This window comes from Oncorhynchus kisutch, linkage group LG22 (assembly GCF_002021735.2).
Source record: "Oncorhynchus kisutch isolate 150728-3 linkage group LG22, Okis_V2, whole genome shotgun sequence".
Taxonomy (NCBI): Eukaryota; Metazoa; Chordata; class Actinopteri; order Salmoniformes; family Salmonidae; genus Oncorhynchus; species Oncorhynchus kisutch.
The window spans coordinates 29,448,583-29,509,530 of NC_034195.2; the positions used below are offsets into that span (position 1 = coordinate 29,448,583).

Sequence of the window (60,948 nt, forward strand, 5' to 3'; positions counted from 1 at the left end):
CTGTGTGACTGTAATCCGCTTAGCCTCTCCCTCTCTCTCCTCCCCCCCCCCCCCCCCCCCACTCTCTCTCTCATCTCCCTCTCTTCTCTCTCCCCTCTCCCCCCTCTCTCTCTCTCTCTCTCTCTCTCTCTCTCTCCCTCTCTCTCTCTCTCTCTCCCCCCCTCTCTCTCTCCCCCCCCTCTCTCCTCTCTCTCTCTCCCCCCCCCCCTCTCTCTCTCTCTCTCTCCCCTCTCTCTCTCTCCCCCCCCCTCTCTCTCTCCCCCTCTCTCTCTCCTCCGTCTCCTCTCTCTCCCCCCTCTCCTCCTCCCCCTCTCTCCCCCCCCCCTCTCTCTCTCTCTCTCTCTCTCTCTCTCTCTCCCCCTCTCTCTTCTCTCCCCCCCCCTCTCTCTCTCTCTCTCTCTCTCTCTCCCCCCTCTCTCTCTCCCCCTTCTCTCTCTCTCTCTTCTCCTCTCTCTCCCCCCCTCTCTCCCTCCCTCCTCTCTCTCTCTCTCCCCCCCCCCCCCCCCCCCCCCCCCTCTCTCTCTCTCTCTCTCTCTCTCTCTCTCTCTCTCTCTCTCTCTCTCTCTCTCTCTCTCTCTCTCTCTCTCTCTCTCTCTCTCTTCTCTCTCTCTCTCCCCCCCCCCCCCCTCTCTCTCTCTCTCTCTCTGTGTGTCCGTATATATGCGCCACTACAGACTCTCTCTACCCCTAGTCAAGCTCTCTGCTGTATCCCAGTCAGCCCTCTCTGCAGAGAACCATTCTCAAACACATAGTCAGAAATGACGCAGCTAGATACTGTATAAGAGTCTTTTGTCTCCAGTGACCTCAAGACCGATACCACACTCAGACTCCATCTAGGAATGCTAGAACCCATGGCTTGCGCTAGCTGAGGTGTTTGATAAAGATCACACCAGTAATGCTAGCAGACATAGCTAGCACTACCTGAGGTTTCTGTTATGAATCAAACCAGTATGGTAGCCGACATAGCTAGCGCTATAGCTGAGGTTTCTGATGGGGATCACACCAGTAATGCTAGCATGTCCTGTGGAGGTCAGACCATAGGCTATTTCCTGTTAGCCATTGTGATCCTATCTATCGCCTCTCACATCAGATGAAACTGTGTCTCTCTTTAGTCCGGGGGTGTCCTCGGATGGGGCCACTGTGTCTCCTGACCCCTCTTGTCTCAGCCTCCAGTATTTATGCTGCAGTAGTTTATGTGTCGGAGGGCTAGGGTCAGTTTGTTATATCTGGAGTACTTCTCCTGTCCTAGTCGGTGTCCTGTGTGAATTTAAGTGTGCTCTCTCTAATTCTCTCTTTCTCTCTTTCTTTCTCTCTCTCGTAGGGCCTGAGCCCTAGGACCATGCCTCAGGACTACATGACATGATGACTCCTTGCTGTCCTCAGTCCACCTGGCTGTGCTGCTGCTCCAGTTTCAACTGTTCTGCCTTATTATTATTTGACCATGCTGGTTATTTATGAACATTTGAACATCTTGGCCATGTTCTGTTATAATCTCCACCCGACACAGCCTGGGTGGGTTTCTGTACAGCACTTTGAGATATCAGCTGATGTACGAAGGGCTATATAAATACATTTGATTTGATTTGATTTAGTCTGCGACTGCCTCAGCATCGTTCATGCATGGACTAAAATAGATCACATATGATCCATGCAGACAAAGAAGCACACAGAACCATGACTGATATCATCTTCATTTGGAGACACAAATTGCAAGTCAAAAAGGCATCATCAGCTGAAAAATTATGGCTATCTTTTGCTTTGCTGTAGATGAAGTAATAACCAATTCTCCCTCCCTCCCTCCCTCCCTCCCTCCCTCCCTCCCCTCCCTCCCTCCCTCCCTCCCTCCCTCCCTCCCTCCCTCCCTCCCTCCCTCCCTCCCTCCCTCCCTCCCTCCCTCATAAACCATCAGTCAATCAGCTCTGAGATCCAATCATATTTGCTGTATCTGGCCTCCCCTAGGCCTGCTCTCCATGACAGGCCTGAGACCACTCAGTATTAATGCTACTGTACTGTAACTCAGCTCCAATCACATTAGCTCCAGACAGATGGAGCCCAGAGGAGAACTAAAACACAATTTACTGGATGTCTTTATTTATATCAGCCACAACAACAAGGCTCCCCAGCACAAACACACTGTCATTTCTCCTGTTCCCTCTAATTGAACGAGGTCACTTCCTGTCAACTAATTTAATGAGGTCCATAGTCAGTGGTGCTGGAATGGGGTTGGGGGTCTGTAACCATGGTGATGAGGAGGTTGGGGGTCTGGGGTTGGGGGTCTGAGTGTGTGTGTGTATTTCGGGGGAGGGGGTAATACTGTGGCTAAGAATCTGTATAGTGTGAAACTTAACAACGTTCTTCAGAAAACCGTGCATGTTTTCAGACAGACACTGAACTGATAGGTGTCTTAATCACAACTGACTATTGACAAAAGTTCCATGGCAACATGTGCTTCCCCCAGAGCTCCATACATAATTTAGATTTAGAATGACCTTAACATGCTACATTTCCAAGAGGCGACACCCCAAAGAGGAGACAGAGTGAGTGAGTGAGAGAGAGAGAGACATCCAGAGAGAGAGAGAGAAAGAGGAAGAGCTAGCCTTCTGTTGCTCGTTGTGTAAGCAGCCTCCACACCCACCAAGGAGATGGCTTCCCTCAGTGAACTTGGCACAAACATAATAGCAGATGCCCTTCTTTACACACAGGGAGATAGGGAGAGAAAAAGAGAAATAGAAAGAGAGAGATAGAGGGATAGAGAGGGAGATATATCTACAGGTATCTAGTTTGTGTGTGGTTATGATTATTTGTATTATTTGTGGCAGTCAGTATTTTCTGTGGGTGTTTACAGAGTCTGTGTGTTATTAAAATCACTTCCTGTAATTACACCAGGAGATAATCACTGCCTCAACTGAAATATTAATACACACAGCAGAAATGTCATTAATATTCATGCAGCCACAGACAGCCACGCAAACATGCACACACACACCAGCGACTGACATACAAGGGTTGCCCTATTGCCTGGGGCAACTGAACTGAACAGTCACACAAATTGAGCATGCTTTGAGGTTGCCCCATTGGGTAGGTGATAACAAGTAGTTAAAACAACCAAACTGCAAGGAATTCCAGTAGCCTAAAACTGATCTTCTGTTCCTCCCCACTGTTCCTCCCCACTGTTCCTCCCCACTGTTCCTCCCCACTGTTCCTCCCCACTGTTTATTGATAACAACCAAAATACAAAGAATTGCAGTACTGGTCTTTCTGATTCCTCCTCAATGTGTAGATGAAAAGTCAGAAGTTTACATACTCTTAGGTTGGAGTCATTAAAACTAGTTTTTTAACCATTCCACAAATGTCTTGTTAACAAACTATAGTTTCAGCTAAGAAAACAGCCAAGCCTGGTTCATCCTTGGGAGCAATTTCAGAAACGCCTGTAGGTACCACGTTCATCTGTACAAACAATAGTACGCAAGTATAAACACCATATGAACACACAACCGTCATACCGCTCAGGAAGGATTCTGTCTCCTAGAGATGAACGTACTTTGGTGTGAAAAGCGCAAATCAATCCAAGAACAACAGCAAAGAACCTTGTGAAGATGCTGAAGAAAACAGGTAGAAAAGTATCTATATCCACAGTAAAACGAGTCCTATATCGACATAACCTGAAAGGCCACTCGGCAAGGCAGAAGCCACTGCTCCAAAACCGCCATCAAAAAGCCAGACTACGGTTTGCAACTGCACATGGGGACAAAGATCATACTTTTGGAGAAATGTCCTCTGGTCTGATGAAACAAAAATAGAACTGTTGGGCCATAACGACCATCGTTATGTTTGGAGGAAAAAGGGGGAGGCTTGCAACCCGAAGAACACCATCCCAACCGTGAAGCACGGGGGTGGCAGCATCATGTTGTGGGAGTGCTTTGCTGCAGGAGGGACTGGTGCACTTCACAAAATAGATGGCATCATGAGGAAAGAAAATGATGTGGATATATTGAAGCAACATCTCATGACATCATTCAGGAAGTTAAAGGTTGGTCGCAAATGGACAATAACCCCAAGCATACTTTCAAAGTTATGGCAAAATGGCTTAAGGACAACACAGTCAAGGTGTTGGAGTGGCCATCACAAAGCCCTGACCTCAATCCTGTAGAAAATGTGTAGGCAGAACTGAAAAAGTGTGTGCGAGCAAGGAGGCCTACAAACCTGACTCAGTTACATCAACTCTGTCAGGAGAAATGGGCCAATATTCACCCAACTTATTGTGGGAAGCTTGTGGAAGGCTACCCAAAACATTTGACCCAAGTTAAACAATTTAAAGGCAATGCTACCAAATACTAATTGAGTGTATGTAAACTTCTGACCCATGGTAATGTGATGAAAGAAATAAAAGCTGAAATTAATCATTCTCTCTACTATTATTCTGACATTTCATATTCTTAAAATAAAGTGGTGGTACTTACTTACCTAAACAGGGAATTTTTACTAGGATTAAATGTCAGTATTTGTGAAAAACTGAGTTTAAATGTATTTGGGTAAGGTGTATGTAAACTTCCGACTTCAACTGTACATGGCAGTTCTGCATGTAAATAGTTAATTTACATTTTCGGACAAGTGCTCAAAATCTTCATGAAACCAACATATCCTCCCGAGTCCTGATGGGCAAGTGGCTTTCAGACTTTAATGTCAATCCCTGCACACACACACACACACACACACGCACGCACGCACGCACTCACGCACGCACTCACTCACGCACACACAAACCTCTAAACTGCATAAACATACATTACGATTTCAGATGGGATTGAGCTCTGAATATGACTGTGTGAATATGAATACATGTTCGGATGTAATGAAAACATGTATTACTGAGTTTTGATCAGTTACCAGATAACCACTCTTTATAAATAATACAGAAATAATTACAGTAACATCTTCAATTGATGTGATGTGTTTCTCCACAGAGTCCATGACTGAAGTCACCTTTGAGGTTTATTCATTCATACATATATTTGAAATACTGTTTGTATGTTTGGACCAGGATGCTAACACTATTTCAAGTCAGTAATTTCGACAGAGGTAAAGATATGCTGCTAGCTATATTTTGACTTATGTTCCACCTTTCTTTCCCTTTCCATCTTCCACCCCCCCCCCCCCCCCCCACCCCCTTGACATCCACCCTCACCCCGCCCCCCTCCCCCTGTCCGATCCCTGGGCGTGTAACATGGACTATTGCTATGGCTACAGACAGCTATAACAGGAGGAGATAACAAGTAGTTCAGTGAAGCCCCTCTGGGATGGAGGAAACTGACAAGCACATAGAATTACAATGACTAGAATGGACTATTGCATGTCTAGTGTTTTGTCTCCATTGATTTTATTTCTACTTCTGGCCGGGAAGGCATCTTGAGATGTCACTGTATTTTAAAATGATAAAAATGGCCTGTACAAGCTGCTTTTGTGGTGTTATGAGTTTGTGGGTCGTGTGTGTTCTCCCTCTCATGAGAAAAGGTATATTTTCTAAGTCTGGAGAAAGAGAAGACGACTGCCAAAATCAAGCTCTAGCCAATAATGAATGAGAAAAAAAGAATGCACACACACATGCACATCAGCAGCACATTCAGCACATCGCCCATCTGGTAACAGTGATATCTGTTCTCTGTGTGATGTCTCATAACCAGCCCACTGCAGAGAGATCCCTGTGAGCACGTGGAGCATTTAGACAAAGCAAGGAAACGTACCCATATTGGGTTGAAGCACAGAAATGTTTGATGAAATGGTACATTGTTTGATGATAATATGATATTACATAAATACTGATTTCTTTATGATAGAGGTGGGAGATTTGTGGAGGGTGTATAGTAGTGTACATAGGAGCTCATGCAACATCTCCCATTGTGGGGTGACATCTTGCTTCCTGCTTCAGTGACTGTGTGTGTATATGTGTGGTTGTGCCTGTGTGTGTGTGTGTGTGTGTGTGTGTGTGTGTGTGTGTGTGTGTGTGTGTGTGTGTGTGTGTGTGTGTGTGTGTGTGTGTGTGTGTGTGTGTGTGTGTGTGTGTGTGTGTGTGTGTGTGTAAAAATACCTGGACCTTTCCTACTCACCATAAGCAAACAGACAGCTGATTCGGGCATGAGTTGGACGGCCATGATGGGGTCCTGTAGACTGACTGAAGTTCAACAGGGAAAACAACCAGACGCCTCAACAAGAGAGACCTCTCCTCCTCCTCTTCTTCTTCCTCAGAAACCAAGTCTTCACTCAATGAGCACACATCCCTTTGTCCTTACCTTCTGCTTGTTGTTTCTACTTTCTTTTTTCTCAGCAGACTCTCTCCCTCTTCATTCTCACCATGACCCCCTCGAGACCCTCTTCAACTCCTGACGCTGAGGCGAAACCGTTACCTCTCCTTCACTCTTCACTTATTTTTCTTCCTTTCCTTCTGTCTTTCTTGTCTTTGATAAGCAGAGAAGACCTACTCCACTTCAGCTTTGACACGCCCCTCCTGTACAGCCCTCTCCCCCCTGCTGAAACCTCCTGGGATCCCTGTATCTCAGGAGTGTGCCCCCCTCCCTCCTATCCTCCCCTCTTTTCTCCCTTAGTTTCTCACAACACAAAAGCCTGAGAGGCAGCAATACGCTCCTCTCCTCTTGATCTCTTATTTCGTTCCTCTCCAGTCACCACGCGTCTCTGTCTGTCCGTTCTGTCCTGGGACTGTACTGTTTCTGGTCAAGAGAACCCCCTCTCTGACCATGATGTTCCCCCACCTAGAGTGCTCTTTGCTGGGAGAGTAGCAGGAACTCTCCTCCTCTCCTCCACACAGAGACCCAGGATGCTGCAGCAAAGACAGAGCTCACACACACTCACTCATGCTCAAGCTGATCCCTGCCTTATAAAGCATGACACGAGAAGAAAGACAGCGAGGGAGAGTGAGGGAGAGCAAGAGTGTGTGAGAGATAGATAGGGAGCTGTAGAGCGAGTCAGCGAGTCACCGGTAAGAGATTTCCATGCCGAGCAGAAAGAGTACAAGGGTGGGAGGAGGGAGAGAGAGAGAGAGAGAGAGAGAGAGAGAGCGTGCACGCGAGAGAGAGAGAGAGAGCAGACCGCGCCTATCGACAACGGCAGATAGTAGATCAGACGATGCAAAGGAGCATGGGAGTTGGGCAAACACACCTCAGCTCGCTTAATGAATGGGGTGTATACAGCATGTGGTTGTGTGAGTCTGTGGGTGCAAGTGTGTGTGTGTTAACACCACTTTAGCCATAGAGTATCAACAAGTAAAATCACCTGTTTTCAGTTGTCTTTTAAGAGATGACTGACAGCAGCATGGCAGATAAATAATTCAGATAAAAACACTGTCTCAGCGTGGCTTTTGTTCTCTCTCTGGGGGGGATAAAGAGTGTGGTTACAGTGTTAACAGTGAGAACTGAACACTGTACAGTATTACTGTCGTCTGTTGCAGCCATGAATCTCAGACACATCCGTGCTGAACATTTAACAAATGCAACTAGTCCTCTGTGTGTTAACCCTCTCATACATCGATAACCAGTTGTTACAATGACCTTCCATGATACAGATGTCAAATCTTAATTTCAGACAAGATGTATCAACCCCTACAAAAATGTAAATTCAAATTTCCTGTCACTGCAGTATTATTTAACTGGTGTATAAAACTGAATCAATTTAAGATCCTGCATTTGTAGGGGAGAATGGGGTAAGTTGAGCCAAAGAGTAACTTGAGCCACCCTTGTTTCTAGAGAACCATACACAAAATGTATCATTTGACCAATTATTTAGGGAGAAGTCATCATTTCATGGAGTTTGTCATTTATTGGAGTTTGGTCCAAAAAACAGATTTTCACCAAATCAAATGAATGTATAGTGTTAGAGACTTCATGATGCTTGCATCTAAACCAAAGTAATGTCAAGATTGTTCTATACATCAATTGGGGTCTCTATAAGCTTCAATATGAGGTTCTAAACCTAGCTTGAAAGTGCATCATTGTAGCTGTGTGGGCTAATAGTCTAAATGTTTGTCTTGGGGTATAGAGTGTCAATAGCTATGGGGTAACTTGAACCAATGGTTGAGCCAATGGCAAGCGTTTTCTTCACAGGCGTAATGCCAGGCATTATTGCTGGGATATGAGGCAACAAAAAGGCCAATGTTGAAAACAATTTTCAAAAACAAAGTGTTGGTTAAGTGATTTTGATTGTATTGAATTGTGTTTGGGAAATAAATATAGACATGGTTTTAAAAAGGTAGTGGTCATATTTAATTCAGTATAGGAATTTGTAGTCGGCTTAACTTACCCTGTCATACAGCTCAATTTACCCCATATCTGGGGTAAGTTGTGCCAAGAGACCACTTTTTTGGACAAGCTTTATTTTCAAAACTATAATGTTTAAATGAATTCTGATTCACAACATCCTGAAATATATGTAGACATCTTTGTTAGAAAGAACACTACATCTCCCTTAACAGAGTGATGCTGAACGTAAAACACGTCTCCACTTCCCCCTACTATACTTGATTTATTTAATTTGTTGTTATGAGGGAAGAATTCTGAAATGTAGTTTACCAAGCTAGCAATTACTACACATTTGAAGTAGCTACACTAAAGCTACCCTTAACTAAAATTACTTTGAAAAAGCAGTTGACTACATTCAAACTACTTTGTGATACAGTGCAGTTGGAAAGTATTGAGACTTTTTCCATATTTTGTTAAGTTACAGCCTTATTATAAAATTGATTAAATGTGTTTTTCCCCCCTCATCAATCTACACACAGTACCCCATAATGACACAGTAAAAACAGGTTTTTAGAAATGTTAGAAAAAAACTGAAATAACACATTTACAGAAGTTTTCAGACCATTTACTCAGCACCTTTGGCAGTGATTACAACCTCGAGTCTTCTTGGGTATGACGCTACAAGCTTGGCACACCTGTATTTGGGGAGTTTCTCCAACTCCCTGCTGCCAGAATACATCCCCACAACACGATGCTGCTGCCACCATCATGCTTCAGCATAGGGATGGTTCCAGGTTTCCTCCAGATGTGACGCTTGGCATTCAGACCAATGAGTTCAATCTTGGTTTCATCAGACCAGAGAATCTTGTTGCTCATGATCTGAGAGTCCTTTAGGTGTCTCTTGGCACTGTGTTCTTGGTGACCTTTAATGCTGCAGAAATGTTTTGTCACCCTTCCCCAGATCTGTGTCTTGACACAATCCTGTCTCGGAGCTCTACGGACAATTCCTTCGATCTCATGGCTTGCTTTTTGCTCTGACATGCACTGTCAAAAGTGGGACCTTTCAAAATAATCTCCAATCAATTGAATTTACCACAGGTGGACTCCAATCAAGTTATAGAAACATCTCAAGAATTATCAATGGAAACAGGATGCACCTGAGCTCAATTTCAAGTCTCATAGTAAAGGGTCTGAAAAGGGTCTAATAAATTTGCAGAAATTTCTAGAACTTATTTTCACTTCGTTATAATGGGGTATTGTGTGTAGATTGATGAAGAAAAAATGTTTCTATTCAAATTTTATAATAAGGCTGTAACGTAACAAAATGTGGAAAAAGTAATTGGTTCTGAATACATTCTGAATACACTGTAAATCACCATACAGTATCTAAATCTGAAATGTCATGGACTACAAATTGCAAAATAGTTCACTCTTGAGTCAGATGTTAACAGAATGTGTAATTAGGCCTATTTGACACAAAAACTATGTTTCATGTGAGAATTAGGCAGATCTGATGCCCATATAATGTATTTTTTAAAGTAGTGTATAGTTCCAGTTCTATACCGCCACATGGCAAAAAAGTAATTAACTACTGAAAACACTACCAAGATTGTAATTTAGTTCAGTGGTAACCAAGCTACTGCAAAACTTTTGTTAAATTACTAGTTGAATGACATGTAGTTTACTACTCCCCAACACTGATGGCACTGGTTGTTATATGAGCAATTAGTTTCAGTATAGTTTAGGTCAAATTATGAAGCATTTATCGGGGTGATTATCAACAGGTTAGAACACCTTTAACTGTCCGGAGTGGGAGGGGCAGCAGAGGGGAAGCCATTCAAAAAAACACATGTACTCCTAAAACTGGTTTTAAAACAGTTCTGTTTGTGACAATAAGATTCTATCAGTGACTGTGTGTTACATAGACTTATTTAGGAAAAGTCATGAGGACATGAGGACATGAGAAAAATATTAAATGTAAATCTCTGCGCTCCTAGTGTTAAAACCTGTTAAGGCTAGGGCAGAATACTGCCCCCGTTGGTGAAATGCGTGCCCATAGTAAACTGACAAAAAATCTGTAAAAAATTGCTAATATATGCATATAATAAATATTATTGAATAGAAAACACTCTAAAGCTTCTAAAACCGTTTAAATTATGTCTGTAAGTAAAGCAGAACTCTCAGGGCACTCATTCTCACAAACTCTCTCTTGTCATCCAAAAACTTGAGTTTTGTTGATTAGTGGCAATCGTTATTTCACAATCAATATACTTTTGTAAAAGCTATTTTATTTAAGTATCAAAAGCAACAGTAAATGCTACAATATACTTAAGTATCAAAAGAAAAAGTAAATGCAATGAATCATTTTAAATCATGCTTTTGTGACTGTGAAATACCGCTCTGTGTGTTTTTGAATTTGGTGGTAATCTAACATAAATATATGTTGTGTTTTCGCTGTAAAACATTTAAAAAATCAGACACGATGGGTAGATTAACAAGATGTTTATCTTTCATTTGCTGTATTGGACTTGTTAATGTGTGAAAGTTAAATATTTCTAAAGAATATTTTTATCAGCTGAATGGGAGGGCGGGTCTAGGGGATGAGGAACATGAAGCATTAACATGCCTGGCATAGGCTTATGAAGTACACATTTGCCAGCTGCACAAATGCAAATTAACAAAACGATCAGTGGGAGCAGTAATGGAACCAAAATGGAAAACAATTTAAATATTTCCCAGTTTATCTTTCAGCCACCCAAAGGGGAACCAGGAGTCTTCTCCTGTGGGGGTGTAGGTATCAGCCAACTGTGTTAATCCTATCAAAATCTCTGTCATATTATCAGAGGAGTCAGGGAGAAACATAACACATTCAGTGGGGGAAATAGAATTTAGGGCCCTGCATTTTCCACCCTCCTTATCCAGGATGTAGTCTAATGCCAGACTATACCTTTAAGATCAGCTTTAAGATTCTGAACATCAGTAGAAAGAAGGGCAAAATCAGCAATAGTCAGATTCATATGGGCCTACATTGAGGAAGTGATGTTAAGACGTGCCCAGACTGAACTGCCTCCTACTCTGTCCCAGATGCTAATATATGCATATTATTATTCGTATTGGATAGAAAACACTCTGAAGTTTCTAAAACTGTTTGAATGATGTCTGTGAGTATAACAGAACTCATATGTCAGGCAGAAACATGAGAAGAAATCCAAACAGGAAGTGAGAAATCGATTTTCAAAACAGTGCCTATTGAAATCCCAGTGAGATATGAATGAGGATGCACTTCCTAGGGCTTCCACTAGATGTCACCGTCTTTAGAAATTGGTTTGAGGATTCTACTATAAAGGAGGGGTTCATAATAGCTCTTTGAGTGAGTGGTCTGGCAGAGAGCCTCGGTCTCATGACACGCGCTCCTGACAGAGTTTGCTCTCGTTCCAATGCTTTTCTTCAGACAATGAAATTCTCCGGTTGGAACCTTTAGGATTTATGTTAAAAACATCCTAAAGATTGATAATTTTTTTTAACCTTTATTTAACTAGGCAAGTCAGTTAAGAACAAATTCTTATTTTCAATGACGGCCTAGGAACAGTGGATTAACTGCCTGTTCAGGTGCAGAATGACAGATTTGTACCTTGTCAGCTCAGGGATTTGCAACCTTTCGGCTGCTAGTCCAACGCTCTAACCACTAGGCTACCCTGCCACCCCAATGGCATACATCATTTAACTTCTTTCTACAGACTGTTACGGAACATTAGAGTTTTTGTCTAGAGGAAGTGCTCGCGGCTCATGAAGATGGATTACTGGGCTGAACACGCTAACAACAAGTGGCTAAATGATGGGCTTTATGGAACTTTATGGAACAAATCAGTCATTTATTGTCAAACTGGCATTCCTGGGAGTGCCTTCTGATGAAGATCATCAAAGGTAAGTGAATATTTATAGTGTTTTTCTAACTTCTGTTGACACCAAAATGGCGGATATTCCTCTTGCTGTTTTGGGTTCTGAGCGCCGTTCTCAGATTATGCTTTTTCCGTAAAGTTTTTTAAAATCTGACACAGCAGTTGAATAGAGGACAAGTCTATCTTTACTTCTGTGAATAACACTTGCATCTTTTATCAATGTTTAGTATTTCTGCAAAATCACCGGATGTTTTGGAATCAAAACATTGCTGCACATAACGCGGCAATGTAAACTGAGATTTTTGGATATAAATATGCACATTATCAAACAAAACATACATGTATTGTGTAACATGATATCCTATGAGTGTCATCTGATGAAGATCATCAATGGTTAGTGATTCATTTGATCTATATTTCTGCTTTTTGTGACTCCTATCTTAGGATGGAAAATGGCTGTGTGTGTGTATGTGACTTGACTCTGACCTAACATAATCATATGTTGTGCTTTAGCTGTAAAGCATTTTTGAAATCGGACACGATGGGTAGATTAACAAGATGTTTATCTTTCATTTGCTGTATTGGACTTGTTAATGTGTGAAAGTTACATACATCTAAAACATATTTTTGAATTTCACGCACTGCCTTTTCAGCTGAATGTTGTCGGAATGTTGCCGCTAGCGGAACCCCTGCCCTAGAAAGGTTAAAGAGCCTTTTTTATGTCTCTATTTGGTTTGGTCAGGGTGTGATTTGGGGTGGGCATTCTATGTTTTGTTTTTCTATGATTTTGTATTTCTATGTTTTGGCCGGGTATGGTTCTCAATCAGGGACAGCTGTCTATCATTGTCTCTGATTGGGAACCATACTTAGGTAGCCCTTTCCCTCCTTTCTTTGTGGGAAGTTAACTTTGTTTGTGGCACATAGCCCTTAAGCTTCACGGTTGTTTTCGTATTGTTTATTGTTTTTGTCGGCGTCATCCTAATAAAAAGGAATATGTACGCTCACCGCGCTGCGCTTTGGTCCTATTCATTCGACGGCCGTGACAGAACTTCCCACCACAAATGGACCAAGCAGCGTGGTAAGGAGGAATGGACGTGGGAGGACATTTTGAATGGCAAGGGATCCTGGACGTGGGAGGAGATTCTGGCCGGAAAGGATCGCCTGCCGTGGGAGCAGGTAGAAGCAGAGAGGAAGGCGAAAGCAGCTGGTAAAGGGGCCTGCGTCCTGCGTCCTGTGCCAGCTCCCCGCATTTGCAGGGCGAAGATAACCACCCAGCCAGGATGGGTTGTGCAGGCTCTAAGCTCGAGACCTCCAGTGCGCCTCCACGGCCCAGTGTATCTGGTGCCTCGGCCAAGGACAAAGCCACCTGTATGTCTCCCCAGCCTGGTAAGTCCTGTGCCTGCTCCCAGAGCCAGGCCTCCTGTGTGTCTCTCCACTCCAGCGATGATCCATGGCAAGAAGCCTCCAGTGATGATCCATGGCAAGAAGCCTCCAGTAATGATCCATGGCAAGAAGCCTCCAGTAATGATCCATGGCACAAAGCCTCCAGTGATGATCCATGGCAAGAAGCCTCCAGTAATGATCTATGGCACGAAGCCTCCAGTGATGATCCAAGGCAAGAAGCCTCCAGTGATAATCCATGGCACGAAGCCTCCAGTGATGATCCATGGCAAGAAGCCTCCAGTGATGATCCATGGCACAAAGCCTCCAGTGATGATCCATGGCACGAAGCCTCCAGTGATGATCCATGGCAAGAAGCCTCCAGTGGTGATCCATGGCACGAAGCCTCCAGTGAGGAGTTATGGCACGAAGCCTCCAGCGACGGTCTCCAGTCCGGAGCCTCCAGCGACGGTCTCCAGTCTGGAGCCCCCTGCGACTGCCTCCAGTCCGGGTTCCGCAACGAGGGTCCCCAGTCCGGGGCCCGCGACGAGGGTCCCCAGTCCAGGGTCGGCGACAAGGGTCCCCGCACCAGATGTGCCACCAAAGTGGGGTGAGCCAGTGGTGGGGCGGGGTCTGCGTCCCACACCTGAGCCGCCACCGCGGATAGATGCCCACCCAGACCCTCCCCTATAGGTTCAGGTTTTGTGGCCGGAGTCCGCACCTTTGGGATGTATCTATTTTATGTATCTATTTGGTTTGGTCAGTGTGTGATTTGGGGTGGGCATTCTATGTTTTGTTTTTCTATGATTTTGTATTTCTATGTTTTGGCTGGGTATGGTTCTCAATCAGGGACATCTGTATATCGTTGTCTCTGATTGGGAACCGTACTTACGTAACACTTTTCCCTCCTTTCTTTGTGGGAAGTGAACTTTTGTGGCACATAGCCCTTAAGCTTCACGGTTGTTTTTGTATTGTTTATTGTTTTTGTCGGCGTCATCCTAATAAAAAGGAATATGTATGCTCACCACCCTGCGCTTTGGCCGCTGAATGAAAAGGTTCATTCAGCGGCAGTGACAAGCCAAGCCATTATCTGCCATTGCTAGTTCCACACGGTTAATGCGGTGCGCTGTGGAGTTATGCTTAGCCTCCAATATTAGCCTCCAATTTGAGTTTGGCCTAAATAACAGCAACCATCCCACCCATTAGGCAATTGCAGGTATCCGTTTTCACCGCAATCCCGAGTAAGCACATTAGGAGCCCCCAATCCAGACCCTACAACGGATATGGGTATTCCAATTATAGAGTCAGAAAAGGTTAATGCATGATTTATATCAAGGGAGGGTTTGGTTGTTGGTGGCACACCCGCATAACTCCTACAGTTGTCTGAAAGGCCCATGGTAATACTACCTCTACCACAAAGACAAAGTTGGGGTTCAGTTACAAGTCTCAAATTATTCAAGACAGCTTCTATCTTGTTATTTCCAATTGCCAAAGGCAGTGGATGAACGGGATATTTAGGACATTCAATAGCAGAGGAGACCTTATATAACTTAGAGGCATACTTACTACCTCTAAACATAAGGGCGGGTCCTAGACTAAGGCTCTGGATGGACCCATTACTGGAGGCGTATATTTCTCATTCTGGCACATGGATTGGTAAACTGACCAGAATCCTTATGAGAGCCAATAGTATGGTTAATCGTGGTGGAATACTCTTTGGAGACATATAATTGGACGCACCTAGGTTGATTCCGTCCGTCTTATTCCCAGATAGCCTATCCAGGTATGATTAACTTGTTGAAGGATGTATGAGAGGACTCTGCATGCGGTAGGCGTATTAGCAATGGGACTACATTGACTAGGCGTGGCGTGTCGGCTCAGGTTTCTGGACCATTTCTACCCATTGGTTACTGGTTTTCAATTGATTCCCTTGGATATTTATTCCCCCCAACAGAGGCTGCTGGTGGATAATAAGAAGTATCAAAACATGTACCTCAAAGGTTTACCCCAAGTTTTGATTTGAACAATGTGACCATAGTGGTCACGTGTAACAACATCTGGGTCTCGGTGTGCACTCTTATCTGTTATGATGGTTGGGACCTCTTCTGGCAGTGCGATAGGTGGTGCCACCTCTGACACTCCTGGACCTTCACTGCTGTGGGTTTCCCTGCGATGACCTGGTACGGACCCATTCATCTGGGGTGGTTCCACTTCCTTTTGTGGACCTTCAGCTTGATCCATTCTCCAACGTCAATATGTAGGCTGTCTGGGTCGCCCTGTTCTGGAACTTCCTGGGACTTCCTGTGTTGGGTATACAAAGACCTAACAGCATGGGTTAGTTCCTTCATATATTTACCCAAATCATCATCCAGTGCAGTCAGGTCAGTCAGTTTTGGAGTCATTGGTCTGTGTAAAGGAACGTTCATTGTATGGCCATGTTAAGCCCTGTTCCGCAGTTTATGCTACCAGAGAGAGTACCAGCTGGTGGAGGATACTAGTCAAGTCTTGACTATACAACCAAAGACAGTTCAGTATTAGCCCTCATTTTTGTTGACACAAAACTACCTCCAAACTCCCATTGATTTCTGTGGGTTACCTTCAAATGAGATAAAAACGGAGGACGCCATCGTGTTTGTGAGTCTTCCCTTTCCATAGAGTGGTCATAATAGTTTGTAGGCTAAACCGGTCAGATGTTTTTGTGAGAAGACCATTTTCGGGATGCCATATGGTCTGACAAATACAACTGTAGCTCAGCCAGGTGAATGCTTTGGATTGAGACACAGCCCATTAAAACAAACTGATATCTCTAGCTTAAACTGACATATTTTTATGAGGATTCTTTTGTTATGTTTCTTAGATTGACGCTCAAATCTAGGTTGTGCCTTTAGATGAAAAAATAAATAAAAATGTTCACGTCTCTCAAGGACTTCTCGAACCCCAAACAGCCCACCCCGGCCCGGTCTGCTTGGTCTGTTTGACAAGCGTTCTTGGAAGTCTCACGATGTTGTGCCTCTCTGGGTTTAGAAACTCTATGGTACAACTGTAACTCCAACCCCTTTGACTTCACCCACTAACAAACAGTAGGTGTTGGAAACAAGAATTTATAGACTGAAGTGATTTTAGAAACAAGTGAGCTACGGGGAACATCATCTCTCAGACACAGTCACAGGTATATGGTACGTACCTCAGATTATAATGGTTTTGACCCTTGCCTGTCCTGACTCCGAGCCTGCCTGCCTGACCACACTGCCTGACCCTGAGCCTGCCTGCCACCCGTTACTGTTGCCCCACCTCTGGTTTACTGACCCCTGCCTGACCTGTCTATTGTCTGACCCTGTTGGAATAGTAAACGTTTGTGTATTCGACGTGGTCTGCATCTGGGTCTTACCTTCATAGCTGATAATTATATTAGTATTATTTTTAGATAAGATTTCTGAAACCCTTTCTACAGCATTCTGCCCATGTATCACATGTATGTATTCATTTTAAACATTTTATTATGACTCAATAGTAAAGTGTCAGCCATGTGGTAAGTGTTCAGGGCCAAGTGTTGGATAGGGTGTTTCTACTCTGTCTAACTGTCTAAAGGCGCTCTGCATTCTCTCGAAAAGCACTTTTTAAACACAAATCATCACTATTTTGTATACATTGTTACTGTCTTCTCTCAGTTTAGAGACCAGCAGCCATTACAGTTAAATAAAGGTCAAATAAAAAATACAGACATGTACATAAAAAACAAACGCACAGTCCTGTAGTAACTCCTGCCACCACCAGAGGGCCCTAATTTATCAGATTATTTACAGTGGAAAATAATTTCCAGTTATCCAAAGACATGCCTTCGTAAGTGTGATTGTTTTCACCTGAGAATAGAACCGTTGTATTTGTTGAAGCCTGCAAACCTGACACTAAGCTGTGTAATGAATGCTGTTGTAAGAGTTTGTATATCTCTATCTGTCTACAACAACAGTTCGCTTAAAGCCACAGCTCCCTATTTCATTGGTTACAGGCTTGTCTTATACTAACAGCTGATTATGGAAACCTGGGCCCGTATCCGAAAAGCATCTAAAAAAATGTCCAAGAAATCCTGTTTGAAGACAGTTTTAGTTTTAAGACCGCAAAAAGTCCCAGCTCAGAGTAGGTTTCAGGATGACGTTAAGATACTGCCCACAGTCAACTCATAAAAGTTTATCTTTGTTGGTAATCACAACCGTTTGAGGTACCACTAAGGAAAGATAGTGATGAAGCTCATAGACATTGTTGCAAATGATGGGGAATAACCAATTGCAAATCGCCAGCTGTGAACTCTATAGCACGCCTCAGACAACCACAGTGAATGCCACTGTACATCAAATGTTGCAACATTGAAACAATCAATATAATTTTTGCTTGAAAAGATCACTTTGCCTAGCCTACTCTTAATTATTGCCTAATATGTTGGCATGCCATGCATAACCTTTTTTTTAATCCAATTTGGATGGTTGTTAAAAAAGCTGAATTTGTACAATATTACCGCTATATCAACACACTTGTCATCCCTCCTGTTTAACAACTCTAAGGTTGCACACAATGTTTGAAAGGTTCATTGTCATGGGAAGAGAAATCTGAATATAAAAAAATATATTCATAAAAAGAAATGTTTTTTTTCTTTCAAAAGGCCTTTACAATTCAGGGCTGGTCCTGGCCATTCTGCTGCCCTGGTCAATACAAATATATTGCAACCTCCCCAAAACTAGAATGATATTTATTAGTAACTAAAAATCGAAAATATGTATTTTCCAGACGTTGAAGTTAGGTTCAATTTAGGTTCTGAATGAAAGGTGAAAATACATATTTTCCAGATGTTGAAAATACGTATTTTCCAGACGTTGAATTCATTTTCCAGACGTTGAAATCATACTATTTTGGTTCGGACTGGACCAAAAATCTTTGTCTGTGGACGTTGAAATGAAGACTGGTCTGGACTGCACAAAAAAAGACTACTAGTCCAGACAAGACCAAAAAAACACATCCAAAAGACGTCGGCCTGCAATAGAATTTTATGAATGCCCGTCCATGTGTCAGGTCCACCGTTTGTAGAACTGGCTGTTGAAATTGGCTTTCTTTGTCCGGATTCCTGTAACTAATCAATTTAGGTTATTTAAGCCCTGAATATCAGCTACCAAACTTTATCAGGAGTTAGAAATACGTAAGTATTTCATTTTTCACTATGATCAGCTCGTCAAAAATGTACGGCTACAAACTTGAAACCACTGATCATGACAATTTAACCCGAAGGGTGAAACTCTTGGACAGCAGTTGTGAGTAGCCATTCAATATTGTCCATTTTACTTTGACACGTCCTGTTTTTAGGATATGTTGTTTGATTACATGTCAGCAAATGTCTTTGTTTGATTGGGTACCATTTAGGTGAGGCTATTTGATTGGAAAAATCTGCATGATGTAAAAAGTGTCTGTCTGATGCATTGTCATCCATTTGAGGATGATTACAGAAAAGGCCACATACTCTTTCTACCATATCCTACATAGTCTATGATTTATGCTGTTTTATTTTTTTTACGGAACATTGGTGGAGCGCTGCAGTGATGCATCTCTCCAACAGCACCATGGAGAGGGGCACTGGGAATGGACAAGCAAAATATTGTGCACTCCTGCCTTTGACAAAGCACTGCTTATCACACAGCGGCATCAGCGCACACCTAAAAAGCCCATATGCCACTGGTTGAGAGAACGTATTGTTTTGGGACAGAATTGATTGAGGTTTTATGTGTTGTTGTAGGTCAGTTTAGCTCAGAAAATGCTGCCCTCTTCAATCTGCCGCCATAGACGACCATGTAATACTGCCTAATGAGTGGGCTGTATTAGCGGACCGTTACAGCATTCTGTAGCGCAGGGAGAAATTTTTTTCTCCCAAATTAGCAGCACCCCCAACACCAGACATCTTCCCACAGCTATGGAAAGGTCTATCATTTTCATCTAGGTGCTGAATGAGAGGATGTTAAAAATACCTATTTTCCAGATGTTGATGTCGGGTGCACTGTAGGTGCTGAATGAGAGGATGTTAAAAGTACGGATGTTAAAAACACCTATTTTCACCTTTCATTCAGCACCTAAAATGCAAATAATGTCAACATTTTGGGACAAAGTAGCCCCCCTATTTACACAAATTATTTCAGTTATATTAAAACCAGTCAAATCTGGAGAGTCCCCTGCTAATTATAGTCCCATAAATGTAATAAATTGTGACAATAAAATAACAAAGCTTACCAGACTTGATACATATCAATCAAACAGCGTTTATTAAAAGTAGACACTTACAAATACAATAACATTTTTCAGTTTAATGCAATATAAATTAAATATAGATTTATCAATAATGGCTGTTGATGCCGAAAAGTCTTGAATGGCCTTTTCTATTCAACATTTTGGAAGCTTTCAACTTTCCAGCTGAAATAATACATTTAATACAACTATTGTATAAATGTCCTAAAGCAAAAATATACACAAATAGTACATTATCTGATGAAATTGCTTTAGAAAGTATCATGACACAAGGCAAGACCCAGATGCAGACACAGGAGGCAGATGGGTGGAGTCTTACAATGTTTATTAATCCAAAAGGAGTAGGTAAAAGAATATTCGTGGACAGGCAAAAGGTCAAAACCAAATCAGAGTCCATGAGATACATAGATACATAGTGGCAGGCTCGTGGTCAAGGCAGACAGAGTCCAGAAACAGGCAAGGGTCAAAAACCGGGAGGACTAGAAAAAGGAGAATAGCTAAAAGACGAACTGACACGGAGAGACAGGAAACACAGGGATAAAATCACTGGGGAAAATCAGCGACACCTAGAGGGGGTGGAGACAATCACAAGGACAGGTGAAACAGATCAGGGCGTGACAGAAAGGGGCACAAGACAGGGATGTTTCCTCTCCCCCCTCCTGTTTGCACTGACAATTTAACTGCTTGCAGCAATAATTAGACAGGACCCAAAAGTAACAGCTATCATAAACTAAACTTATTTGCAGATCTCCTGATATATCTGACCAATATTGAAAACGCAATGCCCTTTTGCTAAAAATATTTTCAGAATACTCTAAGACCTCAGGATATAAAATGTATGTGAAAAAAATGAAATAATGGCAATAGAAAAAGTAAAAACAATAACTCACAATCTACAGCGATGCTTTAAGTGGACCATAAAAAATATGAAATACTTAGGATGCTTAATAAGTGACAACAATCAACAAATATATAAAGATACCATTATTCCATTACTCAACAATATGAAAGCAGATCTAATTAAATTGAATAATCTTCCCATTATTATTACTGATAGACTGTACCTCTTTAGAATAGCATGGCTGCCGAAGTTTTGGTATTTAGTTTTGGTAATACCAATTACCCACTGAAGACAATCTTTAAAAAAGTATACTCGGTCAAAACAGACTTTATATGGGCCAATAAAATTCATAGAATAAAAAGGAAAGTTTGACATCTTCCTGCAGGTGGTATTAACCTTCCAGACTTGGAATTATATAGTTAAATGCACTAAAGATGAACAATGGGTACATATTGAAGATGCGCATGCTCATGCCTATTTCCATTAGATTTTCAAAGGATAAAGCTAAGAAATTAACAACTTCATAGTTAAGAACACTTTTCAGAATTTACTGATACATGGAAAACTAAAGGCATATAAACCATAAATGTATTTGCATGACAGAATAAAAAAGTAATTTTGGACTGACTTAAAAGTCAGTTCAAATCACAAAATGTACATTTGAAATCTGTTGGACATCAGAGCCACCTTGAGGGAATCTTATTTTAGTCAGAAAAGGATGTTCATATGATAGGGAATATATACAAAACCTTGCAGACAGCATATCCAACTGACAATCTCTGTAAACTATTGGAACCAAGACATAAAAAGAAATGTTGGCACAAGATGGAGGGAAAGTTGGACCATAACTAAAGAATTTACAGTTAACAAAAATGTACGCCTAATTCTGTATAAACTAATTGTATAGAATTTATTATACAAGAGACAAATTTCACAAATTCTACAGCACAAAGCCAGAGTCATGTCTTAAGTATAAAACTAATAATGACTCAATAATCCATGTTTTCTGGGAATGCTATAATGTCCAAAAGTTATGGACAGAGCTAGACAGTATTACAATGTAAACTTACTTTTAATCCGTCTGTCTGCATATTTCTGTCACACCTGTTCCCGCTCGCCCTTCATTATGCACACCTGTCACCATCATTATGTACAGCTGCGCAATATTGGACTCACCTGGACTCCATTACTTTGTTGATTACCCCCTCTATATCTGTCTGCTCCTCACTTTGTTCCCTGTGTCAGCATTGATGTTGTTATTTTTACCCTGTCCAGACGCTGTTCCTGTTCTGTTTCATTCACTCCCTGTACCTGCTTCTCATCTCCAGCGTAGATCCTTACAGAATGCTGACACCACTAAAGGAAGCATCAGGGAGTTTTGTTTTGGTTGGTGAGGTCGGGTCCGGGTGCCCTCGCCGATGGAACCGGGGGTGCCTCAGCTAGCTCGTCGGGCTTCCATGCCTTAGCTGGCTCAAGAGGTCTTCTTGCCCTGGGTGTCTTGGCAGACCCCCACCCCACGTCATGCTTCAGCCGGCCATCAGGCTCCCACGCCTCAGCTGGTTTGTCAGGCTCCCACGCCTCAGTGGGATTGTCGGGCTTTCATGCCCCAGCCGATTCGTCAGGTTCCCACACCTCAGCGGGAGCGTTGGGCTTCTACGCCTCAGCCAGCTTATCCAGCGCCCATGCCTCGGGGGGGGGGGGGGGGGGGGGGGGTTCTGTCACGCCTGCTCCCACTCCCCCCTCTGGCCATGCTGCCCTTCATTACGCATACCTGTCACCAACATTACACACAGCTGTGCAATATTGGCCTCACCTGGACTACATTACTTTGTTGATTATTGATTACCCCCTCTATATTTTAAATGTAACCTTTATTTTATTAACTAGGCAAATCAGTTAAGAACATATTCTTATTTGCAATGATGGGGCCTACCAGGGCCAAATCTTGATGATGCTGGGCCAATTGTGCGCCACCCTATGGGACTCCCAATCACGGCTGGATGTGATAAAGCCTATATCTGTCTGCTCCTGTCAGCATTGATGTTATTTTTCCCCTGTCCAGACGCTGTTCCTGTTCTGTTTCATGTCCGTGTTTCATTAAATGTTCACTCCCTGTACCTGCTTCTCGTCTCCATTGAAATACATGGGCGACCAAGAAAAACATGATGGATGGGAGTGGATGGGAGTGGATGGGAGTGTGGGAGTGTGATGTAAAATTGCACAACTAGGGTAGCACAGCGGTCTAAGGCACTGCAGTGTTTGAGGCATCACTACAGATCCGGATTCGATCCTGGACTGTGTCACAGCTGGCCGTGACTGGGAGACCCATGAGGTGACGCACAATCCTTGTCCCATCGCGATCTAGTGACTCCTGTGGAGGTTGTCAGTTGGACGGTGTTGCCTCTGACACATTGGTGCCACTGGCTTCCGGGTTAAGCAAGCAGTGTGTCAAGAAGCAGCGCAGCTTGGCAGGGTCTTGTTTTGGAGGACGCATGGCTCTCGACCTTCGTCTCTCCCGAGTCCATACGTGAGTTGAGCGATGGGAAAAGACTGTAACTACCAATTGGATAGCCTGCCGAATCATGTAGTAATCAAATAAGTGTTAAGCAAATCAACATATATTTATATTTGATATTCTTCAAAGTAGCCGCCCTTTGCCTTGATGACAGCTTTGCACACTCTTGGAATTCTCTCAACCAGCTTCATTAGGTAGTCACCTGGAATGCATTTCAATTAACAGGTGTGCCTTGTTAAAAGTGAATTTGTGGAATTTCTTTCCTTCTTAAGGTGTTTGAGCCAATCAGTTGTGTTGTAACAAGGTAGCGGTGGTATACAGAAGATGGCCCTATTTGGTAAAAGACCAAGTCCATATTATGGCAAGAACAGCAAAAAAAAGCAAAGAGAAACAACAGTCCATCATTACTTTAAGACATGAAAGTCAGTCTGTCTGGAAAATGTCAAGAACTTTGAAGTTTCTTCAAGTGCAGCATCAAAAACAATCAAGCTCTATGATGAAACTGGCTCATATGAGGACCGCCACAGGATAGAAGGACCCAGAGTTACCTCTGCTGCAGAGGATAAGTTCATTAGAGTTAACTGCACCTCAGATTGCAGCCAAAATAAATTCTATACAGAGATCAAGTAACAGACACATCTCAATGTAAATTGTTCAGAGGAGACTGCGTGAGTCAGGCCTTCATAGTCGAATTTCTGCAAAGAAACCACTACTAAAGGACACCAATAATAAGAAGAGACTTGCTTGGGTCAAGAAACACGAGCAATGGACATTAGACTGGTAGAAATCTGTCCTTTGGTCTGATGAGTCCAAATTTGAGATTTTGGTTCCAACCGCTGTGCCTTTGTGAGATGCAGAGTTGGGGAACGGATGATATCCTCATGTGTGGTTCCCACCGTGAAGCATGGAGGAAGAGGTGTGATGGTGCTTGGCTGGTGACACTGTCAGTGATTTATTTAGAATTCAAGGCACACTTTACCAGCATGGCTGCCACAGCATTCTGCAGCAATATGCCATTTGGTTTTGCGCTTAGTGGGACTATCATTTGTTTTTCAACAGGACAATGACCCAACAAACCTCCAGGCTGTGTAAGGGCTATTTGACCAAGATTGAGTGATGTAATGCTGTATCAGATGACCTGGCCTCCACAATTACCCAACCTCAACTCAATTGAGATGGTTTGGGATGAGTTGGACCGCAGAGTGAAGGAAAAGCAGTCAACAAGTGCTCAGCATATGTGGAAACTACTTCAAGACTGTTGGAAAAGCATTCCAGGTGAAGCTGGTTGAGAGAATGCCAAGAGTGTGCATAGCTGTCATCAAGGAAGTGGTGGCTACTTTCAAGAATCTCAAATCTCAAATATATTTTTGATTTGTTTGACACTTTTTTGGTAACTACGTGATTCCATATGTGTTATTTCATAGTTTTGATGTCTTATTCTCCAATGTAGAAAATACAAAAAAATAAAGAAAAATCCTTCAATGAGTAGGTGTGTCCAACCTTTTGACTGGTACAGTATATAGAAGCACATTTTGAAGAACGACACACAGAGGAGTGTGAGCAGTTAAATGATATTTATTTAAAATAAGATGTTGAATCTGCAGAGGGACAGAGGAGAGGATTGTCTTACAATCTTACCCAGAGATTCAGAGAAGCACATAAACGAAGCATAGAACCAAATGCAATTATTGGAATAGTTGGTTCCCATGTGCACTTACTTCCTGGTATATGACATCATCTTTGCCGACCTCACATCCAAAATAAGACTAATTTATTATCCCCTTCATTCATTAAAAAAATCTATTTATTATAATTATAGAAATAAAAGACTACTTGCACACTTTGGGGAGTTCTAGTATTGCTTCAAATAGCATTAGCTGAAGAAGTGGCATGTTGAAAAAAAAAAAATATTTGGGTGTTTTTTTCACACAAAAACACACTTGTCCTCTCCTGAGGGATATACTACAAAGTAGGATCAATGACTTGGCCAGCTAACTTGCCCAAATATTCTGAAATAACTTACCTTTTTTATACTTTTGAAATGGCATGCTCTAATTGACTTAACAACCAAAAACACATATCTAAAATTTGAATTTCTTAATTAACCAGAAAATCGAAGTTATTTCTGGTTGTTTATCAAAGTTAGCTGGCTGACTCATTGATCCTGCTTTGTAGTATATCCCTCTGTTCACGCTCCACACACTGAGCTGTAAAACTAATCTGAGATGTCTATATCTCCCTACATGGGGCTAAAATACTAAAAACATAAACATAAATAACAACAGTACATTAATTTGGCATTTTTACAAAACACAGCTTCAAGAGTCCATCCAGTGTCCGCTTTTCCATTCTGGGTTCTGATAATGAAAACAACAACAACATAAAGGAGAGCTTTCTGTGGCTGGAGAGAAGGGTGGACAGGAGACAGAGGGGAAGACAGGAGACAGAGGGAATGGAAACTCTGTGTTGGTTCTGTTGGTCCCTGCATCAGACCTCCCCAGAAGATTGACTGGCTGTTCTTCACGTGTAGCACGTTCATGTTAAGTCTCCTCTCCGTCCGTGTGTTGAGTGGAGAGGCTGAGGTGAGTACAGGTGGCTAAGTCTCCTCTCTGGCTGAGGTGAGGCGAGTACTGTGGTGAGGGGAGTACTGTAGTGGACAGACAAAGAGGTATGTAGTACTGCTGGTCTGTAGTGGGCAGACAAATTGGTCTGTAGTCTTTAAGTCTTTCTCAACAGGGTCAGATAAATCAGGAAGTCCATATCAGATAACATGTGCCATTGAATCTGCACACAGACACACACACTCACATATGCACAAACATTCCTTTATGTACAGTACACAGTTGCTTTCTATTTTTCCACACACACAAACACACCACCCGTGGCTCCCTAAGTGGTAAGTTCCTCCCCATTGGCCTCCTGCTTGGTCCTTCTCAGGTTGCTCTTCATCTTCACAAACTCAGGGGTGTTCTCCTGCTCCTCCTCATCCTTCTGCTGGTCCAACTCAAGCTAAACATACAAGATAGACAAGAAAGTTAGGTTACATGTTAGTACAAGTACATGTTAGCTTGTGTGTGATCCACAACTGTCCTTTCCCTCTCTCTCTGTATTTATTTTCTCAAATGCTGTCAGTCTGTCCATCTTTACAGTGTTGGGTGTGTATGAGTAACACAGTGTGTGTGTGTGTGTGTGTGTGTGTGTGTGTGTGTGTGTGTGTGTGTGTGTGTGTGTGTGTGTGTGTGTGTGTGTGTGTGTGTGTGTGTGTGTGTGTGTGTGTGTGTGTATGTCTACCTGTTCTAGTTTCTGTTGTCTCTTCATGAGCTCTATCTCCAGGTCGCTCCTCTTGGTGTGGGCCTCCTGCTCCTCCCTCTGGGCCTTGAGGACCTGCTCTCTCTTCCTCTTCTCCAGTACCTTCTGGAGCTCTGGTTTGTTCTGGGGAGCTAGGCCCCTTGGAGAAGCAACCAATCACAGATGTTATTATAGTACTTCCACAGCCAATGACAAGGCACTTTATTTACACAGACACACACAACTAATAATTGACCTGATTACAGTACGGACAGAGACAGGAAGTTCTACATTGATCTATCTGTCACTTCATATTCAGAGAAAGTTACATAAAGCTAAGCCATCCCAGATTAGCCTACATCTAGTAATGTTAGGCAAGCTAGGGGCCATGGCTGGACTGGACAGGAATTGGGATTGGGACTAGGAGATTGAGATTATGTGATGAAAGGTATGATGGCGGCGGGTCTTGACTTGACCATACACACAGATCAGTGTTGAGACACACAAGTAGTGAACATCAATCAATCAAAAGTATCCGCCTGTCTACAAATCATATCAACCTCTTTCCTAATATAGCTGTCCCTTTCTTTCATTGAGCTGTCCCTTTCTTTCACTGAGCTGTCCCTTTCTTTCATTGAGTTGTCCCTTTCTTTCACTGAGCTGTCCCTTTCTTTCACTGAGCTGTCCCTTTCTTTCATTGAGCTGTCCCTTTCTTTCATTGAGCTGTCCCTTTCTTTCATTGAGCTGTCCCTTTCTTTCACTGAGCTGTCCCTTTCTTTCATTGAGCTGTCCCTTTCTTTCATTGGGCTGTCCCTTTCTTTCACTGAGCAGTCCCTTTCTTTCACTGAGCTGCCCCTTTCTTTCACTGAGCTGTCCCTTTCTTTCATTGAGCTGTCCCTTTCTTTCATTGGGCTGTCCCTTTCTTTCACTGAGCAGTCCCTTTCTTTCACTGAGCTGCCCCTTTCTTTCACTGAGCTGTCCCTTTCTTTCATTGAGCTGTCCCTTTCTTTCATTGAGCTGTCCCTTTCTTTCACTGAGCTGTCCCTTTCTTTCACTGAGCTGCGACTTTCTTTCATTGAGCTGTCCCTTTCTTTCATTGAGCTGTCCCTTTCTTTCATTGAGCTGTCCCTTTCTTTCATTGAGCTGTCCCTTTCTTTCACTGAGCTGTCCCTTTCTTTCATTGAGCTGTCCCTTTCTTTCATTGAGCTGTCCCTTTCTTTCACTGAGCTGTCCCTTTCTTTCACTGAGCTGTCCCTTTCTTTCATTGAGCTGTCCCTTTCTTTCACTGAGCTGTCCCTTTCTTTCACTGAGCTGTCCCTTTCTTTCATTGAGCTGTCCCTTTCTTTCATTGAGCTGTCCCTTTCTTTCATTGAGCTGTCCCTTTCTTTCACTGATCTGTCTCTTCTGCCATTGATGAAACAGACGTTTACGTTTTGTTGTTATACTACTGTGTAAAGTTCAGGATTTAGGATTCAGATATTCAATCTGAAAGAGTACAAACACCTATTAGTGAGATGACTACAATATTACCATTATATTAAAGCCTCAAATCTGAACCCTCAAACACTGTTGTTTTCAATTCATTCATGCAGTGTCTAACTACATTATTGATTGCCCTGGTTTTAATTGAAAATGTTGTTCAGTAGGACAAAAACAGGAGAACGTAAATGAGTGTTCTGACTAGACAATATCTAGTAGGGTAGAATAGTGTGTGATATATATATCCTGACCTCCATTCCTGTACATTTAAACTTTTTTCCGGCCTGACCTCAGTAAGTGATTTCAAAAGATGTTAAATTAGTCTCAAAGATGCAGTTCTCTTCTCTGTGCACACGCGTGTGTATGTGTGACTGAACATCAGAGGTAGTTGAGGAGAGTGAGAGACCCTCTGTGGGAGATGGTGTTCTAATCCTCCTTGCACAACGTTCCCTCCCCTTCTCTCCCTCCATCTATCCATCCATCTCTCTTTCTCTCACCCATCCATCTCTCTCATCATCACTAACCCGCTACACCCCAAACATTTCTCTCCATCCTCTTCCTCTCCTTCTCCTCTCCTATCCTCTCTCCTATGTATTTTTCCCCTCATCTCCTCCACAAAGAATACTAAAACCCAGTCAAAACATCTCCTCTTTCATATCATTTCTAAATCAATAGTCTAACATATATACCTCATACCAACACTGAATCACACATAACACAAACACAATGCTTGTCCATCTCTATTTCACCCCTAACCCACTCCCTCTAACTCGTTCCCCCCCCTCTCCATCCCTCCATACTCCAGAGCCCTGTGTTCATGTCCATCTCTATTTCACCCCTAACCCACTCCCTCTAACTCTTTCCCCCCTCTCTCCACCCCTCCATACTCCAGAGCCCTGTGTTCTTGTCCATCTCTATTTCACCCCTAACCCACTCCCTCTAACTCTTTCCCCCCTCTCTCCACCCCTCCATACTCCAGAGCCCTGTGTTCTTGTCCATCTCTATTTCACCCCTAACCCACTCCCTCTAACTCTTTCCCCCCTCTCTCCATCCCTCCATACTCCAGAGCCCTGTGTCCTTGTCCATCTCTATTTCACCCCTAACCCACTCCCTCTAACTCTTTCCCCCCTCTCTCCATCCCTCCATACTCCAGAGCCCTGTGTTCTTGTCCATCTCTATTTCACCCCTAACCCACTCCCTCTAACTCTTTCCCCCCTCTCTCCACCCCTCCATACTCCAGAGCCCTGTGTTCTTGTCCATAATGCACATGGTTCTGTGCAGCGTGCTAACAGGCAGGGCACAGTGATGTAACATCTGTCAACAGTACACACTGTGTTGGTGTGTGTGTGTTTATATATAGCATAGCATAGCAACATGAGAAAAGACAGAGTTGAGCGTCAGCACTGAAGCTATCAAACACACGCACACACAGTCACACATGAACGCAAATGAGCATGCACTCATAACCAGTGTGATTTGCTGCCACGGTCCATTCTGTAACTTACATCTTTCCCAGTGGCAACTGAAGGTACTACAAAAACATTCAGCCCCAAAAAAAATACAATTCTGAATTTATCAAGACCCACCCATTTATTTTACCCACCCACTCAGTGCAGAGGCAGAGCTTTTCACCGGAAACACCATTATAAATTGTGAAAGTTATAGATTGTGATTGTCGTGTGCTTCTGTGCTATACTATTATTGAAAGTGTTCGGGTAGGAGGAACATTTCCGTGCAGTAAGAGCATGTTTTTACGTAATAGTTCTGAGACAGCAGAATGCACTAAAGGTTTTATATAATAGTTCTGAGACAGCAGAATGCACTAAAGGTATGACAGGATGTCATAGCATAGCAACACGCCGCAGTAGAATGCTGTCACACAGTCCCAACAACAGATCTAGGATCAGCTAACTAAAACCTCTATCCTAACCTTAACCAATAGACGTAGGACAACCTATCTGACCCCGAGGAAACACTGGATTATGAACAGAAACGGTAGGTGATCATAAACCTCTGATAGATCACACAGTCAAAAGTCTGAGTTGAAGGTGAGGGTTATAAACTGTTCATAACCACCCTCATTGTCTTGGACTTCATCCATCCTCAGTCAGGGCCAGGATTTATGTCTATCATAACACAGTGATAAGCCCTGTGTGGGTCAGTCAATGGAAGCTAAACTGCTGTTTATCCTCCATTGATGAATAGAAACTTGTTTACAGTTTCCCTCTTTTGAGTAAGACAGGGATCAGGGAATCAGACAACTGGGGAAGAAAATGCAGTAGAAACAGGAGAAATGGAGGGGAAGAAGGAGAGGTGAAGTGTGTGTTGTGTTGCCCCAGTGTTTCCCCCAGTACCCTCACCTCTTTTGGTTCATCATGAGTTCTCGATGGAGGTCCTGGTGGTTTCTGGAGCCCTTGACTGGGTTCAACAGTTTCTTGGGTTTGATCAGCTCCTCACAGTCCCCCTCCAGATAGTCCGGCTCGGCCATTACACTCCTGCCCAGAGACAGAGACAGACCTGTGTCCACACACCGATCTGAGGGGATTCATTATGTTATTAGTCATTTATTATATGATTAATTTACTTGATTAATTTACTACTGTAATGGTTAACTACACAAGCACACTCTCTCTCTCTCTCTCTCTCTCTCTCTCTCTCTCTCTCTCTCTCTCTCTCTCTCTCTCTCTCTCTCTCTCTCTGTCTCTCTCTCTCTCTCTCTCTCTCTCTCTCTCTCTCTCTCACACACATATATACACACACATACGCACACACACATTCTAAAATCACACCTCACTGTAGGCACCATTACATGTAGCTGTTTTAAGGCATTGTGTGTTTCTGTGCCCAGACATTACGACCCCCACTACTGATGGCAGAGTCTGGAGTTACATAATCATTCCCTTCCACCACAGGAATGTTCTATTCTCCATAAGGAGAACCATATCTACATACAGACAGACTGCTCACTGCAGGTTTCTCAAATGCTGCTCTGAGAACAACAATACAAACATATACAAATCTCCACTTCTTTGTATGGATATTCTGTATTTAAAATACTATACAGAGATTGCATTGGGATATATTACTACACACATAGAATACTAGTTGCGAAGCCAATCAGACATCAATCATCAAACAGGGAGTTCATCTCATGACCTATTCTCACAAACTGCTTTCAATATCCAAATATAAAGGTGACACATTTCCATTTCATACATTTGGTAATCTATTCAGATCATCAGAGCACAATTTCCTGCACCCACCAAATGAATGAGTGCTATGTATGGATAGTAGCCTATATGTTCTAGATAGATGCTCTATCTATTTCATGTAGCCTACAGCTGATTTGTGTGTCCAAGACCCTTTTCCCCCTTGGAAACAATCCATTGTATTCCAAAACTCATTATAGAACATGAAATATATCCCGACACAGATAACTTCATAACACCACAACTACTGACAATCAGGATAACAGTACCCACACAGACATGCATAAATCTAACCCCGTATCCATTCATTACCATAGCCAGGTATAAAAAGTTATGAGATACACTTATATCAGTAAAACATATGCATAATAAGACCGGCCAGAAGGCGTCAAGTGTTCATCAAACAACGCACATTTTTACAAACTCTCCAACTTACCCTGCAGGAGGTGAGGAAAAACTGGTATTCTACACATAGTTGCCATCTGGACTATTGATTTGAAGTCATAGTAGTAATAATAATAATAATAATAGTGGTACTGTACTATCAATAGCCTGGTATGACCTCTGGACAGGAGAAGAGAAAACAGAGGAGCTCCTGCTGGTCTGTGTGCACGCAGCTATTCTACTGAGGGGAGAATGGAGCCTCTGGTTGGAATGAGCTTTGATGAGATGCACTATTATCTACACATGCCCTCCCCTCCCCTCCCCTCCCCTACACACACACTCTCTCTCTCTCTCTCTCTCTCTCTCTCTCTCTCTCTCTCTCTCTCTCTCTCTCTGGAAACGTCAAATAACCGACAACAAGCTATTCTCTTTCTCAGAGTTCCAAGGTGAGCTAGGTGTGTAATTGGTCGCATTCCAATGTGTATGTGTTTCTATGAATTAGTAGCCTAGGCCAACAGTACTCTGATGTTAGAACTGTGGGCATTACTTAGGTAATAGTAACATTTCATAGCCTATGACATAAGAAGCATTTCTCAGAATGGATCATCAGCATCACGCAGTGTAGGCTACATGACCAAAAACACCCCATCTGCAATATAGGCCTGCAGCCTAATTCATAATAAAAGAAAAAATATATATAAGTTCTAAACATCATAAATTGAAAGTTGATTCTGTGTGTAAGCCGGTGTGTTGAAAGTACAACAACAATAATAACATCACAAGCATGGAGCTGTAATACTGTATGTCCCATTAAAAACAAGTGCCCTGAAGATATGTAATGTTTCTATCTCACCACTAGAGCTCGCTGCTGCCTCACATCCCAGTGAAGACCATAACAAAGAGCCAGTTACATAACAAAGAGACGGATAAACAACCATGTCTCCCACACATTTTGAATGGGGTTTTTCTCTTGATGAGGGCCAGATGTACTAAGTATTTGCATGAGAGGAACAGTCGATAAATAATTTGCATGAGAGGAACATCCTCAGAGAGGAACAGTCGACAAAGAAAAACAGAAAGATGATACTTAGATCCCATTATGTGAGAGATGAGACTATTGTTTTTTACACCGTGTGGGGTATACATGTGCAGACATTGCACTTGAACAAAACAAAACATTTTGCCGTCATAACTACACATAACCCCTGTGTATTTCATATGAAGGCAATAGTGTGTGTGCTCATGCATACTGTGTGTATGCGTGTCTGTGCTGTGGGTGTGCGTGTCTGTGCTGTGGGTGTGCGTGTGCTGATTGTGTACATCAAAAGCAATAACCGTAAGTGAGAGCAGCGGTGGGGGGTGGAACAAGCAGGTGGGGGGCGGAGCAAGCAGGTGGGGGGTGGAGCAAGCAGGTGGGGGGGCGGAGCAAGCAGGTGGGGGGTGGAGCAAGCAGGTGGGGGGTGGAGCAAGCAGGTGGGGGGGCGGAGAAAGCAGTTGGGGGGGGGAGCAAGCAGGTGGGGGGTGGAGCAAGCAGGTGGGGGGGCGGAGCAAGCAGGTGTGGGGTGGAGCAAGCAGGTGGGGCGTGGAGCAAGCACGTGGGGGGTGGAGCAAGCGGGTGGGGGGTGGAGCAAGCGGGTGGGGGGTGGCGCAAGCAGGTGGGGGGTGGAGCAAGCAGGTGGGGGGGCGGAGCAAGCAGGTGGGGGGTGGAGCAAGCAGGTGGGGGGCAGAGCAAGCAGGTGGGGGGTGGAGCAAGCAGGTGGGGGTGGAGCAAGCAGGTGGGGGGGTGGAGTAAGCAGGTGGGGGGGGGGGCGGAGCAAGTAGGTGGGGGGTGGAGCAAGCAGGTGGGGGGGCGGAGCAAGCAGGTGGGGGGTGGAGCAAGCAGATGGGGGGTGGAGCAAAAGGTGGGGGGTGTTAAGAAAGCATCCGTTTGGCTTTAACACATCTGGTGGCAGTTCCACTTCCTCGCCTCATGGGAAAAGGAAGTGACATAGGGAGTTGAAAGGGGCAACGCTCAACTACTGTCCCCTCTAAAGTCCCGGACGGGCTACATCTCAATAGTCTGCTTTTACTATCTTCATCTCCTTTTCATCTCCCTTTCTTCGTGACCAATTATCAAGGACGACCGGACTGATGAAAATATAGTTTGGAAAATCTACCTGTGGGTTTTAAAAAATAATAAAAGGGAAGAGTATGGAGACATGTCCTCTCCCTTCTTGCCTGAGACAGACAGACATTCAGAGAGGTGTGACATACTGCCACCAGACTTGCGCACTACAATACTGTCACAGAGAGCTCTGTCCTTTCGTTCCCATCTAGTTGGTCACTCAACCGTCTGTGTGGTCATACTCCCCAGATGAATCCTTTGCCTAGGAAGGTGACACACATGACAGTAAAAACTGTCAACACTAAGACCCAATCACCATTTATAGGTCAAAGCTTTCAACACCGTGTGTGTGTGTGTGTGTGTGTGTGTGTGTGTGTGTGTGTGTGTGTGTGTGTGTGTGTGTGTGTGTGTGTGTGTGTGTGTGTGTGTGTGTGTGTGTGTGTGTATGTGTGTGTGTGTGTGTGTGTGTGCGCGTGTGTGTACATTACTTTTCTGGAGTGCACTTCCTGCTATTCCAGGCATCCCAATTAAAACAGCTCCTTCATTGTTATAGGTGTAGGAACCAGACGGCTTTTATTGGAGAATCTCAATTGCATACTTCTCGCGTCCTCTTGCCTCACACTCAAAACCCATTGGAGGAGAATGTCAGAGGAGAGGGACCTAGGAGGAGGCGAGTAGAGAGGACGAGACGAGCATGCAATTGAGATCAAGTTATGTCCGACAACCTCAACACAGAGGAACTAACACTGTGAACACACTGCTATATGTTCAGAGGACACTGTTGCACTGCCCACACAGGAGAGGAGAGGAGTCAAACTGCAGTTTTCATCTTCTTTTTTACTCTTTGCATGTCACCCCTGCCACGACCTCTACGCGACTATGACCTCACATCCTGTGTGTGAGTGACACTGGGAAACCAGCGGGTAGGAGATAGGGGTGAAAGGTAAAAATGAACAGAGAGAGATAGAGACAGGGAGAATCAGAGAGTGTCAACATCTCAAAAGAAATACTAATGAGTGAACTAATGGGTGAGCACTTTCTGATTGGGTGTCCATTTGTGTTTATATTTCTAAGTAGGAAAGAGTGATAGGGAGGAAGGAAGGGAGGGAATGACGGTGTGAGTGTGTGTATAAAGGAGGTGTGTTTGTGTAAAGGAGGTGTGCATGTGCGTCCCTGTGTCTACCCTTGCAGGCTGCATTAGGGCTAATTGAATGACAGTCCTGGCACAGCACACAGAGTGCTGCACTAGGATATTGCATCAGCATTGCTTGCTCTTCGTTGTATCTGAACTAACAGCAGCACTACAAGTTTCAACAGACATGCACGCACACACTCACGTATGTCGGCATGCACACACAAACTTTCTGTTGTTGGCCTGGTGCCGAGGGTGTGAGTGATGACTGGTCACCATGGTGATGGTGGAACAATGACAGTTGAGTGCAAGTTGTGAGATGATTTAGACTAAAATAATCTAAATTATGGGAAATTACACTTGCTTATTGCAAGGTCGGAGGTTGAGAGAACCCCTTTCACTTTGTTCATGTAGTTCTGATGCCCTCAGAGTGAGAGGGAGAGATATGCCCCCCTACCCCCCACAACAACACACAACACACACATACACAGGGAGTTAGGAAAGCAAAGGCTAGCTTTCAAACAGAAATTTGCATCCTATAGCACAAACTTCAAAAGGTTCTGGGACACTGTAAAGTCCATGGAGAATAAGAGCACCTCCTCCCAGCTGCCCACTGCACTGAGGATAGGAAACACTGTCACCACCGATAAATCTACGATAATCAAGAATTTCAATCAGCATTTTTCTATGGCTGGCCATGCTTTCCACCTGGCTACCCTTACCCCGGTCAACAGCTCTGCATCCCCCACAGCAACTTGCCCAAGCCTCTCCCATTTCTCCTTCACCCAAATCCAGATAGCTGATGTTCTGAATGTGCTGCAAAATCTGGACCCCTACAAATCAGCTGGGCTAGACAATCTGGACCCTCTCTTTCTAAAATTATCCACCGCAATTGTTGCAACTCCTATTACTAGCCTGTTCAACCTCTCTTTCATATTGTCTGAGAACCCTAAAGATTGGAAAGCTGCCGCTGGTCATTCCCCTCTTCAGAGGGGGAGACACTCTAGACCCAAACTGTTACAGACCTCTATCCTACTCTGCCTTTTTTAAGTTTTTGAAAGCCAAGTTATTAACAAACAGATCCCCGACCATTTCGAATCCCACGGTACCTTCTCCGCTATGCAATCTGGTTTCGGAGCTGGTCAAGGGTGCACCTCAGCCACGCTCAAGGTCCTAAACGATATCATAACCGCCATCGATAAAAGACAATACTGTGCAGCTGTCTTCATCGACCTGGCCAAGGCTTTCGTCTCTGTCAATCACTGCATTCTTATCGGCAGACTCAACAGCCTTGGTTTCTCAAATGACTGCCTCGCCTGGTTCACCAACTACTTCTCAAATAGAGTTCAGTGTGTCAAATCGGAGGGCCTGTTGTCCGGACCTCTGGCGGGCTCTATGGGGGTGCCAAAGGGTTCAATTCTCGGGCCGACTCTCTTCTCTGTATACATTAATGATGTCACTCTTGCTGCTGGTAATTCTCAGGGATCCACCTCTATGCAGACGAAACCATTTTGTATATTTCTGGCCCCTCTTTGGACACTGTGCTAACAAACCTCCAGATGAGCTTCAATGCCATACAACACTCCTTCCGTGGCCTCCAAATGCTTTTAAATGCAAGTAAAACTAATTGCATGCTCTTCAAACGATCACTGCCCGCACCCGCCTGCCCGTCTAGCATCACTACTCTTGACGGTTCTGACTTAGAATATGTGGACAACTACAAATACCTAGGTGTCTGGTTAGACTGTACACTCTCCTTCCAGACTCACATTAAGCATCTCCAATCCAAAATTAAATCTAGAATCGGCTTCCTATTTTGCAAAAAAGCATTCTTCACTTATGCTGCCAAACATACCCTCGTAAAACTGACTATCCTACCGATCCTTGACTTCGGTGATGTCATTTACAAAATAGCCTCCAACACTCTACTCAGCAAATTGGATGCAGTCTATCACAGTGCGATCATTTTTGTCACCAAAGCCCCATATACTACCCACCACTGTGACCTGTATGCTTTCACTGGCTGGCCCTCGCTTCATATTCATCGCCAAACTTACTACAGTTGCATACACTGTATATAGATTTTCTATTGTGTTATTTACTGTACGTTTGTTTATTCCATGTGTAACTCTGTGTTGTTGACTGTACGCTTGTTTATTCCATGTGTAACTCTGTGTTGTTTGTGTCACACTGCTTTGCTTTATCTTGGCCAGGTCGCAGTTGTAAATGAGAACTTGTTCTCAACTGGCCGACCTGGTTAAATAAAGGTGTTCTCAACTGGCCGACCTGGTTAAATAAAGGTGTTCTCAACTGGCCGACCTGGTTAAATAAAGGTGTTCTCAACTGGCCGACCTGGTTAAATAAAGGTGTTCTCAACTGGCCGACCTGGTTAAATAAAGGTGTTCTCAACTGGCCGACCTGGTTAAATAAAGGTGAAATAATAAATAAATAAAAACATTTAGATATGAAGAAAACCCTGAGAAAAAGATAGAGATATACAGCCTTCTAACTGACAGAGGAGAGATGGAGAGATGAGGAGGAGGAGGGGGAATGGAGGAATATGTGGAACAGTGACATTTAGCAGCTCAGATGTTGTTTCTCACTCAGGTCCCCACACGAAGCGCACACACCCAGAATGAGTTTCGGGTGGCTGAGGTTTGGTTAGTATTTCCTGTCCCAGAGCTCGAATTTAAACGGGCTGAGGAGAGGGCTGGAATTTTAGGGTCTCTTCCCTGAATGACTGCTGGGAGATCACCGCTCCCTTCGCACACACACTGAATGACGTCAAATTGGGGTTCTGGTTCTATACATCAGACTTTTCTCAGAACACACACCCACATAGATCTGAGTGAGTCATGCCAGGCATGTTGTGTGTCAGACACTAGGAATGTGAACTGAACTACAAACGCCACTTCAGTTCACTAGGAGGAGGCCTGTAAGGCTGTAAATTCATAACACTGGGAATACTGAAACAGTGAAATGGAACATTTGTGAACTCTAATCAGCCCTGATGTCATTCCTCAGGGAACAGTGAAAACAGTGAGACAGCCCAAGTACAACACATCCTATCAGTGTCAGCCTTCCACTGAGGGATTTAGCAGTATAGCTACCAGCCAAGAGACACACCACAACATCATGTCTACAGGCACAGAGAATGTTGGTTTTCTCAAGTACACCATTCTTGTCCATTGCAGCTTGTGCAAACTTGTCTTTTCTGGGAAGTGAAAGTGCAACAGCAGCATTTCCCAACCATGACCTGAGCATTTAACATGCCATGGTCAGAGTGTACGAGCGGCTCGAGTTAGGATTCAATTCTACGTTGGGCAGAAATGACTGTTTGAATCAGGAATCAGTTTCCTCTCACTACCTCTACAAGCCAGAACATTGAATAAAAGGAAATGTTAACATACTTTACCAGTTGCCAGTGCGGTTGTTCCTTTTGACGATCGGAATTTGAGATAATATATCCATAAAAAAGTATCATTTCTTTGACATTTCAAAGTTCTGGTAGTGTGTTCAGATTTATATCACCTGAAACATGTGCTAGTGCATGTATTTTCATCTTGTGCACATGATGTAATTGTACTTTCCGGTGGATATATTGTCTCACATTCCTACCGCCAAAAGGACCACCCGGTTATTTCATTTCACGTTTCGGCTTGTAGAGGTAGTGAAAGGAAACATTCCTGATTCAAACGCTCATCTCTGCCCGACATACAGTATAATGAATTCAATGCAATTCAACGTTGGGTTTATAGCAAAGGATATATGTAGCTTTGTTCATAAACCTATCTGTACAGAGATGTTCTCTCCCTCTCTTTGCCACACCCAGGCATCTTCCTGTGGGGCAATCTCCACACTGTACAGTGAGTGTGTACTTCCTGTTGTTAGGAGCTTTCTGTGTCATACTAAGTAACTAACCAACCTAACTAGCTAACTACCTAACTAACAAACTAGCTAACTCATTGGTCCCAGTTCTACATTAAAACCCAATGTATCTCTGAAACCTGTGAAGACAAACTGTCTGTTTTAACTCAACAGATTTTCTGAGGCACTGAGTGTGGTATTTATCCATGAGCTTTAGCATATCTCTTAGTTTGACACAAAATAGATATACTGGGAGGGAAAGTGAAGTCATGTTCCTCCCCCATTGTTAAGGGTTATTTTTCAAGGAGAGGCTTGTGTTATCATACACACACTCACACACGTTATGACTGGCAGGGTCAGAGGCAGAATAAAGAGTGAATGGAGCTCATTGAAAGAGCAGAGGCATCAGTTTGAGTCCCGCCATAGGAATGTGATGAACCTGCAGAACTATTGTAATACTGGAACATGGCCCCATCCACACATACAGGACACACCTCAGAGAACAGAGGATAGTAGAGTGAAATACACAGGTGGCTGTGTAACTAACCATATCTTGTCCTCCAGACAGACAAGGGGATATCAAAGCCTGTTCATAACCCCCCCCACCCCCCACACACACACACACCCCTGCTGGACACCAGCCTCACAAATGATGGGGGTGGGGTAGAGGGGGCTGTTTTGGGTGGCAGCTGTCCCTCTCTCCTGTCCCCCTGACACAATGGCAGCTCTATGGGTCACATATACCCCCTCACAGCTGGGACCAACACATGTGTGCATAGGAATGCTCAAGGTATATCTGACCAACCATATCTCTTCACTTTAGGTCAGACACCACTGCGAGGAGGAATGACCTTACTTCAACAAACGCACACACCGTTTGAACAGACAGTCAGACCCATGCAGATCTCTTATTGTGAGCTAAGCCCTGATTGGATGGAGGGTATGGTAGCGCGGATTAGGTCTCCTTTGTTTACATGCTGCTGCAAAAAAACAGCATCAACAACAACTGTTTCCATTAGCAACATGTTTGGTACCATAACAGTGAGGGACAGACAGATACACATACACATGCACCACAGGGGCACACACACAGAACAGGGTAATGGTACACAACCACAAACACTAATTGAACATATTGGTCACCAAACAACCAGGTGTCCCAATAGCAGACTAATAGGAGTTATCATCATACACTGTCTTCGTTCTCTTTTGTGTTTTGTTGTAAATTGCAGCACAAATCAGGAGTTGTAATGTAGCAAAACACAATATACAAACAAAAAATGTTTTCAATCTTTTTTGTCAACAAGCTATTTTCAATATACTGCTTGACAGAGACGCTAAGCTGCTAGTCATCAAGCTAACAAAGTTGGTACCAGATGAGTTTTGCAATGGAGCCCTCCTTGCCTGGAGAAATAAATGGACGGTTCTAAGCTTTGTTTCGGGAAAAAAACGGATCACTCAGAGTTCCAATGCGGCAATTGTTTGCTTGCCCGAGGATTATAGGCTTGAGGTGGATTCCTTGATCACACAGGTTGCCAGTCTATGTAAGAGACTGGGGAAAATGCAGAGTGGAATGTTAACATTTTCTATACCGGTGGTTGGACAGCGTTCACGCTTGTTGGGTGCATCTCCGACTTGTCGTTTGTCATTATCAGACTGGCCGGTATTGCCCGGAGCTCCCCCATCTGATAGTGGACTTAAATGTGCACAGCAAGAGGAGCAAGGCAATCAACGATGGTTGCATGTTACGAGCTGTGGAAGTCGAAGGTAGCGGCCTCCCGCAAAGCAGTCTACACTCCCAACGAGAGGCCCGGAGCGGAAACAAACAACAAATAGTTTCGCCGTCCTGGTGCCTGTGTCTGCAGCCTCAGTGCCTACTACTACGATTTTGAAGTCGTCAATCTTCCGGCCCTGCTCTGGGTCGAGCGGGACTTCTCCATCTGTCGGAGGCCTGCACCAGGCGCAGGGAGCAACGGGCTCAAGTTATCCTGGCTCTCGCCAGTCCATAAAGTGTTCTTCGAATCCTGTGAAGCATGGGAGTGGACGGATTTCCTCATCCTTCTCGCCAGCCGTGATTTTTGGCAGGTCCATGGTAAGAATTGTGACCGTTCCTGATGCAAAAACAATGTCCTATCCAGGAGCGAGAGTAAATGAAATTACTAAGCTGCTCCCGAATGTACTAGGCCAGGACATGGAAATCGATTCTATCGTAGTCCATGTGGTTTTAATGACATTATGAAGGGCAGCTCTGAACAGTTGAAACTGGATTTTAAAGAGCTGATTGACTCTCTGCTTGACACTAACAAAAGACCCATCATATCTGGCTCTGTGCCCTCTGAATCGTGGCATTGAACGCTTTAGCAGGATTCTTTCTCTTCACAACTGGCTATGTGATTATTGCAGCTCAATGGGTGTAACTTTTGTTTACAATGCCAGCAACAAACACTGATACTACATATCCAAGTATATCTGACCAAATTATTAAAGACACGCATTGTCATTTTTTAGTAGTGTACGATATTGCCACTCCTATTTGCCATAGATTCAATTTAAGCCTACTAGAAAGTGTTTGCCCCCATGCTTGGAGGGAAGCAAAAGTAATTCCGCTACCTAAATCCCTCTTTACTGGCTCAAATAGCCAACCAATCAGCCTGTTACCAACCCTTAGTAAACTTTTGTAAAAAAATTGTGTTTGACCAGATACAGTACTATTTTACAGTAAACAAATTGACAACAAACTTTCTGCATGCTTATAGATAAGGACATTCAACAAGCACAGTACTTACACAAATGACTGATGATTGGCTGAGAGAAATTGATAATAAAAATATTGTGGGGTCTGTTTTGTTAGACTTCAGTGCGGCTTTGATTTTATTGATCATAGTCTGCTTCTGGAAAAATGTATGTGTTATGGCTTTACACCCCCTACTATTTTGTGGATAAAGAGTTACCTGTCTAACTGAACACAGAGGGTGTTCTTTAATGGAAGCCTGTCCAACATGATCCAGGTAGAATCAGGAATTCCCCAGGGCAGGTGTCTAGGCCCCTTACTTTCTTCAATCTTTACTAATGACATGCCCCTGACTTCGCGTAAAGCCAATGTGTCTATGTATGCGGATAACTCAACACTATACATGTCACCTACTACAGCAACTAAAATGACTGCAACACTTAACAAAGAGCCGCAGGGACAAATCATTCACTAAACCCTAAACATCAACTAAATCTAAATCATGTGGAAATTGAGCAAGTTGACGTGACTAAACTGCTTGGAGTAACCCTGGATTGCAAATTGTCATGGTCAAAACATGTTGATATAACAGTAGCTAAGATGGGGAGAAGTCTGTCCATAATAACAGCACTATCAACAAGGCAGGTCCTACAGGCCCTAGTTTTGTCGCACCTGGTGTACTGTTCAGTCGTGTGGTCAGGTGCCACAAAAAGGAACTTAGGAAAATTGCAATAGCCTCAGAACAGGGCAGCACGGCTGGCCCTTGAATGTCCACAGAGTGCTAATATTAATAATAATAATAATATATTATGCCCACAAGACATGCCACCAGAACATGCCACCAGAACAGAACAGAAAGTCCAGAACAGACTATGGGAGGCGCACAGTACTACATAGTCCATGACTACATGGAACTCTGTTCCACATCAAGTAACTAATGCAAGCAGTAAAATTAGATTTAAAAACCAGATCAAATTACACCTTATGGAACAGCGGGGACTGTGAAGCAACATAAACATAGGTACATACATATGCATACACACACACGATAACATACGCACTATACACACACGTACACATGGATTTTGTACTGTAGATATGTGGTAGTGGTGGAGTAGGGACCGGAGGGCACACAGTGTGTTGTGAAATCTGTGAATGTATTGTAATGTTTTTAAAATTGTATAAACTGCCTTAATTTTGCTGGAACCCAGGATTAGTAGCTTCTGCCTTGGCAGCAGATAATGGGGATCCATAATAAATACAAATACAAATTACGGCTCTGAAACTCTTGCCCATTATAATAACTATGAACAGTTAGTTAGTTGGCCTACTCGGTGACTTTAGTTTCCGACTGAGCTCAAAGAGTACAGTTATGCGGTCATGTACCTCCATTCTGAAGAAAGACTGTGTGTGTGTGTGTGTGTGTGTGTGTGTGTGTGTGTGTGTGTGTGTGTGTGTGTGTGTGTGTGTGTGTGTGTGTGTGTGTGTGTGTGTGTGTGTGTGTGTGTGTGTGTGTGTGTGTGTGTGTGTGTGTGTGTTAAATAATACAGGATCATATGTCTTATCATATGATTCAGCCTAGGTGTTAATCTAATGAATGTAGCTCAAACTCCCATTGTCCTGTATCCTTCAGCCCGATGAGCTCTCTTACTGTTGGGAGGGGAGCTTTTAGAGTCTCTCTGTGTTTCTGTGTGTGTGTGTGTGTGTCAGTGTGTAAACCCATTTTCTTTTAAATATAGAGTGGCTGGTGTGGTAATGGTACTTTATTCTGATTGAGCCTCCTAAACCAATGAAGAGAAATCAATGCAACACCATAGAGAAGTTGTGTGTGTGTGTGCATGTATTCATGTCTTTGTTCCATGCCATAAACATTCAGAGAGGTCGTGTATGAATATGTAATAACACAACTGTGTTGGTGTGTAAGCACATGCTGTATGGCCCCATCCTTTGTTGTATGCATGTTATTGAACACCATTTGTAGGGCAGAAAGAGAGTAAAACATGCTGCAGGTGTGTGACCGCCTCCAGCCCTCAGCTCTATCATCAAGTCTAGTACACACAGAGGAAAGGGGAGAGATCCCCCCCCCCTCCTTCCCATGCCGCCATAATGCGGATCCATGGCAACCATAGCGCCAGCATGGTGTAAATAAATCCTTTGTGTTCTAGGGTTCTATCACTTCATTGGCTTATAGGTTATGTGCAATTCCATGGTAAAGGAATGACGCTGATTCAGAACTTTAACACAGCATACAACTCTATCCACAACGACTACGTTTTACAATTTACAGAGAACATTTGACAAAAACACATTTTACTTGAAGAACAGTGCAAATGCAACGTTTGGTAACAGAATCATTATGTTACCAAACTTTGCATCTGCACTGTATCTTATGTAGCCTAGCCTAGCCTATACACATATATCCAGATCATATTCAGCAAAGTGATCTACTGTCAGGGAACCAGTGGTTGTAGAGCACATAACAAAGACACGTCTTTATTATGACATGATCAGATGATTTTATCCAAGACAAATATATATGTGGAGCATGTGGCAATCAGACTCACAACCTCCAACTCTAGCGGAGTCATGTGAGGCAGATCAAGCCCTAAAAGACTGGCTCTTTGCAAAAAGAAACACACGAATACGCAGACAAAGACACATAAGCAACAAGGTAGACTTTACGGCTCATAAATGCTAATCATATGGGAGGAGGTTAGTGGAAACTAAATCAGAGAGAGAGAGAGAACTAGACCGAGAGCTAGAGGGAGGTATGTGCAGCATTGGCAGTATAGGTCTGCTCAGAATAGTCTGCTGACTAATGAACATGGTTGTCCTACTCCAACCGCACAGCGACACAGAGAAATATGGCACACTGATTGATGTACAGTATATACCTAGAGGGCCCTAAACACACGTGCATTCTGAGATATGGACAAATTCCATTCCAGAATAACAGAGACAGGGACACATTCCATTCCAGAATACCGGCGATATGGACAAATTCCATTCCAGAGTACCTGAGACAGGGACACATTCCATTCCAGAATACCTGAGACAGACATCTATTTGTGGCATATTGCTGCATGTTGCAGTTGGTAATGTATATCCTTGATATATCACTGGGGATGATATGTCTGCATTCCATGGAGAACCCATGGAACCCGTGTGTGTGTGTGTGTGTGTGTGTGTGTGTGTGTGTGTGTGTGTGTGTGTGTGTGTGTGTGTGTGTGTGTGTGTGTGTGTGTGTGTGTGTGTGTGTCCCATACGGGAAACATGATGAACAAAGAAAGAGCAGGATCAGGGGAAGCGAGAGCAAGATAGAGAGAGAAAAAGACAGAAAAGGAGGGGGTAGTTCAAAGATCAGAAAACAGATGTAAGGCAAACTGCCTTCTAAATGACTACCACATGTGTTGGCACTTCCCTCTCTTCCCCACTCACTCACTCTCTCTACTCTGGAACACAGTGCAACTCACTCATTCATATTCTCCCTTTCTCTTATTCATCTATTTCACTCATCTCTCCCATCTCCTTCTCTTTTGCTCACCCTTTATTCGTATTTATCCCCTCCAACTCTCTGGCAGCCCCTGATTACTGTAAGTGAACTTCAGAGAAATTACTCAAGACAATTATTTCCTCTGTGACCCAATGACTTGTTTACTTAAGATGTGGTTCTGAGTTCTGAGTCAATTCCAACTAGTATCTGTAGAATAGAATATTTTATGGACCTCGAGATTGACTCTCTCCCATACCTTGCTTCACTTCTGTCTGATAGATATGAGATACTTCTGAGTTGAGTATGGTTCAAGTTTGACTACTGTAGCTGTCAGAAGGAGCCTTGTCTATATGTTATTACTGACTACACACACACACACACACACACACACACACACACACACACACACACACACACACACACACACACACACACAGTGGATTTCTGGTTGACAGTGATAGACCAGTGTGTCAGTGATTACTAGGGCCATGTGCTCCAGACAGCAGAGCAGTTCATCATGGCATGTCTATATGATACTGTCAAACACTGGGGGACACACAATCTCATAAACAGTTGATCACTCAGACTTCAGCAACTCCAACTCCAAAATAACAAAAGGCACCTACCTGATAAAGCGGGAATCTTAGCCCACTTCAGTAACAATATGTAGCCTGCAGTCCTATCTGTCGATAATAATAAGTACAAAAATCACTCACACACATTGCTTCATAAGATTTAAAATAACATATTTCATAAACTCATAGGTTAAACTTCCTCACGTTTATAAGGATTGATTGGAGGCAGACAGATGGGCGAAACAACGGTCTGATTCTAAATGTATGCTGTTTCTTTCTTCACTGTCCCGTTCGTAAGAAAAACAACATGCGCTTCTGAAGCAACAATGAGCCCCGTTTTTTTCTATAACCTCCAATACAACACTTATCATTGCGGCTTTGTTTTAAGAATATTAAACAAAACTAGATTATTATATATCGAACACTACACGCGGCCCAATGTATATGTTATAACCAAAGCAGGCGCACTGCTTTGTGTACTGTGCGTTCAGACAGACAGAACAAAAACGCGCGCGCACGCACACACACACACACACACACACCTACCTAAACTCGATCCCGACGTTACTTCTCCAAATGGACTAGTTTAATAATTAAAAAGACAACGTGGTTTTTAGCCTCATTGGTGCGTCTCCAGATCACTTCTCCGTTTAGGTTTGCCTGCTATTCTGCTTTTCTCCTTCGAAACTGTTCAACTGCACACACATACACACTCGGGACCCATAGAAAATATAGATTAATGCTGAATGGGCGGGCCATTGTGATGTCATACTCCTCCTCTCTTTCTCTATCTGCTCAAGCTGTTGACGGGAGAGACATATTCTTTTTTTTACATTCTATGGGGGAGACCCCTTACGCCCGGGGCGGGGCGTGGCAGGGTAGCGATGGGCTGTGGCTGGGAGATGGCGCGCGCAACACACAATACAGAGCGGCACACACATATAAAGAGTGCATCCATCCGTTACATAGAAAACCTTTAAGGTTAATAAGCTACTTTTCATTGACAAATTTTATACATTTGCGCTCAAAAATTTTACTGAATTTGTTCAGCTAAATATCCCAACTATTATCAGAACATGTGTGTATTGTATTGTATTAGTTAGCAGACTAAATGTTGCTGCTGTAGAGTAGTTAATCTTCATACAGATCAGCCACTACTGGGTCTGCTCATCTACCTCCTCCTGTTAAAGCTGCTGTTTGAAACCACTAGTTTAACTAGAGATCTGCCAGTTTCAATCTAGGCTACTATCTCCCCGGTGACCACATGGCCAGGCCCACTGATAGGCATGGTGGTCCAGGATTCTGTGTGTGTTGTTGGGGAGACTGAAGACTGAACATGTGAGAGGGGGCCAAAGGGGTTCAATCAAATGTTATTTGTCACATGCCTTGAATACAACAGGTGTAGACTTTACCGTGAAATGCTTACTTATTTGCCCTTTCCCATGAATGCAGAGTTAACAAGTAAAAAATCTATAATTTAAATAGTAACATAATAAAATAACAATGATGAGGCTATGTACAAGGATTACCTTACCGAGTAACATGCAGGGGTATGAGGTAGTTGAGGTAATTGAGGTAATATGTACATGTAGGTAGGGGTAAAAGTGACTTGGCAATCAGTATAAATAATAAACAGAGTGGCAGATTGTGAAAGAATTTCTATGTGTGAGTGTATGGTGTCAATATGCATGTGTGTGTGTGTGTGTGTGTGTGTGTGCGTGCGTGTGTGCGTGTGTGTGTGAACAATGTAGTGAGTCATGACGAGGTCACCACTGACTGAGAGGACACTCCCACCAGAGACCACTGTTACTGCAGCCTTCCATCATTCAGGAAACAGATGGAGACAGAGAGAGACATCATAGGAATTAAATATAGTGTAAGTACATAGTTAGGATTATGACTAATCATTGAGAGTGAGAGAAGGTAGGACTCTGATCAATCTTTGAGAGCAGGTAGGACTCTGATTAATCATTGAGAGCAAGTATTACTTGATATTGTATTGCATAACTCATGCAGAGCTTCTAAAGACAGAAGTACACTAAGATCTCTGATGAGTAAGCTTGCCTAAACCTGAAGACATGCAATAGGTCCCTATACTAATGCCTGGGTTTTGGCTCAGTGGGCTAAAACTCTATTATTGTGCGCAGATGAGACCAGATTCAAATCCAGACAGTCATATGAAGTCATATAGTCTTGCAATGTAGTCATTGTTTATTCAAGACTTGCTTAACTTAATTTTCAGTTGAGGATTGTCATGGAAACGTTTAAGTGTAGGAAGGTAAGCATGCCACTGATCAGAGGTCTTATCACACACATCTGTCAACGGCTTCGGTTCTGGGGTAAGGCTTGGTTGTTATAGCGGGAAGTTTAGGATACTTTTTTAAACCCTAATGATTAAGAGCGTTGGTCCAGTAACCCAAAAGGTTGCTGGTTTGAATCCTGAGCAAGGCACTTAACTGCCCTTAAGCAAGGCACTTAACCCTAATTGCTCTGGATAAGATCATCTGCGAAATGACTAAAATGTTAAAGTTGTGTGGTTCATTAGAATACTTTATTTTATGAAACAGAAATTAGATGGCATTTACAAGGAAGTCGTGAATGGGTCATTCCTAATATACAGTGCCTTGCGAAAGTATTCGGCCCCCTTGAACTTTGCGACCTTTTGCCACATTTCAGGCTTCAAACATAAAGATATAAAACTGTATTTTTTTGTGAAGAATCAACAACAAGTGGGACACAATCATGAAGTGGAACGACATTTATTGGATATTGCAAAATTATTCAGCCCCCTTAAGTTAATACTTTGTAGCGCCACCTTTTGCTGCGATTACAGCTGTAAGTCGCTTGGGGTATGTCTCTATCAGTTTTGCACATCGAGAGACTGAATTTTTTTTCCATTCCTCCTTGCAAAACAGCTCGAGCTCAGTGAGGTTGGATGGAGAGCATTTGTGAACAGCAGTTTTCAGTTCTTTCCACAGATTCTCGATTGGATTCAGGTCTGGACTTTGACTTGGCCATTCTAACACCTGGATATGTTTATTTTTGAACCATTCCATTGTAGATTTTGCTTTATGTTTTGGATCATTGTCTTGTTGGAAGACAAATCTCCGTCCCAGTCTCAGGTCTTTTGCAGACTCCATCAGGTTTTCTTCCAGAATGGTCCTGTATTTGGCTCCATCCATCTTCCCATCAATTTTAACCATCTTCCCTGTCCCTGCTGAAGAAAATCAGGCCCAAACCATGATGCTGCCACCACCATGTTTGACAGTGGGGATGTTGTGTTCAGGGTGATGAGCTGTGTTGCTTTTATGCCAAACATAACGTTTTGCATTGTTGCCAAAAAGTTCCATTTTGGTTTCATCTGACCAGAGCACCTTCTTCCACATGTTTGGTGTGTCTCCCAGGTGGCTTGTGGCAAACTTTAAACGACACTTTTTATGGATATCTTTAAGAAATGGCTTTCTTCTTGCCACTCTTCCATAAAGGCCAGATTTGTGCAATATATGACTGATTGTTGTCCTATGGACAGAGTCTCCCACCTCAGCTGTAGATCTCTGCAGTTCATCCAGAGTGATCATGGGCCTCTTGGCTGCATCTCTGATCAGTCTTCTCCTTGTATGAGCTGAAAGTTTAGAGGGACGGCCAGGTCTTGGTAGATTTGCAGTGGTCTGATACTCCTTCCGTTTCAATATTATCGCTTGCACAGTGCTCCTTGGGATGTTTAAAGCTTGGGAAATCGTTTTGTATCCAAATCCGGCTTTAAACTTCTTCACAACAGTATCTCGGACCTGCCTGGTGTGTTCCTTGTTCTTCATGATGCTCTCTGCGCTTTTAACGGACCTCTGAGACTATCACAGTGCAGGTCCATTTATACGGAGACTTGATTACACACAGGTGGATTGTATTTATCATCATTAGTCATTTAGGTCAACATTGGATCATTCAGAGATCCTCACTGAACTTCTGGAGAGAGTTTGCTGCACTGAAAGTAAAGGGGCTGAATAATTTAGCACGCCCAATTTTTCAGTTTTTGATTTGTTAAAAAAGTTTGAAATATCCAATAAATGTCGTTCCACTTCATGATTGTGTCCCACTTGTTGTTCATTCTTCACAAAAAAATACAGTTTTATATCTTTATGTTTGAAGCCTGAAATGTGCCAAAAGTTCGCAAAGTTCAAGGGGGGCGAATACTTTCGCAAGGCACTGTATAAAATAATTTTATACAACTGGTATCTACCAATTCATTTCTAAGTAAATACCAGGTCATTTATGTACCTTAAACACTGTTGATGCCATTAACCCATACAATCAAGACATTTCCATGTCCATGGTGACAGTTTTTCAAGCCTCAGGAATGGAAAATCAATGCCTGACACTAAACGTAGACAGCTACATGTGAACTTTGTCATAGATATCTCTGTTACAGATCAACTCTGGGATCTTAAGCACAACAAATTAGTAACATTGTCATACCCTGATCTGTTTCACCTGTCATTGTGCTTGTCTCCTGTCACGCCCTGCCCTTAGAGAGACTTTATTATTCTCAATTTGGTTAGGTCAGGTTGTGACTTGGGTGGGCAAATCTATGTTTCTATTTCTTTGTTTGCCTAGTATGGTTCCCAATCAGAGGCAGCTGTTTATCGTTGTCTCTGATTGGGGATCATACTTAGGCAGCCCTATTTCAAATCTTAGATTGTGGGATCTTGTTTTTACATAGTTGCTGTCTAGCCCTGCAGAACTTGAGTTCAATATTAAAAATCATGAACACTTTCCACGCTGCGCCTTGGTCTCATTCATCTAACGACGGACGTAGCATCTCCACCCCCCTCCAGGTGTCGCCCATCTTCCCCATTATCCCCAGTGTATTTTTACTTGTGTTCTCTGTTTGTCTGTTGCCAGATCATTTTGTTCGTCAAGCCTACCAGCGTTTTCCCCTTGCTCTTGTTTTTTTGTAGTTCCTGTTTTCTAGTTTTCCCGGTTTTGACCATTCTGCCGGCCCTGACCCTGAGCCTGCCTGCTGTTCTGTACCTTGTCACACCACGCTGGATTATTGATCTCCGCCTGCCCTGACCCCGTGACTGCCTGCCGTTCTGTACCTTTTGGACTCTGATCTGGATTGCTGACCTCTGCTTGACCTTGACTTGTCGTTTTGCCTGCCCCCTGTTCTATTAATAAACGTTTGTTACTTCAGGAGGGCTCTCGCTTGGGCTACGGCAGTATGGGAACAACAGTCAGCCTCAGTATGCTTCAGTCTGGAGGAGTTCATGGCAGAGATGAAGAAAGTTTTTGATGCTCCACTGTCCGAGAGAGAGGCTATCTGGAAGTTACACCAGCTTTGGCAAGACTCCCACAGTGTGGCAGACTATGCAGTGGATTTCCGCACGTTGGCAGCTGAGAGTGCCTGGAACCCAGAAGCGCTGTTCGACATGTTACTGCATAGAGTAAGTAAAGGACGAGCTTGCCACTGACGCATCGCGACTCGTTCATCGCCTTGACCATTCGGATCGATGGGTGACTACGGGAGCCAAGGAAGGAGAGGAGGATCGATTTCTCTCTCCCACCCATATGGCTTCCACCTCGCCTTCGAGACATCCTGGAAGTCCCCGACGGCTCTGTTGCAGAGAGAACCCGAGGCTTCCCCGAGTTCCCCCGATAGTCTCCGAATTCTGCCAAGGGTAGAAGTGTTCTGCACACTCATTGGTTTGTCAGCCAGCCTGTTCTCCGGGTTTCACCCATAGTCCAACGGCCAGTCGGAGCGAGCCAACCTAGACCTGGAGACGACTCTTTGCTGCCTGGACTCCGCCAACCCCACCACCTGGAGCCAGCAACTAGTGTGGGTCGAATATGCCCTCAACACCCTTCCTTGCTCTGTAATGGGTCTCTCGCCATTTGAGTGTTCCCTGGGTTATCAGCCCCCGCTCTTCCCAGAGCAAGAGGAAGAGGTCGGCATACCCTCGGCCCAGATGTTTGTCCGTCGCTGTCGTCGTACATGGAAGAGAGCCAGGTCGGCTCTTGTCAAGACTACTCTGGGTGGAGTCCCGCAAACTTTCCCCCTGGTTTATCAGCCCTTTCCCAATCTCCAAGATCATTAGCCCCTCTGCTGTTCGTCTTCTGTTGTCCTGTACCCTCCGTATACATCCCACTTGTCATGTGTCTAAGATCAAATCCATGTCTCACAGCCCTTTGCCCCATGTTCTAGTAATAACATTTTGTTACTTCGACACTGTCTGCATCTGCGTCTTCCCTGAAACTTGATAAACATATTGTCAAAATTCATATGATATCATACAAATTGCTAAATTTGTAGCATATCACACAAAATGGATGACAAATTACACAATTGGATGACGAAATATACTGATAATGCGGACCACTTTTGGCTCATGAGCACCACTGTCAAATCTACTGGCTGATATTGTCAAAATGTTTGAGAGTGCATCTCCTCTCATGCCCTTGGTTGACCTGTAGTGTATACCGTAAGGATACAGTATAGTGAGTCTGTTTCTTTATGTATTTGTTCCTGACCTCAAATACTGTTTTGTTCTCACTGGGATGCTGTTGACTGGCTAGCTGTGTTTCCACTGTGTGTGTCTTGGCCCTGTCTGACTATCTCATATCTCAGACACAGCTGCTTCTACTATCATCACAGGAGTCTTTCCCACAAACTGACTGTGTGTGTGTGTGTGTGTGATTTCAGCTACAACCATTGCTCCTGAGACCACCAAGGGCCTTCTCTTCAAACAGGAAGTGGTGGTTATCTTAAAACATGGTAACTGGGTTGTCTTCCTGTGAGTGATAGTGACTCTCTCTGTTCCTCCCAGATTATTGGACTCTCAAAACCATGTTATTCATGACTGTTAGTTGGTATGTTGCTTTTGGTTGTTCTATGCAGTTATTGACAAATGTAGTGAACATGTCTCCTAAAAAACATTAATAGGCTATGTGGAAATCATATGCTCTAATGACTTTCAGTCCATGATAGTTTCAATAGCTAGACAAAACATCAGAGCTGAACCCAGTAATGTAGTTGTAGCCTACAATGTGAAACAATACTAATAGCAATTATGGGAAACAATTTTCTCACTGTTGCTATCTGTTTTGTGTGTGTGTTCCATGTAAGCTTGTATGCAGTCCAGTCAATGTTGATGGATAGATAGTAAATGATGGTACATACAAAGTCCTTCTCTGTGTGACTTAGTTGTGAAGGACTGGAGGCCTGTCCTACATACACTACATGGCCAAAGGTATGTGAACAGCTGCTTGTTGAACATCTCAGTCCAAAAGCATAGGCATAAACTTGTTGAGTGTAGGGGGCAGTATTTTGATGTTTGGATGAAAAATGTACCCAAATGAAACTGCCTATTTCTCAGGCCCAGAATCTAGAATATGCATATAATTGTCAGATTAGGATAGAAAACACTCTAAAGTTTCCAAAACTGTCACAATATTGTCTGTGAGTAATAACAGAACTGATATTGCAGGCGAAAACCTGTGGAAAATCCAACCTGAAAGTGCTGTTTTTCCTGAAAGCTCTCTGTTCCATAGCCTGCCTTCGCTCCATTTAAAGGGATATCAACCAGTTTCCTTTTCCTATGTCTTCCCCATGGTGTGAACAGTCTTTAGCCATAGTTTCAGGCTTTTATTTTGAAAAATGAGCGAGAAAGATCACATCACGGCATTTGATGGCTGGGTGCCAGCAGCGTTTCACATGCGCAACAGCTTGGAGCAGACATTTTCTCTCTCTCTCCTGTTGAAGAAGCTACAGTTCCGGTTGAAATATTATAGATTATATATTGTAAAAACAACCTGAGGATTGATTATAAAAAATGTTTGACATGTTTCTACGAACTTTACGGATACTATTTGGAATTTTCATCTGCCCGGTCTTGACCGCTCGAGCCTGTGGATTTCTGAACATAAACGTGCTAACCAAATGGAGACATTTTGGATATGAAAATAATGTTTATGGAACAAAAGGAACATTTATTGTGTAACTGGGAGTCTCGTGAGTGCAAACATCCGAAGATCATCAAAGGTAAGAGATCATTTTTTTTCTGACATTCGTGACCAATCTACTTGGATGCTAGCTGTTTGTAATGTTTTGTCTACTGAGAGAGATGTCCTTACATAAACACTTGGTATGCTTTCGCCGAAAATCTTTTTTGAAATCTGACATGCCAGGTGGTTTAACAACAAGCTAAGCTGTGTTTTGCTATTTTGCACTTGTGATTTCATGAAAATTAAATATTTTTAGTAATTTTATTTGAATTGGCACTCTGCAATTCAGCGGATGTTGAAGAAAATGATTCCGGTAACGGGATGGGTGCATCAAGGCATTTTAATATGGAGTTGGTCCCCCCTTTCCTGCAATAACAGCCTCCACACTTTTGGGAAGGCTTTCCACTAGCTGCGGGGAATTGCTTCCATTAAGCTACAAGAGCATTAGTGAGGTCGGGAACGGATGTTTGGCGATTATGCCTGGCTTGCAGTCGGCGATCCAATTAATCCCAAAGGTGTTCGATGAGGTTGAAGTCAGGGCTTTGTTCAGGTCAGTCAAGTTCTTCCACACTGATCTCAACAAAACGTTTCTGTATCTACCTCGCTTTGTGCATGGGGGCATTGTCATGCTGAAACAGGAACGGGCCTTCCCCAATCTGTTGCCACAAATTTGCAATCACAGAATCATCTAGAATGTCATTGTATGCTGCAGCGTTAAGATTTCTCTTCACTTGAATTATGCGGCATAGCCCAAACCATGAAAAACATTCCCAGACCATTTTTCATCCTTCAACTTTTGCATTTGGGAAGGTAACATTTTCCTGGCATCTGCCAAACCCAGATTTGTCAATCGGACTGCCAGATGGTGAAGCGTGATTCATCACTCCAGAGAACGCATTTCCACTGCTCCAGAGTCCAATGGTGGCGAGCTTTACGCCACTCCAGCCGACGCTTGGCATTGCACATGGTGATCTTAGGTTTGTATGTAGCTGCTAGGCCATGGAAACCCATTTCATGAAGTTCCCAATAAACTGTTCTTATGCTGAAGTTGCTTCCAGAGGCTGTTTGGAACTCGGTAGTGAGTGTTGCAAATGAGGACAGACTATTTTTACGCACTACGCGTTTCAGCATTCAGTGGTCCTGTTCTGTGAGATTGTGTGGCCTACCCCTTTGTTGCTCCTAGATTTTTCCACTACAATAACAGCACTTACAGTTGACCGGGGCAGCTCTAGCAGGACAGAAATTTGACAAAGTGACTTGTTGGAAAGGGCTACATCCTATGACGATGCCACGTTGAAGGTCACTGAGCTCTTCAGTACAGGCCAATCTACTGCATAGATAATAAACAGTGTGTAGCAGCTGCGTAAAAAGGGGAGGTCAATGCAAGTAGTTCAGGTAGCAATTTGATTAGCTGTTCTGCATTCTTATGGCTTGGTTGTAGAAGCGGTAAAGGAGCCTTTTAGACATAGACTTGGCGCTCCGGTACCAATTGCCATGCGGTAGCAGAGAGAACAGTCTATGACTAGGGTGGCTGGAGTTGTTGGCAATTTTTAGGGCCTTCCTCTGACATCGCCTGGTATAGAACACCTGGATGGCAGGACGCTTGGACCCAGTGATGTACTTGGTCGTATGCACTACCCTCTGTAGCGCGTTGCAGTCTGATGCTGAGCAGTTGCCATACCAGGTGTTGATGCAACCAGGCTCTCGATGTTGCAGCAGTATAACTTTTTGAGGATCCATGACAAATCTTTTCAGTCTCCTGAGGGGGAATAGGCATTTTCGTGTCCTCTTCATGACTGTCTTAATGTGTTTGGACCATGATAGTTTTTTGGTGATGTGAACACCAAGGAACTTGTAGCTCTCAACCTGCTCCATCGATGAGAATAGGGGCGTGCTCTGCCCTTCTTTTCTGTTGACCACAATCATCTCCTTTGTCTTGATCACATTGAGGGAGAGGTTGTTGTCCTGGCACCACACTGCCAGGTCTCTGACCTCCTCACTATAAACTGTCTCATCATTGTTGGTGATCAGGCCTACCACCGTTGTGTCGTCGGCAAACTTATTGATGATGTTGGTGTCCTGCTTGGCCACGCAGTCATGGGTGAACATGGAGTACAGGAGGGGACTAGGAATGCACCCGTGAGGGGCCCCCATGTTGAGGATCAGCATGGCAGATGTGTTGTTACCTATCCTTACCACCTCGGGGCGGCCCATCAGGAAGTCCAGGATCCAGTTGCAGAGGGAGGTGTTTACACCCATGGTCCTTAGCTTAGTGATGAGATTTGTGGGCACTATGGTATTGAACTCTGAACTGTAGTTAATGAACAGTATACTCACAAAGGTGTTCCTTTTGTCAAGGTGGGAAAGTGCAGTGTGGAGTGCAATAGAGATTGCGTCATCTGTGGATCTGTTGGGGCGGTATGCTATTTGAGTGGGTCCAGGGTTTCTGGAATGATGGTGTTGATGTGAGCCATGACCGGCCTTTCAAAACAGTTCATGGCTACAGATGTGATTGCTACGGGTCGGTAGTCATTTAAGCATGTTACCTTGGTGTTCTTGGGCATAGGGACTAAAGAAGTCTGCTTGAAACATGTACAGTTGAAGTTGGAAGTTTACATACTGTGATAAGGTGCGTCTAAGTGGTATGTGTAGGAGTCAGGCGCAGGAGAGCAGGGATGTCTGAGAAGCATGTTTTAATAAGACAGTCCACCAACACAGGAATGGCACAATCGAAAAGGACAACGCCCTTGTTAACAGAGAACCCGTGCAAACACACGGAGGAACAAACAAAGTTACGACACTCATACACTTTATGTAACCGTGAAAACAAATAACGGTAAATCCAACCGAGCACATCACAATAAAAGACTAATCCCGCACAAATTTAGGCAGGCAACAGGTTACAATTATACACACAGAAATTAACGTAAATGAAACCAGGTGTGAAAAAGAACCACTGACAAAACAAACAGAAAAGGAAAAAGGGGTCAGTGATGGCTAGTAGACCAGCGACGCCAACCGCCGAGCGTCGCACGAACAGGGAGAGGAGCCACCTTCGGTAGAAGTCGTGACACATAGATTTAAACTCAGTTTAAAACAATTACTGACATTTAATCCTATTAAAAATTCCTTGTCTTAGGCCAGTTAGGATCAGCACTTTATTTTAAGAACGTGAAATATAAGAATAATAGTAGAGAGTGATTTATTTCAGCTTTTATTTCTTTCACCACATTCCAAGTGGGTCAGAAGTTTATATACACTCAATTAGTATTTGGTAGCATTGCCTTTAAATTGTTTAACTTCAGTCAAATGTTTCGAGTAGCCTTCCACAAGTTTCCCACAATAATTTGGGTGAATTTTGGCCCATTCCTCCTGACAGAGCTGGTGTAACGGAGTCAGGTTTGTAGGCCTCCTTGCTCGCATACGCTTTTTCAGTTCTGCCTACACATTTTCTATAGGATTAAGTTCAGGGCTTTGTGATGGCCACTCCAATACCTTGACTTTGTTGTCCTTAAGCCATTTTGCCACAACTTTGGAAGTACGCTTGGGGTCATTGTCCATTTGGAAGACCCATTTGCGACCAAGCTTTATCTTCCTGACTGATGTCTTGTGGATATATTGAAGCAACATCTCATAATTTTCCTGCCTCAAGATGCATTCTATTTTGTGAAGTGCAGCAGTTCCTCCTGCAGCAAAGCACCCCCACAGCATGATGCTACCACCCACGTGCTTCACGGTTGGGATGGTGTTCTTCAGATTGCAAGCCTCCCCGTTTTTCCTCAAAACATAATGATGGTCATTATGGCCAAAGAGTTCTATTTTTGTTTCATCAGACTAAAGGACATTTCTCCAAAATGTACGATCTTTGTCCCTATGTGCAGTTGCAAACCATAGTCTGGGTTTTTTATGTGTTACGGCTTTCTAGGTGTGGTGAAGGAGAGTCGGACCAAACTGCAGCGTGTAGATTTCGATCCATGTTTAATCAAACAAACGTGACAATAATAAACCCAAAACACTACAAAACAATAAACGTAATGAAAACCGAAACAGCCTATACTTGTGTCAACTAACAATGCGACAGGAACAAAGACACTAAGGACAGATAGGACAATCACCCACGACAAACTCAAAGAATATGGCTGCCTAAATATGGTTCCCAATCAGAGACAACGATAAGCACCTGCCTCTAATTGAGAACCACTCCAGACAGCCATAGACCTTGCTAGAGGTCGCTACTAGCTACAATCCCAAAAACATACACACCAAAACCCCAAGACAAAACACACCACAATACAAAAACTCCATGCCACACCCTGGCCTGACCCAATACATGAAGAAAAACACAAAATACTTAGACCAGGGCGTGACATTATGGCGGTTTTGGAGCAGTGGCATCTCCCTTGCTGAGCAGTATTTCAGGTTATATCGATATAGGCCTCGTTTTACTGTGGATATAGATACTTTTATACCTGTTTCCTCCAGCATCTTCACAAGGTCCTTTGCTGTTGTTCTGGGATTGATTTGCACAATTTGCACTAAAGTACGTTCATCTCTAGGAGACCGAACGCGTCTCCTTCCTGAGCGATATGATGGCTGCGTGGTCCCATGGTGTTTATAATTGTGTATTATTGTCTCTACAGATGAACGTGGTACCTTCAGGCATTTGAAAATTGCTCCCAAGGATGAACCTGACTTGTGGAGGTCTACAATTGTTTTCTGAGGTCTTGGCTGATTTCTTTTGATTTTCCCATGATCAAGCAAAGAGACACTGAGTTTGAAGGTAGGCCTTGAAATACATCCACAGGTACACCTCCAATTGACTCAATGATGTCAATTAGCCTATCAGAAGCTTTTGAAGCCATGATGACTTTTTCTGGAATTTTTCAAGATGTTTAAAGGCACAGTCAACTTAGTGTATGTGAACTTCTGACCCAGTGGAATTGTGATATAATTAATTATAAGTGAAATAATCTGTCTGTTAACAATTGTTGGAAATATGACTTGTGTCATGCACAAAGTAGATGTCCTAACCGACTTATCAATACTACAGTTTGTTAACAATACATTTGTGGAATTGTTGAAAAACATTGTTTTTTTGTTGAAAAACTGTAGGTAAACTTCCGACTTCAACTGGTTGTAATTCCTCTTGTCTAGATGGGATAGGGCAGTGTGCAGTGTGATGGCAATTGCATCGTCTGTGGACCTATTGGGGTGGTAAGCAAATTGGAGTGGGTCTAGGGTGACAGCTAAAGTGGAGGTGAAATGATCCTTGACTAGTCTCTCAAAACACTTCATGATGACAGAAGTGAGTGCTACGGGGTGATAGTCATTTAGTTCACTTACCTTAGCTTTCTTGGGGCCAGGAACAATTGTGGCCAGCTTGAAGCATGTGGGGACAGCAGACTGAGATAGGGATTGATTGAATATGTCCGTAAACACACCAGCCAGCTAGTCTGCGCTTGCTCTGAGGACGCGGCTAGGGAAGCCTTCTGGGCCGGCAGCCTTGCTAGGGTTAACACGTTTAAATATTTTACTCACGTCGGCCTCGGAGAAGGAGAGCCCACAGTCTTTGGTAGTGGCTGTGTCGGTGGCACTGTATTGTCAGACCAGCATTGGATAGACGTAAGCACGGGCGCTTCCTGTTTTAGTTTCTGCCTATAGGAGTAGAGCAACAAGATGGAGTCATGGTCAGATTTGCCAAAAGGAGGGCGGGGAGGGCCTTGTATGCATCACGGAAGTTAGAGTAGCAGTGGTCGAGTGTGTTACTCGCTTGTGTTACTGCAATCGATATGCTGATACAATTTAGGTAGCCTTGTTCTCAGATTAACTCTGCTAAAATCCCCAGCTACGATAAATGCAGACTCAGGATGTATGGTTTCCAGTTTGCATAATGTCCAGTGAAGTTCCTTGATGGCCATCTTGGTATCCGCTTGCGGGGGGGATATACACGACTTTGACGATAATCGAGCAGAGTTCTTTTGGGAGATAATACGGTTGGCATATGATTATTAATTCTAGGTCAGGTGAACAAAAGGACTTGAGTTCTTGTATGTTGTTACAATTAAGGTCGTTAATCATGAAACATACACCCCCGCCCTTCTTCTTACCAGAGACATGTTTGTTCCTGTCTGCGCGATGCATCGAAAATCCCATTGGCTGTACGGACTATGACCGCAAGTCCCCAGCTAGCCATGTCTCCTTGAAACAGAGTATGCTACAATCCCAGATATCTCTTTGGAAAGCAATTCTTGTCCTAATTTCACCAACTTTGTTAACTAGGGACTGGACATCAGCAAGTAATATACTCGGAAGCGGTGGGTGGTGTGCACACATCCGAAGCCTCACTAGAAGACCGCTCCGGCACCCTCTCCTCCGACGGCGTTGTTTTGGGTCAGCCTCTGGAATCAGATCGGAATCAAAGCAGACAAAGGATCCGCTTTGGGAAAGTCGTATTCCTGGTCGTAGTGCTGGTTGTGCTGGTAAGTTGACGTCTCTCTGATGTCCAATAGTTCTTCCCGGCTGTATGTAATAACAGTTAAGGTTTTCTGAGCTAACAATGTAAGAAATAATACAAGCGAAGCTGCCATCTTTATCGGCGCCATCTTGGCATATATTACTAAGTACTGTAGTATTATATAGTAAACTGTACAGTTTTTTCATGTGGGTATAGATCAGGCCTGGGCAAAAGCCATCCCGGGGGGCGTATGCGGCCCGCAACCTGATTCAATATGGCCTGCGTAATCATGCTCAGATCACAAAGACATCGAAATATTTCTTGATTGAGGTATCAGGGAAAGCTGTGTGCTTAGTGTGCAAAGAGAGCACTGTCTTGTAAGACTACAACTTGTCCTGACACTTCCAGATGAAGCATGCAGAGAAATATAGGAATATGTCTTCTGAGCAGATGGCAAGTGCATCGAAAGAGTTGCTTTCTCAGTTGCAAAATCAGCAAGGACTTTTCACAAAACTGCATTCAGCAAACAACGGAATTGTGAGAGCTAGCTATGTACTGCCCCACATAATTGCTAAACATGGGAAGCCATTCGCTGAGGGCGAATTCGTTAAAGAATGTTTAATTGACTCTGCAGCAACACTTTGCCCCGAAAAGAAAGAGCTGATTGAAAATGTTTCCCTGTCAAGATAAACAGTGACACGGCATGTTGTTGACATCACAGAGAATATGGAAAAACATTTGAAAGACAAGGGAAAGGATGTCACCTATTTCTCCTTGGCCCTGGACGAGAGCAGTGATGCATGTGGCACGGCGCAGTTGTTGATATTCTTACGAGGCATAACCCCATTTTTTTAGAGGAGCTTGCTTCAATGCAGTCAATGAAGAGCACAACCACAGGGAAACATTTATTGGAGGAGGTTAATAAGTGTGTGCCAAAGCTGGGACTGAGTTTTGAAAAGTTATCCAGTGTGAACACTGATGGGTTCCCAAACCTGACAGGAAAAAACGTTGGCCTTTTGAAAAGGATACAAGATCAAGTAGCTGAGCTGAACCCAGATCAGATTTTTTTCTTCC

At 43.4% G+C, this 60,948-nt stretch overlaps 2 protein-coding genes across 5 annotated transcripts in view; both read right to left on the reverse strand.

Annotated features, from left to right (window-relative positions):
* The window catches only part of LOC109866952 (FERM domain-containing protein 4A), a 192,940-nt gene extending 186,013 nt beyond the window's left edge, over positions 1 to 6,927 (reverse strand). The window contains exon 1 of the mRNA XM_031801194.1: positions 6,105 to 6,927. Within this exon, the coding sequence (XP_031657054.1) occupies positions 6,105 to 6,149 (45 nt within the window). The 5' untranslated portion in view covers positions 6,150 to 6,927. The remainder of the gene's footprint in view (positions 1 to 6,104) is intronic.
* Positions 6,928 to 25,086: 18,159 nt separating this feature from the next.
* LOC109867222 (protein FAM107B-like) lies at positions 25,087 to 46,211 on the reverse strand. Of its 4 annotated transcripts, none has more exons than XM_020456246.2 (5): positions 45,969 to 46,211; positions 45,474 to 45,530; positions 30,288 to 30,462; positions 26,452 to 26,608; positions 25,087 to 26,169 (listed from the first exon to the last, which is right to left on the reverse strand). In XM_020456246.2, exons 3-5 carry the CDS (start codon positions 30,413 to 30,415, stop codon positions 26,050 to 26,052), a joined length of 405 nt encoding a protein of 134 aa, XP_020311835.1. In that variant the 5' UTR covers positions 30,416 to 30,462; positions 45,474 to 45,530; positions 45,969 to 46,211; the 3' UTR covers positions 25,087 to 26,049. The 4 variants fall into 4 exon arrangements, with proteins under 4 accessions (XP_020311835.1, XP_020311836.1, XP_020311837.1 ...); XM_020456247.2 differs by lacking the exon at positions 45,969 to 46,211 and adding an exon at positions 45,627 to 45,897; XM_020456248.2 differs by lacking the exon at positions 45,474 to 45,530 and having other exon boundaries at positions 45,969 to 46,121.
* Positions 46,212 to 60,948: the final 14,737 nt, after the last annotated feature.

Bases quoted from the DNA above. Each gene is read 5' to 3' on its own strand.
- LOC109867222 (XM_020456245.2), bottom strand. From the start codon at position 31,618: ATGGCAACTATGTGTAGAATACCAGTTTTTCCTCACCTCCTGCAGG. The intron at 30,463-31,572 runs GTAAGTTGGAGA...GAATCCCCTCAG, and splicing joins TTTTCCTCACCTCCTGCAGG to ATCGGTGTGTGGACACAGGT. The intron at 26,609-30,287 runs GTGAGGGTACTG...TGCTTCTCCAAG, and splicing joins CTCATGATGAACCAAAAGAG to GGGCCTAGCTCCCCAGAACA.